The 68,298-nt window shown below is 46.1% G+C and overlaps 8 protein-coding genes and 2 long non-coding RNA genes across 84 annotated transcripts; 3 read left to right on the forward strand and 7 right to left on the reverse strand.

Annotated features, from left to right (window-relative positions):
- Positions 1-474: 474 nt before the first annotated feature.
- LOC125521118 lies at positions 475-7,311 on the reverse strand. 37 transcript variants are annotated; one of them, XR_007289046.1, is made up of 10 exons: positions 6,929-7,311; positions 6,730-6,812; positions 6,572-6,660; positions 6,292-6,356; positions 5,871-6,159; positions 4,480-5,542; positions 3,763-3,896; positions 3,499-3,691; positions 1,762-1,862; positions 475-744 (listed from the first exon to the last, which is right to left on the reverse strand). It is a non-coding gene; the product is annotated as an uncharacterized LOC125521118 (long non-coding RNA). The 37 variants fall into 37 exon arrangements; XR_007289047.1 differs by having other exon boundaries at positions 6,781-6,812; positions 6,929-7,310; XR_007289054.1 differs by lacking the exons at positions 6,292-6,356; positions 6,730-6,812 and adding an exon at positions 2,263-2,393 and having other exon boundaries at positions 1,784-1,862; positions 6,929-7,310.
- Positions 7,312-10,484: 3,173 nt separating this feature from the next.
- Positions 10,485-13,366, reverse strand: LOC125520765 (ureide permease 1-like). Of its 3 annotated transcripts, XM_048685780.1 has the most exons (7): positions 13,194-13,339; positions 12,777-12,840; positions 12,373-12,666; positions 12,040-12,178; positions 11,673-11,838; positions 11,402-11,448; positions 10,485-11,321 (listed from the first exon to the last, which is right to left on the reverse strand). In XM_048685780.1, the coding sequence occupies exons 3-7, from the start codon at positions 12,613-12,615 to the stop codon at positions 10,669-10,671; spliced, it is 1,248 nt and encodes a 415-aa protein (XP_048541737.1). In that variant the 5' UTR covers positions 12,616-12,666; positions 12,777-12,840; positions 13,194-13,339; the 3' UTR covers positions 10,485-10,668. The 3 variants fall into 3 exon arrangements, with proteins under 3 accessions (XP_048541737.1, XP_048541736.1, XP_048541738.1); XM_048685779.1 differs by lacking the exon at positions 12,777-12,840 and having other exon boundaries at positions 13,194-13,366; XM_048685781.1 differs by lacking the exon at positions 12,777-12,840 and having other exon boundaries at positions 12,373-12,653; positions 13,194-13,335.
- A 4,036-nt stretch (positions 13,367-17,402) lies between these two features.
- LOC125520476 (ureide permease 1-like) lies at positions 17,403-20,362 on the forward strand. Of its 4 annotated transcripts, none has more exons than XM_048685414.1 (6): positions 17,403-17,583; positions 18,151-18,489; positions 18,669-18,807; positions 19,009-19,174; positions 19,399-19,445; positions 19,526-20,362. In XM_048685414.1, exons 2-6 carry the CDS (start codon positions 18,247-18,249, stop codon positions 20,176-20,178), a joined length of 1,248 nt encoding a protein of 415 aa, XP_048541371.1. In that variant the 5' UTR covers positions 17,403-17,583; positions 18,151-18,246; the 3' UTR covers positions 20,179-20,362. The 4 variants fall into 4 exon arrangements, with proteins under 4 accessions (XP_048541371.1, XP_048541372.1, XP_048541373.1 ...); XM_048685415.1 differs by having other exon boundaries at positions 17,433-17,583; positions 18,199-18,489; XM_048685416.1 differs by having other exon boundaries at positions 17,440-17,583; positions 18,159-18,489.
- Positions 20,363-23,536: 3,174 nt separating this feature from the next.
- On the forward strand, positions 23,537-30,372 carry LOC125521030. Of its 33 annotated transcripts, none has more exons than XR_007288983.1 (10): positions 23,537-23,918; positions 24,035-24,117; positions 24,187-24,275; positions 24,491-24,555; positions 24,688-24,976; positions 25,305-26,367; positions 26,951-27,084; positions 27,156-27,348; positions 28,985-29,085; positions 30,103-30,372. It is a non-coding gene; the product is annotated as an uncharacterized LOC125521030 (long non-coding RNA). The 33 variants fall into 33 exon arrangements; XR_007288984.1 differs by having other exon boundaries at positions 24,035-24,066; XR_007288985.1 differs by lacking the exon at positions 24,035-24,117 and having other exon boundaries at positions 24,152-24,275.
- Positions 30,373-33,604: 3,232 nt separating this feature from the next.
- On the reverse strand, positions 33,605-34,839 carry LOC125524113. The gene has a single exon (XM_048689186.1). The coding sequence runs from the start codon at positions 34,721-34,723 to the stop codon at positions 33,782-33,784; it is 942 nt and encodes a 313-aa protein (XP_048545143.1). The 5' UTR covers positions 34,724-34,839; the 3' UTR covers positions 33,605-33,781.
- Positions 34,840-36,502: 1,663 nt separating this feature from the next.
- On the reverse strand, positions 36,503-37,398 carry LOC125525938 (tyrosine--tRNA ligase 2, cytoplasmic-like). The gene is made up of 2 exons (XM_048690941.1): positions 37,214-37,398; positions 36,503-37,040 (listed from the first exon to the last, which is right to left on the reverse strand). The coding sequence occupies exons 1-2, from the start codon at positions 37,396-37,398 to the stop codon at positions 36,503-36,505; spliced, it is 723 nt and encodes a 240-aa protein (XP_048546898.1).
- A 10,133-nt stretch (positions 37,399-47,531) lies between these two features.
- LOC125525471 lies at positions 47,532-53,537 on the reverse strand. Its single transcript, XM_048690472.1, has 5 exons — positions 53,457-53,537; positions 53,149-53,337; positions 48,312-48,389; positions 48,165-48,230; positions 47,532-48,074 (listed from the first exon to the last, which is right to left on the reverse strand). The coding sequence occupies exons 2-5, from the start codon at positions 53,158-53,160 to the stop codon at positions 47,886-47,888; spliced, it is 345 nt and encodes a 114-aa protein (XP_048546429.1). The 5' UTR covers positions 53,161-53,337; positions 53,457-53,537; the 3' UTR covers positions 47,532-47,885.
- On the reverse strand, positions 49,872-51,841 carry LOC125525470 (protein FAR1-RELATED SEQUENCE 5-like). The gene is made up of 4 exons (XM_048690471.1): positions 51,675-51,841; positions 51,114-51,571; positions 50,682-50,969; positions 49,872-50,587 (listed from the first exon to the last, which is right to left on the reverse strand). The coding sequence occupies exons 1-4, from the start codon at positions 51,829-51,831 to the stop codon at positions 49,931-49,933; spliced, it is 1,560 nt and encodes a 519-aa protein (XP_048546428.1). The 5' UTR covers positions 51,832-51,841; the 3' UTR covers positions 49,872-49,930.
- A 1,400-nt stretch (positions 53,538-54,937) lies between the features above and the next one.
- LOC125523420 (tyrosine--tRNA ligase 2, cytoplasmic-like) lies at positions 54,938-55,836 on the reverse strand. The gene is made up of 2 exons (XM_048688454.1): positions 55,652-55,836; positions 54,938-55,478 (listed from the first exon to the last, which is right to left on the reverse strand). The coding sequence occupies exons 1-2, from the start codon at positions 55,834-55,836 to the stop codon at positions 54,938-54,940; spliced, it is 726 nt and encodes a 241-aa protein (XP_048544411.1).
- Positions 55,837-60,073: 4,237 nt separating this feature from the next.
- Positions 60,074-63,245, forward strand: LOC125523339 (thioredoxin O, mitochondrial). 2 transcript variants are annotated; one of them, XM_048688388.1, is made up of 7 exons: positions 60,074-60,285; positions 60,368-60,433; positions 60,562-60,612; positions 60,694-60,773; positions 62,289-62,333; positions 62,645-62,739; positions 63,013-63,245. In XM_048688388.1, exons 1-7 carry the CDS (start codon positions 60,105-60,107, stop codon positions 63,020-63,022), a joined length of 528 nt encoding a protein of 175 aa, XP_048544345.1. In that variant the 5' UTR covers positions 60,074-60,104; the 3' UTR covers positions 63,023-63,245. The 2 variants fall into 2 exon arrangements, with proteins under 2 accessions (XP_048544345.1, XP_048544346.1); XM_048688389.1 differs by lacking the exon at positions 63,013-63,245 and having other exon boundaries at positions 62,645-62,743.
- Positions 63,246-68,298: the final 5,053 nt, after the last annotated feature.

The following is a 68,298-nucleotide window of genomic DNA, read 5'->3' on the forward strand; positions in this document are numbered from 1 at the left end:
ATGGTCTTGGTAGCCATGGCTGAAGCCTGAAGGAGGTGGGGAAGAATGGATCAAGGGATGGAGCCTGAAGAAGATGTGTAGATTTGTACTTAGGCGATGATGTGTGTGTTAAGTGTTCACCAAAAATGCTAAACGTATGGGTTGTTACATGAGCTTTACGGGGACCCTTTCCTCTAATTCGCTCCGCGTCCTCCCGCCCCCTCCCTCCCCTTAATACAATGATAATTTGCCAGCTTAAACCTGCTCCGTAAAAGCCCGTAAGGGCTGTCGTTGTAGGATTACCGAGTGTTCACTGCCTTGTTGGTCAACTAGTGACTGAGGCACCACCTGGTGGCGCCTCTTGAGGCAAAATTATGCGCACTAATCAAGCTTTTATATTTGTTAATGTCTTTGCATGACAACATGTATAATTCAGCAAAAAAAAGAGGTAGACCAGATGGGCGTAGTGGTTCGAATATAAGACACGGTAAAAACTGCAGGAGACAAGTGTTCATTCATAAAGCAAAGCAAGCGTAGTAGTTTCATAGATACTAACAGGTCTATTTAACAGAGAAGATTGTGAAGCAAAACAAGAATTGTAAAACGGCAAGACATTTCAATTCCCACATTCAATTGACAGCGACCGACCAACTACCCATTGCAGTTTAGTAACTTGAGGGGAAATAAGATTTATTTTAGCCACAGAGAGACATTTGCTTGGAAGTTCCGACACGTTCGGTAATCACCCATTGACTGCTTCCCAACCTGAAGCAAGAAAGAGAAGTACGACGAGTTTAGATAAGATGTTCACCATTATGAGTTTGATTTTGGATGAGATAAAATACACAGAAATCCACATCATAAAACAAAACAATTCCAGGCAACAGAAAAAACTGACATGCATTGTAATTTTCCCTGCATAAATAAAAGAACTATCCGAGCGTTGACCCGAAGTTCTGTACTGAAGCAGGTAGTCTAAAAATTTCAAGGTTATTTCCTGTAACATCATCAATTTCTGGGTACAAGTGCAGAACTGGAGAAGGAAAATAAGTGAAAATGAAGCAGATCTACTACTTCATTTATAAGTTTAAATAGTAGTATGCATCATACCATTTCTATTTTCTAATAGCATTTAGACCTTACCCAAAATTGCATATTTGGTTATTACCTTATTTGGTACAATCTAGATGGCAGGAAAACAATTATAAGACTACAGTATATGCACATTTTAGTTTTATTCATGAACACAGGTGAAATGCGTAACAATAACGTATGGTTTTCCTTCAACAACTGATCTGGCAGTAACTCCTTCAGCTGCATACCACTGATCCATGTTTTGGGATCCTTATAGGAAAGAACTGATGGGGTGGGAGATATACCACGCCGTTGAAGGTACCAGCATAATATGTGCAAACTAAACATAGATGATGTTTATGATACAACAAATAAAAGACATAGATAAGCCCTTGCATGCTGGGTTGTGGTAGAGACATCATATATTGCTGAAACCAGCAATCATATATTTAGAAAATACACAACTTTGTGAAAACAGAGAGAAACGATTGCAGAACTGGAACTCCTAATGCAGAGAAGGAAACTGCAAGAAACTGTCACTGACTCACTGCCCTTTCAGCAAGACAGTTAACTCACCTATGAAATAGTACAAAGAAACCACATAGAGAAGGAAAGTAACAGAGCTATAACTGCATGGACATACTAATAGATTGATATCACTAAGATAAGAAATTCTTGCATACATCAAGATTAATGTAGACGAGAAACCTGATATGAGAGCCAAGCTCACCACTGCCCAATCCCACACCTCTAAAAAAGCACCAAAATTAGGATGACGGGCAGAAGTGTGATATGTGTCGTCTTAGATCCTGCAAATACTAAATGCGTTGTGAGGGGCTGAAATTTAACCTGGACACATAGGTCGAAGACATCGTCAAAACAACCAGTCAAAAACTTAGAAGCAATAAACTACAACGTTAGATACACTCACGGGCTAGAACAATACAAAGAGAAATTATCTCAGCATGCCTTAAATGTCCATCATCTATTTAAAAGCAACAGACCAGAAGATTAAATACTCACACAGTAAGAATGATACAAAAAATGCTCCAAGAGATCTCACGTGCCCCCAATGATTTTCATAAAAAAAACAGAAAGACTAATCTTAGAAAATTGCTCATGGATTAACATAGGCACTAATGACAGGCTGCCAAATGTAAGGCAGTGTTGTCAATACAGAGTTTCCGCAAAAGAAAGCAAGGAGAAGACCTGATTAGCAGCAACACGTGATTCCACCGGATGACATTATTGTAGGTGTGGTTGCTTAATTAATGGTGATTATCCTGAATATTGACCCAAGAGCGTAACCACTGGTCTTGGATAACAAAGTCAGTGTTTCTCTGGATAATGGGAGAATAAATCAATGACACATGAAGTGACAAGAAAGGATAAGAACCACCGTTTTTTGGATACTAAAAGAATCCTAAATTTACTGTTATTAGTATATCATTCTGTCAGCCAAGTACGTACTGCGATCATTTGATTTTTACTATTCCATTGATGCAAAATCCCTTTTTCCACTTAACGATGGTGCCTGACGATATCAAGGTTTGGTGTAATACGAAAGGAAAGGTGAAACCCAGTTCCCTATGCCTGCCCACAGGCAAGTGGAAATCATCTCCTTCAGTCTCAACAAATCTTTCCAACTCAGCCACAATGAAATCAAATAGTTCATGTATTTGTGCTTCTGAAAGTTGGTAAACCATGTAAAAAATAAACAAGAAATCTAATAGAAGGGACTTAGCAGAGCAATCAAATGCACTAACAGTGGAAGTCACAACCATTAGATAAACTGGAATGGGAACCTCTTCATATTGTTGGACAACTCGTTTCTTACTATTAGTGATGGAGCTAAATATCTGCTTGTTGACTCGTTAGCAGGAATGTGGTAATAAATTAAAAAACAAATAGCGATTACTCTGTGTATGAGCGTATAAATAGTATACTCATAGAAATATTGGTGAGGCACAATTTAATCGCAGAGCAATTCACTGAATAACTGCGTGCAGGTATTATTCGTGTGGATCTTACTATTAGTAATGGAAATAAATGTCTGATGGTTGGGGTGCTTAACATGCCTGTGGTAATAAACAAAGGAAATAAGTAGTGAGCCGTTTCATTCATGTGGGACGAAACAAAATAAAGATTGCACCATAGTTTGATAGTGAAAAAGCATTGTCCATGTGTCCACATTAGTATTGAACAATATATCAAATATATTCTGTTCTAAAATGAGAATAGAAGACTCTCTTGTGGAATCTTAAGGGAAACTTTATTCAATGCATAGACGTTCAGGTACCACTTGAAACCCAACAGAGTTTTTTTATCCCCATGAACACTACGCCTTAAGGGCACATATATTTGAAGCAGTGTTGTACGGGGCCCCAACCTAGATAGAGCAAGACTGCAAAACAAGGAGATTCAGAGTGGATTGATGGAGCTTACCAGGCAGTCCGCACGCCGCCTTGAGCATGCAGCTGCGGCGGCCCTACGCGCAGTCGCAGTCCGCATCAGCCTGAGCGCACGGGCACAGACAGGCGCGCCGCGCGCGGGCCATTAGCCACGCTATTATCTAGTGTCAGGGATAGAGATGGCGCCGCTGGTTGCCGGCCCGTCGCACACCTGTTTGCTGTGAAACCTGCCACCGAATCACTCGATCAAACACAAGAGTGGTGGAGGGGAAGGGTGATCGGGGTAGTGCGTGCGTACCAAAAAACTCGATGACGATGGCGGCGGAGCCATGAGCGTGATGATGTCCTCAGATGTCGTCCTCGACGCCATCTCTCCTCGGCATCGCGCTCACCTCAGGGAACCCATGGAGATGAGCTGGAAATCAATCTTAGCTGCACACACAAATTTCTATTTGGTGGAAGATCTTGTATGGTGACTATTGTTCTATTTACGAAATAATATTTTCTTCAGAAAGAAAAACATCTTTCATCAAACAAAAATGAAAAGGTAAAACATGCTAAACACTACAATAAAATATTACCTCGCATCAAATAAAACAATTAAACAAGACACCAAAATTGATTTTGCAGAGTCCTATTGTTGGGACTGTTTGATAGTGAAAAAGCAGAGTCAGTGTATCTACATTGCTATTGAACGGCACATCAAATATATTCAGTTCTAAAAAGGAGAATAGAAGGCTCTCTTGTGAAATCTAGTAGGAGAAAGTTTTAGTCAAATCTTGTGTAGACGTTCAGGTACCACTTGAAATCAACTCAGTTTTCTATCCCCATGGACACCAAGCCTTAAGGGCACATATATTTTAGGCATCGGGGCAGCCGATCACTGTAACACATCAATTCAGAAGAATAAAATTCACTGGCAGTGGGTTAGACGCAACCCTGCATAGCGAACCCCAAACTGGACAGAGCAAGATTGCAAGAACAAACAGATTCAGAGTGGATTCATAGAGCTTACCGGGCAGTCCACACGCAGGCTTGAGCAACCAGCTGATGTGGCCCTACGCAAGCAGTCCGCACCGGTCGGGGCACACGGGCACTGATGGGCGTGCCGCCCAGCGCTGTCCGCCGCCGCTGTCAACTGAGAGCATCTTTTGCAAATCAACCACCAGATGAGTAGGAATATTAGAAAAGGCTTCACTTGTTAAATATGTCAATGAATTCATATACTGCAATTACAGGGGGACATGTCAGTATGTTTTCTGCATATGCAGCTGTAGCATATGTCAAAGGTAGAGCGAAGTCCAGATTAAATACATTATATTTTGACAAAGCATGTGCCAGATTAAAACAGATACCATTTTCACATTATTATGGCAATCCAAAACTAAATATGTCACAGGAAAAGCCTACTTTAGAATCACCACTAGGGACCAGTTCTGGTGCAGCATAGTTCAGATGGTTGAAGAGGTAAAGCTGTGTCTTCAACATCGTAATCTAAAGAGTAACCAAGCATATAAAAATCCTACTTTTGCTAATCACAATGACGGCATTAGCAAAAAAATAGCAAGTGGGCAAAGAATATACAATCTGTAAATCCCTGTTTAGACAGTTCAAACTGAACTTGGACTTGGAGGAAACTGAGAGAACAAACCTTTTCTTGATGAAGAAATAAAAGACACTAATTTGAGTGGTAGTTCTGCCATGTAGATACAAAACGGATTCAAATCCTGCTATACGTACAAATACATGCAGTGTTTGTGTACCAAAAAAGATCTAAAGATAGCTAACTAACCCTTGTTTGGAGATGATACAGAGCAGAATTATTAGCCAAACAACACAAAAAAAACTATAAAGAAATATAGATGCAGGCCACCAAGCTAATCTGCATCCATTGCCAGAAAAAGTAAGGCTAAAAACTCACATCAAAAAATTGGAAGAGAGGCTAACCATGGCTGAAACCTATTGATCAGCTTTTTCCTTTGCTCTGAGTCTGAAACATTGTGCTACCTGGAACCGACACGGCACACAAATCACATATATCCACCCTTAACCAGTATGTATGTCACCAGCCTACAGCCCTACAAACCAATCACATACAATATAAATTCCAAATCTTTTTAGTAATGGTATGATGCAGTTTGAACACGAAGATTACATTCTAAAGTACAGGCGAACAACTCAATATCTAAACTTTTTTTGAAAAAAAATTCCCTCTATTTCTCTGTCTCTTTCACTAACAACAAATCCCTAATCAACATACAAAGCTGAATATCTCAAACATTCACATCCTAATTGCATAAATAAATGTTTAATTTGTGCACAACAAATCGCACATACTTGTTGAATCAATGTGACCTATCTGCGTCGCATAGAAGGGGGGAAATAGGATTGATTTGTCAAAGGTACCATGCTCACTTTCGTCCTCCTCATGACGATGCGACGCCGTGGGAGACGGTCACCTCCTTCCTGGATCTCCCTGTCAAGGGGTAGAAAGAAACCAGCATACAGGAATTAAGACAATGTGAATCGACATCCTGAGCTACGAAAATCAAATATTGTAACATAACTGGAATAACCAAGCAAGAAATATTTAAATTCTCATTTAAATCAGACCAACAACCACAGCTATATTTTTCATGCATTTTGGTATGATTGAAGAAAACGCTCATCGTAGTATAAGATCCCTTCCGGCCTCCTGCTCCAACAAAACACACATTGTAATTAAAACAGCAACAACTTCAGCAAAGCAACGTAGAAATGAATATATAGGCCAGTAAGTACAAAAAATAACCAAATACAAGGATCTTAGTCATTTTTCTACATGCACCAGAATGTGGTGACCTTGGTCTCCATGATCCTTGACATCACAACCATGGAGATAGAAACAATCAGCTACTCGACAAAATGACGGCAGTGGTCCGACGTTGAGAAAGAGAGGAGGGTCAGCAACACATGCCTTCTTAAATTTGATCAAGGTTTGATCGGTACAATATAACATAGATCATGAATAGAATCTAAATAGGCAACCAGTAGCATGTGGGACAGAAATAACTATGTGGCACATGACAGCTAGAGCAGCAAAGAAGAAACATGGCTTATTTGCTTACCTATTTTGAATTACTTTCAGCTCAAATCTGTAAGAACACAACTTCTTTAACCCCCTGAGACACCCTTGTAATCGACGACCACATGAGTCCTGCCATGATGCCATTAATTAGATTATACCATGACCTGTTGTAACACATAGGGGAAACAATATTCATACTTGAACATGACTGAGAGACTGAAGAGGGATTAGTTAAAATAACAATCTAACCCAGTGGCTATTTTAGGCATGGGCACAACAACCTGCATTTCATCAAACAGGTATGTGCATTTAATTCATTTTTCTTGTCCTGACCTCCAAATCGAATCGAATCGAATCCAACAGACACACATAGACACAGAAGAGAAGGGGAGGGCACCTTGTCCATGGCTGCATCACTAGGCCCAGAGCATCTTGTCCATAGTGTCCTCAAGACGAACCAGGGTTATGAGCGTGCCGGATCTGAGCCTGCGTTGGATCTGGGCCTGCTGCTCAATTTGGGGCAGGGGGGAGGGGAGGAGGTCGTCGATGGTGAGGGAAGGTAAAGGAAGGATAGAAGGGGTGGGAGCATCAGCCGTGGGGGAGGTCGCCGGTGGCGGCAGCTGCTGTGGGGAGGTCGCCGGTGGCAGCGACGGCGGAAGACGAGGGGAGGGAGAGGAATCGAGGGATGGGGAACGGCGGCTCGGTCGGTCGCGCACGCGTTCACGCCAACCAGGGACCTCCGATGCCCCACACGCGATTGGCCAGCCCAAAGATATCTCCGGATTGGTCGCTACTCTCTCCGGTCCTTTTTACTCTGCATGTTGGTTTTGCCGAAAATTAAACTTTGCTAAGTTTGACCAAATTTATATTAAAAATTATTAGTATCTATAATATCTAATAAATATAATATGAAAATATATTTCAAGATGAATCTAATGATATTGGTGTTGTTATGTGAATGTTTATAATTTTTTATATAAATTTGGTCAAAGTTGGATGAGATTGACTTCGAATAAACCTAATATGCAGAGTAAAAAGGACCGGAGGAAGTGCGTCTGTGATGACGTGGCTAGCGCGGGTGTTCGCCCTTGATGCGCAGCTGAATGTTTTGGATGGAAGATGTCAGCGCATGGCCAACAGGCAATTGGTTGGATTTTCCACATATGGTTCCCCACCAACATCACTTTCAGGATTACCTTGCATGCCATCTCTCCTGCTTCTGATTAGCCTTATTAAACCGTTATGTGTTTCGGTAGCTAATTCGTATGCATGCATGCATGCATGCACCAAAGAGAGAGACCGTAAGGATGACATTATCAAGAATTGTGGCGATTAGAAAGTTCAAAATAGTTTAACTCTCAAACCATATGGGTATGGTTTATTTTGCGAGAACTATATGAGTATGTTTGACAAAAGAAAAATCACCTGATGACTTACGAAATTCTCGATGTATTAATACCAAGATTGCCTGTGTTAACGTGTTGCAATATAGGTTGATGGCTAGGAGAGGTAATAAACAATTCTGTTATGAAAACATAAGTAAATTGACGGGTGGTAAGGAGTTTCAAATTTGAACTAAAACACGACACTTATTTTGAAACAGATGGAGTATATTGTTATCTCGGAAAGTTAGGTTTATATCCGGTGGTATCATCTGTTTGGGACCCTGTTATGTGTGGAGTTAATATTCTACATGTATTCTAAGTTCTAACACACACCTACCAATTGTTCAAACTCGATGGATATATGACAATTAGGACGATTTGCCCTCTAGACGCGTCCAACCTTCAAAACTCATTCCTCATAAAAATTTGCACGCAGTTAGAATACACAAATAATCTTACTTACTAAAAGTATTCAGATTTTGACAACTACCCGGATACACGAGAACCAAGGAGAAAATGGGTTTGACATTTCGTTTAGAAATTTATTAATACCTGATCAAGATTCACAAATTTGACAAAATTTACAAAATTTCAAAGAAAATTTTTAATATCTCCAGACAAACTTAAATCTGGTGCTCAAATTTATTACATGTTACAATAATTAGAACACTTTGGTATTGAACCTGATGTGGGTGGACTAGTTTATTGCATCGTTTCAGGTCTTACGACAATAAATAAAAGACGACCCATGATTAACTTATGCATCACCAAAGTTTTGGTTACCGCATGGTAAATGGTAAATCTGGTTATGTCCCGACAACCGCAAATCTCTGCATGCCACGAGAAATTGCAAACCGAATAAAAAATCCTAAAATTGTGCATATAAATGAATTTGGACTAAATTTTGTTTGGATTTCAAGTTCATTAAGAAAAATTGTCCAGTAACTACCTGGTATTTTTTGGAAACCGGAAATATCGATGACCCACGAGATTCTTTTGCATCTGGAATGCAACACATTGTCTGTCACAATTTCTATTACTAGACATCCGTCCAAGATCTGATGTAGAAAGGCCACACTTTCTTCTCCAAGTGTCCGCGCTGCTCACTCTTGAGATGCCTCGTGGTCAAAGTACATTTAGGAACCCACACACTTCGCCCAACATGTACTTGACATGGTCCCTCATGGTCAAACTCTTGATATTGTTTTATGAAAACATAAGTGAATTGACAGGTGGTAATGAATTTCAAATTTAAACTAAAACATGACACTTATTTTGAAACAGATGGAGTATATTGTTATCTCGGAAAGTTAGGTTTATATCTGGTGGTATCATCAGTTTGGGCCCCTGTTATGTGTGGAGTTAATAATTCTACATGTATTCTACCGCACACATACCAATTCTTCGAGTTTAAATGTAGTAGATGGAGTCCGTAAAAGTCCATCCTTTTGTTCCAGCCTGTAGTATTATCGAATTTATAATCACCAAAGTTTTGGTTATCGGGCCGTAAATTTGGTTATGTGTAGGCGGCGGAGGAGGAGGAGGCGGAGCCGGCTACGGGCTTTGCCATGGCAGGCGCGCATTTGGAGTACGAGACCGCCCAACCGATGAAAATAGCAGAGCAGACCGCCATTCTGAAGTCCATCCCGAATGAGGTCTATGTCGAGACCAACCGGCGGTTCATCTGGCAAGAAGAGGCGGCGACAGAGGTGTTGTTCGCTGAACTCGACGCGGAGGTGGAGGGAGAGGTGGAGCTGGAGCTCCCGCAGGCGCAAGAGCTGCCACACTTACCCGTCTACCCGGTGCCGGGCACGGGGAGATCTCCGACGATGAATAGTTTTACCTATGTATGCAGTACGTTGGGCTTTGAGGTTCATGATTATGACAGACGTCTCTAGTGTGCTGCCCGGTCACTGTTTGTGGATGGAAGATGTCAGCGCATGGCCAACAGGCAATTGGTTGGATTTTCCACATATGGTTCCCCACCAACATCACTTTCAGGATTACCTTGCATGCCATCTCTCCTGCTTCTGATTAGCCTTATTAAACCGTTACTCCCTCCGTCCGTGAATAAGTGCACATCTAGCTTTTGTCTTAAGTCAAAGTTTTAGAACTTTGACCACCTTTCTAGAAAAAGCAAAAGCATTTATAACACCAAATTAGTATCAATAGATTCATTTTGAAATGTACTTTGATAATATATCAATTTGATGTTATATATATTACTACTATTTTCTATAAAATTGGTCAAAATTTTAAAATTTTGACTTAGAACAAAAGCATATTAATAGATCTACGAATCTCCTGGCTCACCTTTGTGCAAAACGAGCTTCTTCGTTGGAGGTGACCGAGAGCTGGCAGGATCGTGTACCCTCTTTCCTACACAGCAGCCTCATGGCTGACTGTGCTAGGTCCGCATTTGTTGAATAAAAAGCCCCGAAGTTCCACGCAAAAAAAAAAGGTCAAGCCGGTTTTGGTAGGAGAGCGGCTTGCTCAGGCGGCGGTAGTGGTCTTTTGATGATCTTAAAATATCGATGTAATTTTTATTATGTTTGAGGTACTTTTTACTTCCGACGAACTTCGATCATAGATTAGGATCATTAAAAAAAGAGTAGATGTGATATACATCGCACTTGTCCAAATTACACAACATCCATCCTCGTTGAAGAGCTTACTATTGTAGCCTCTCTGTCTTTGCTACACAAGGTCCCGGTTGCCATGCATTGATGATGCATGAGCAGCAGTGGTTGCGTCAGAGCGGCTTCCTGTGCGCGGAGGAGGCCATGAGCACGGCCATGGCGACGACGAACATGAAGAGCATGCTCCCGAGCAGCGTGTAGGTCCTCCTCGAGGACCTGCGGTACTCCCCGAACAGCACCACGCCCCAGAGCGTGCTCACCAGCGGCAGCGCCTGCACGGAGTCCGCCGCCGCGTACCCGGCCGCCTGCCCGGCCATGAACGTGAACGCGTTGCCCAGCCCGGACACCAGCCCCGCCAGCAGCGCCAGCCCCCTCCCCTCCCGGTCGCCGGCGTACGCCCGCAGCGTCGACCGCGGCACGCCGGCCATGGGGCGGTAGAGGCACCAGACGTTGAGCGCCACGCCGACGACGAGGGAGGAGAGGCAGAAGTAGAAGTAGGCGGTGTAGACCACGAGGTGCGGCAGGCCGTCGCGCAGCGTGTGCCACTGGTCGTTGGTCGCCAGGTTGAACGCCGGCGCGAACAGCGAGTAGCACACCCCCGCGAACGTCACGATCGCCAGCCCCACCAGCGTGTTGGATCCAAGAACCTTGATTGATCTCTTGTCCTCCAGATCGATGAGGAAATCTGCTGTTCCTGCCTCGGCTTTCTCCACAGCCTTATTATTTGGTAGTGCAGGCTTTGCTTCTTCACAATCCTTTGGTTCCTCTGTTCTCGATTGAAAGATTCTTATTAAGAAGACCAGTAGATCACCATTTTCATCTGATTAATGATGCACAAGTTGTTACCTTCTTCTTGAAGAAGGTGTTGGGTGAGATCTTCCTTTGCAGTGTTCCTGTGAGGAATTCAGCAAAGTGATCTTCAGATTTTTTTTTTTCGAAACGGAGGCAAAGATTGCCTCGTCTATTAATTAAGCAGAAAAGAATTGCCCGGTTAATTACGGAAAACCGGGCGAAAACCGGAAGTGATCTTCAGATTAGCCAAAGAGATACTTGTCACTCAAAATATTCAGATATCTAAGGGTAAAATTCTGGGAAACGAAGGAAGCAGAGATTGTACCCAGCAGAGTAGTTTCTGGAGTTTGATAGCTTCTCCTGGTTGTCAGCAGCATTGGAGGAGTGAACAAGTGAGCCCAGGCAGGCTGCAATCAGAAAGCATCCGACGCCGGGGAAGAGAACCTCTGCCCTGTTGATCCGGCCGTCCAGAAAATAGTTCAGTGTTGTCCCTGCAACAGAAATTTCAGTCATTCATTTATCTTCAGGTTTTGGACATTGATCTTCAGTCATTTATCTCCATGCTTGGAGAGTAGGATATCAATAGAGCTGCCTGTGAGCGTGTGGAAATACTTGTCAGAGAAATGGATAAAAATGGATGCATCTAGAACTAGAATACATCTAGATACATCCATTTCTCCGACACTACCTACCTATGACAACCTTGAGACTTGAGGCCATGACCTCGGTGACCGAAAGCCCGACGTATGCCCAGCCGTACTGTGTAGCCACGGTTCCGAGGGTGATCACCACGCCGCCCGCCAGCGCAAACATGATCGACGGCCAGTAGTCCTGAGTTGTTCGTTCAATTTACATCAACAATTTCGCATATACATGTAGTATAACTTGAGGTCAGAAAGAAAGACTGAAAGCCAACTTCAGGTGTTGCCTGAATTTCTTTATAGCTTCACATACTTTGATGGAATATCGACAGAATACATGTTGACCTCAAGTTTTCTGAAATTTCAGTCTGATAATTGAGTTACCTGGGGCCGGGTGAGCTGAGTGAGGAAATTGGGCGTCTCCGGCGTGTCGCCACCGATCTGGCCGAATGTGAGAGCGATCAGCACGGCGGCCAGGAAGTTGGTTATGGAGTAGTCCAGGTACGTGTGCTGCGGCAGCCGTCCCCGGCGCTCCAGCACGGCGAGGACGACCGGCCAGGTGCCCAGGAGCACCAGGGCCGCCGCCATCAGGCCGATGGCGCCGCCGATGTCCTTCACCAGATACATCTGATCTTTGCGACGATGGTGCAAGCGGCGGTGCTACCCTGATTCAGGAAACTGGGAACAACAGTCAGTACAGGTAATAGTGAAGGTTTTCCTTGAAAAACTGAATCGATATACACATCAGACCCCGCCTCAATTAACACTGTGAAAAATCAAGATGTTACCTAGAGAAGAGCTTTGGATGGAACAGTTCAACAAGTCAACATGCAAGAAGGTTCATATGTCTGTCTGTGCACGGCAAACCACAATTATCATGTATAAACAAACCCATGTCAACATGCAAGATAATATCCGCCAAGAGAGAGAAAAAAAATGCAAGATGCACCATTAAGCAAAAATGGAAGAAACACGGGTCTGGAATCTGTTCAGAGACAAATCTGGGATAAGAGAAGGGGAAAAAATATATGCTTAAGCAGCATGTTCTTTTGTCAAAGAACAAGGGGGGGATATGTTCTTGCATGTTCTTTTGTCAGAAGAAAAGAGAATCATTGAACAGCCAAGCAAATCACTAACACAGCATATATAGGAAAATTGCTTGAGAAAATGGAGAACCGGTACTCAAGCTTTCAGATTCTACATACCTGTTGCTACCAATCAAAGATGAAGTTGTTCTTGCACATTACTGAGCATCCCCCGGAGAGTGGGTGTGCGTAGTACTCCACCAGTGAGTAGTATTTTTTCTGAATGTTTGTGGTGTCTCTGGAAGGTCCAGCAGTGAGCTGAGCTGTGGATATGCGACGAGGAAAATGGAGATTGCTCACACACGGATGGTGAGGCGCTGGCGTGGGTCCCGCCCATGACGAGGCGTATTTGGCTGCTAGTTATTACATTCAATACAATATACAAGGACCGCACTCAATTATTACTTATTTTGCACACAATATTGCAACTCGCAACTTAGGATATGAGAGATGAACCACAGCTACCTAATCGCGTATGCTTATCAGTTTAAGGACCGCGTGCAACACGTGAAGCCCAGGCCCAAACAAACGAGGCCTAAGCTTCATGCAGAAAAGAAGAAAAAACAGCTAGAACATGCATGTAGAAAGTTTGCGCCGTGAAGAGTGTGCTGTACCCAGCCATGCACGCAGATGAAGTACTCCCTCCATTTCAAAATATAGTGCGCCCGCGTTTCTCGAGGTTTAACTTTGACCATAATTTTAACCAACGAGACCGACTGCCGTGGAAGGAAAAATTATATAATTGAAAACTTCTTTTGAATACAAATTCATTGGTATAATTTTTGCTTCCGCCGCAGTCGGTCTCGTTGGTTAAATTTATAGCCAAAGTTGACGCACGGAAATAGAGAAAGCACTACATTTTAGAACGGAGGTAGTATAAAATTCTGAAGCAGTGGGTGCATGGCGGCGGCATGTGACGTGGCTGCCTTGCATGGAGACGGAGGACATGTGTCGATAGGCATCCTTCATCTCCGGTGGATCTCTACGGCGATGAGTCATAGATGGAGGCTTGCATGGTACTCCATTCGTCCGGAAATACTTATCTTTGAAATGATTGTATCTAGATTTATTTTATTTATAGATACATTCATTTTATTCATTTTTAGGACATGTATTTTCGGACGGAGGGAGTAGCTATCTAATCCCGGCTCGTCGGTATATAAATTAATGTGTGGGCGAGGTGAGTAAGCTAATGCAGGACTGTTCTGCCAAAACCAGCATGACCGATCACCAACGACAAACTCAACTTACAAGTTTTCACCAAGCTAAATAAACCAACATATAAGATCGATGCAGAGTTTCCGGAAGACAAGGAAACGGATCGATGCAAATCAAGATGTTCAACGTATCACTGACCCTACTATGTGATTCGAATCTTCTTTTTTATTTCGTGCAGTAATATCTCATGATCCCATCTCACTCATCACGAATTCACGATACGCATCGCATGCATGTAGATGATTTCCTGGTGGATGTGCACGGACCACCCGCCCCGAACCATGGATCAGTTCGGCATCGTCGTGGCCAGCGGGGCACCCCCACAATCGGAGACGGGAAAACGTTTATGTTTGGTCCTCGTCGCCATCGGGGTTTAATCAAACCCTGGAGACATACATATGGATGATCGAGACGACTCGTCGGCTCTGCACGTCTGGACATGGGGCGTCACGCTGTGACCTTTTTTACGGCGATGAGTCATAGATCGAGGCTCGCATAGCAGCTAGCCCGGCTCGTCGGTCGGCAGACCACCCACAGGGGTACCAGGAGTAAGAGCTAATCCGACTGTCTAAACGTCCATGGATGCGCCTTATTACCAAACCCTCAAATACATATAATTATATGCAACATAAAATATAGTCTAAATGTTTCATCGGCGCCCGTTAACCACGTCTTTGTTGTTTCCTTCCGCGCCCATATATTCGACGACCATGTAACTCGGGAAGTGAAGGTCCGGTCGCCAGCAGGAAAGATAAGGCATGGGACACAGGCTGGCCCCGTCCCACACTCTTCCTCGTCACAACTCGTGGCCTGCACGTCGTCGGTAGAGGTGTGATCGTTGATGGACTGGAACCTCGTTGTGGCGCCGGGAGGTGCCAGTCACCAATTGAGGCTTTGCCTAGCCGGCGGCATGTGACTCCGCCTCCGCGACTTCCACGCACTCTGCCTCAGTCGGCGGACACGACTCGCCTTCGCGGTGTACGGTCCATAGACGTTCACCTTCGACACGGACGCCTCGGGGAGGACGTGCCATCCCCGTGTTGGGGCGCCAAACGGACCGCATCACATTCGGTGACGCCGCGATCACACGCCTCGAGGTGGATCCAAGCGTCATTTGCACATACGCAATGGATTCCCGCCGGATCGAGTCTGGCCGGGGCAAGGCGGACTCCTCCCAAGTGCGGCGGAGAGTCATGTAGACAGTCATCGCCTTCTTAAGCCTGCATGGGACAAGAGTCGGGTCCGCTGCTCGTCATGCCAGAGATGACCAAAGATCGTCGAAATAGAGCTTGGTTGTAGAGTGGAGTGAAGTGCAGTGAAGTGGCTAGGGTTTGATCCTGAATAAGCCGAATGTGATCCGGTGGACATGCCTGAGCGTAGATTTAGGCATGATATAAACGATACCGGTCAGCCTGTACGAGCGGTTTGAGGCGCTCAGCTATGTCATGATTTTGTGTTATGTTATCCGATGATAGTGGAAGCCGATCCGTATGTTGGATCGTATAAAAAAAAGAAAAGAAGAAGACCTCAAGCGGGTCAACTTCTATCTCCTGAATCCCGACGGGGAACTAGTTGACAAAATGACAAATTTAAAGTTTATTAAGGAACCACTCCCTCAGCCCTACGTACCCCGCTTGCAAGCTTGCAAAAACGTTAGTGTTCTACACGCGATAGCAGCAAAAGTTGGGTGAAGTATTCTCAAAAGAAAAAATGTTGGGTGAAGTAGAAAATGTCCCGACCGAGTCCAGAGCAGCGCACGATTAGGCCGTCGGCAGCGATGCGAGCTGTCTCCGTGGGACGTGCACGTACGCCTAAGTTTTGGGCGCCACCTATTGGCTTGCTTGTACGACGACGGAAGAAAAGAATTTCTTTTTTTATGGTAATATGTGTTTTATTCATATCATAAAGAATAAAATACAAGTCATGTAAAGACTGATATGACAAAACTAAAAAAATAGCAGCATATCTTTGAGCTTGACATCAACGCCCGTCATCTATCTTCGGTATCACCACAGCAGCCATCGAAGAAAAAATGTTGGGCGAAGTAAAAAAGGTCACACGTCACTTCCATGTCCAGACGTACAGAGCCGACGAGAAGTCTCCATCAAGTCATACGTCCGACTCCAAGGTTTGAATAATCCTCACGGCGACGGCCCATTCGCAAACGTTTTCCCGATTGTGGGGATGCCCCGCTCACCACAACGACGTCGAGCTGATCCATGGTTCGGGCGATCCGTGCACATCGCCTGGGAAAACATCTACATGCATGCGTACATGACGACTGAGACGAGGCCGTGGGATATCTCACGAACAAAAAGAGAATCAAATTCGAATCAGACGGGGCCAGGGTACTATATCCAATTTTGTTGTACATATGTAGAGGTACTTGTTTTATTTAGCTTATTAATTTAGAAACTGCTCATTGTTCCAACTCTTGTTTCGAATGAACAAACCCGTCTAGTTGGTGGTACGTACATTAATTTATAGCGGCACCGTCGATCGTGTTGCTCTGATTCTGACTCCCTGGCACCGCTGTGGGTGGCCTGCCGGGCTAGCTGCCATGCGAGCCTCGATCTACGACTCATCGCCGTAGAGATCCACCGGAGCGAAAGGCTGGTCGCCGACACATGTCCTCCGCCTCCATGCAAGGCAGCCACGTCACGGGCCGCCGCCATGCACGCACACCGTTTCACAATTTTATACTCCGCGTGCGTGCTAAGGCCGATGAGTGCAGCACACTCTTCACAGCCACCACCGGAGCAAGCTTTCCACATGCATGTTTTCGCAGTTTTTCTTCGTCGTTTCTGCATGAATCTTAACTTGGCAGCTTCAGACATCCCGCTGGCTCACCTTGGCCCAGCTTGCATTCATATTCACGTGTTGCAGCCGGCCCTTAAACTGATCGCCGGCATATGCGATTAGGTACGTAGCTGTGGCTCGGCGGCATCTCTTCTCTCCTGTCGTGTCCTAGCTGTGATCGAGTTGCAGTATTATTTTGTGTGTAAAGCTTATGAAGATAAGCAATAATTGAGTAGGGTCCTTGTATTGTTTGGATGGTGGCTTGCTACCAGCCAACACGCCCTCGTCATGGGCGGGACCCACGCCAGCGCCTCACCATCCGTGTGTGAGCAATCTCCATTTTCCTCATCGCATATCCACAGCTCAGCTCACTGCTGGACCTTCCAGAGACACCACAAACATTCGTAAAAAACACATTCCACACACACACACACACTCTGCTGCTCAGCAATCAGCAAGAACAGCTTCATTTCGATCGGTGACTGCCTAACTGGTATGCATCTTAGCAAGCATCTGAAAGCGTGAACTCGATCTATCGCCACTTCTGCTCTTTCTCAAGCAATTTTCTTGCTCTTTTCTACACTAGCACAGTGGTGATTTGCTTGGCTGTTCACTGATTTTTTTCTGACAAAAGAACATGCAAGAACACTTGTGCCCCTTGTTCTTCTGACAAAGAACATGCAAGAACATATTTCCACTTGTTCTTCTGACAAAGAAATGGCATATGCACTGGCCCCTTGTTCTTCTGACAACAAAACATGCTGCTTAAGCATATTTCCCCCCTACCAGATCTGTCTCCTCAACTGATTCTAGAGCTGTGTTTCTATTTTTGGCTCACTGCCGCATCTTGCATTTTTTTTCTTGCCGCATATCTTGCAAGCTGACATGGGTTATTTATACACGATGATTGTGGTTTGCCGAGCACAGGCAGACCTATGAACCTTCTTGCATGTTGTTGACTTGTTGAACTGTTCCATCCAAAGCCCTTCTATAGGTAGTAATATATCTTCAGTTTTTCACAGTGTTAACTGAGGCTGGGTCTGATGCTAGATAGATTCAGTTTTTCAGGGAGAAGTTTGATTCAGTTTCGCACAATTTCCCGAACCAGGTAGCTCCGCCGCCTGCACCGTCGTCGTCGCAAAGGTCAGATACTCAGATGTATCTGGTGAAGGACATCGGCGGGGCCATCGGGCTGATGGCGGCGGCCCTGGTGCTCCTGGGCACCTGGCCGGTCGTGCTCGCCGTGCTGGAGCGCCGGGGCCGGCTGCCGCAGCACACGTACCTGGACTACTCCATCACCAACTTCCTGGCCGCCGTGCTGATCGCCCTCACATTCGGCCAGATCGGCGGCGACACGCCGGAGACGCCCAATTTCCTCACTCAGCTCGCCCAGCCCCAGGTAGGTCAATTGTCCCTGTCCATATTCCTTCCTCGCATAGAAAGAGAAGAAGGTCAACATGTATGTAAAGTCTGAAATTCAGGCAACACCTGAAGTTGGCTTTCAGTCTTTCTTTCTGACCTCAAGTTATACTACATGTATATGCGAAATTGTTGATGTAAATTGAACGAACAACTCAGGACTACTGGCCGTCGATCATGTTTGCGCTGGCGGGCGGCGTGGTGATCACCCTCGGAACCGTGGCTACACAGTACGGCTGGGCATACGTCGGGCTTTCGGTCACCGAGGTCATGGCCTCAAGTCTCAAGGTTGTCATAGGTAGGTAGTGTCGGAGAAATGGATGTATCTAGATGTATTCTAGTTCTAGATGCATCCATTTTTATCCATTTCTCTGACAAGTATTTCCACACGCTCACAGGCAGCTCTATTGATATCCTACTCTCCAAGCATGGAGATAAATGACTGAAGATCAATGTCCAAAACCTGAAGATAAATGAATGACTGAAATTTCTGTTGCAGGGACAACACTGAACTATTTTCTGGACGGCCGGATCAACAGGGCAGAGGTTCTCTTCCCCGGCGTCGGATGCTTTCTGATTGCAGCCTGCCTGGGCTCACTTGTTCACTCCTCCAATGCTGCTGACAACCAGGAGAAGCTATCAAACTCCAGAAACTACTCTGCTGGGTACAATCTCTGCTTCCTTCGTTTCCCAGAATTTTACCCTTAGATATCTGAATATTTTGAGTGACAAGTATCTCTTTGGCTAATCTGAAGATCACTTCCGGTTTTCGCCCGGTTTTCCGTAATTAACCGGGCAATTCTTTTCTGCTTAATTAATAGACGAGGCAATCTTTGCCTCCGTTTCGAAAAAAAAAAATCTGAAGATCACTTTGCTGAATTCCTCACAGGAACACTGCAAAGGAAGATCTCACCCAACACCTTCTTCAAGAAGAAGGTAACAACTTGTGCATCATTAATCAGATGAAAATGGTGATCTACTGGTCTTCTTAATAAGAATCTTTCAATCGAGAACAGAGGAACCAAAGGATTGTGAAGAAGCAAAGCCTGCACTACCAAATAATAAGGCTGTGGAGAAAGCCGAGGCAGGAACAGCAGATTTCCTCATCGATCTGGAGGACAAGAGATCAATCAAGGTTCTTGGATCCAACACGCTGGTGGGGCTGGCGATCGTGACGTTCGCGGGGGTGTGCTACTCGCTGTTCGCGCCGGCGTTCAACCTGGCGACCAACGACCAGTGGCACACGCTGCGCGACGGCCTGCCGCACCTCGTGGTCTACACCGCCTACTTCTACTTCTGCCTCTCCTCCCTCGTCGTCGGCGTGGCGCTCAACGTCTGGTGCCTCTACCGCCCCATGGCCGGCGTGCCGCGGTCGACGCTGCGGGCGTACGCCGGCGACCGGGAGGGGAGGGGGCTGGCGCTGCTGGCGGGGCTGGTGTCCGGGCTGGGCAACGCGTTCACGTTCATGGCCGGGCAGGCGGCCGGGTACGCGGCGGCGGACTCCGTGCAGGCGCTGCCGCTGGTGAGCACGCTCTGGGGCGTGGTGCTGTTCGGGGAGTACCGCAGGTCCTCGAGGAGGACCTACACGCTGCTCGGGAGCATGCTCTTCATGTTCGTCGTCGCCATGGCCGTGCTCATGGCCTCCTCCGCGCACAGGAAGCCGCTCTGACGCAACCACTGCTGCTCATGCATCATCAATGCATGGCAACCGGGACCTTGTGTAGCAAAGACAGAGAGGCTACAATAGTAAGCTCTTCAACGAGGATGGATGTTGTGTAATTTGGACAAGTGCGATGTATATCACATCTACTCTTTTTTTAATGATCCTAATCTATGATCGAAGTTCGTCGGAAGTAAAAAGTACCTCAAACATAATAAAAATTACATCGATATTTTAAGATCATCAAAAGACCACTACCGCCGCCTGAGCAAGCCGCTCTCCTACCAAAACCGGCTTGACCTTTTTTTTTTGCGTGGAACTTCGGGGCTTTTTATTCAACAAATGCGGACCTAGCACAGTCAGCCATGAGGCTGCTGTGTAGGAAAGAGGGTACACGATCCTGCCAGCTCTCGGTCACCTCCAACGAAGAAGCTCGTTTTGCACAAAGGTGAGCCAGGAGATTCGTAGATCTATTAATATGCTTTTGTTCTAAGTCAAAATTTTAAAATTTTGACCAATTTTATAGAAAATAGTAGTAATATATATAACATCAAATTGATATATTATCAAAGTACATTTCAAAATGAATCTATTGATACTAATTTGGTGTTATAAATGCTTTTGCTTTTTCTAGAAAGGTGGTCAAAGTTCTAAAACTTTGACTTAAGACAAAAGCTAGATGTGCACTTATTCACGGACGGAGGGAGTAACGGTTTAATAAGGCTAATCAGAAGCAGGAGAGATGGCATGCAAGGTAATCCTGAAAGTGATGTTGGTGGGGAACCATATGTGGAAAATCCAACCAATTGCCTGTTGGCCATGCGCTGACATCTTCCATCCACAAACAGTGACCGGGCAGCACACTAGAGACGTCTGTCATAATCATGAACCTCAAAGCCCAACGTACTGCATACATAGGTAAAACTATTCATCGTCGGAGATCTCCCCGTGCCCGGCACCGGGTAGACGGGTAAGTGTGGCAGCTCTTGCGCCTGCGGGAGCTCCAGCTCCACCTCTCCCTCCACCTCCGCGTCGAGTTCAGCGAACAACACCTCTGTCGCCGCCTCTTCTTGCCAGATGAACCGCCGGTTGGTCTCGACATAGACCTCATTCGGGATGGACTTCAGAATGGCGGTCTGCTCTGCTATTTTCATCGGTTGGGCGGTCTCGTACTCCAAATGCGCGCCTGCCATGGCAAAGCCCGTAGCCGGCTCCGCCTCCTCCTCCTCCGCCGCCTACACATAACCAAATTTACGGCCCGATAACCAAAACTTTGGTGATTATAAATTCGATAATACTACAGGCTGGAACAAAAGGATGGACTTTTACGGACTCCATCTACTACATTTAAACTCGAAGAATTGGTATGTGTGCGGTAGAATACATGTAGAATTATTAACTCCACACATAACAGGGGCCCAAACTGATGATACCACCAGATATAAACCTAACTTTCCGAGATAACAATATACTCCATCTGTTTCAAAATAAGTGTCATGTTTTAGTTTAAATTTGAAATTCATTACCACCTGTCAATTCACTTATGTTTTCATAAAACAATATCAAGAGTTTGACCATGAGGGACCATGTCAAGTACATGTTGGGCGAAGTGTGTGGGTTCCTAAATGTACTTTGACCACGAGGCATCTCAAGAGTGAGCAGCGCGGACACTTGGAGAAGAAAGTGTGGCCTTTCTACATCAGATCTTGGACGGATGTCTAGTAATAGAAATTGTGACAGACAATGTGTTGCATTCCAGATGCAAAAGAATCTCGTGGGTCATCGATATTTCCGGTTTCCAAAAAATACCAGGTAGTTACTGGACAATTTTTCTTAATGAACTTGAAATCCAAACAAAATTTAGTCCAAATTCATTTATATGCACAATTTTAGGATTTTTTATTCGGTTTGCAATTTCTCGTGGCATGCAGAGATTTGCGGTTGTCGGGACATAACCAGATTTACCATTTACCATGCGGTAACCAAAACTTTGGTGATGCATAAGTTAATCATGGGTCGTCTTTTATTTATTGTCGTAAGACCTGAAACGATGCAATAAACTAGTCCACCCACATCAGGTTCAATACCAAAGTGTTCTAATTATTGTAACATGTAATAAATTTGAGCACCAGATTTAAGTTTGTCTGGAGATATTAAAAATTTTCTTTGAAATTTTGTAAATTTTGTCAAATTTGTGAATCTTGATCAGGTATTAATAAATTTCTAAACGAAATGTCAAACCCATTTTCTCCTTGGTTCTCGTGTATCCGGGTAGTTGTCAAAATCTGAATACTTTTAGTAAGTAAGATTATTTGTGTATTCTAACTGCGTGCAAATTTTTATGAGGAATGAGTTTTGAAGGTTGGACGCGTCTAGAGGGCAAATCGTCCTAATTGTCATATATCCATCGAGTTTGAACAATTGGTAGGTGTGTGTTAGAACTTAGAATACATGTAGAATATTAACTCCACACATAACAGGGTCCCAAACAGATGATACCACCGGATATAAACCTAACTTTCCGAGATAACAATATACTCCATCTGTTTCAAAATAAGTGTCGTGTTTTAGTTCAAATTTGAAACTCCTTACCACCCGTCAATTTACTTATGTTTTCATAACAGAATTGTTTATTACCTCTCCTAGCCATCAACCTATATTGCAACACGTTAACACAGGCAATCTTGGTATTAATACATCGAGAATTTCGTAAGTCATCAGGTGATTTTTCTTTTGTCAAACATACTCATATAGTTCTCGCAAAATAAACCATACCCATATGGTTTGAGAGTTAAACTATTTTGAACTTTCTAATCGCCACAATTCTTGATAATGTCATCCTTACGGTCTCTCTCTTTGGTGCATGCATGCATGCATGCATACGAATTAGCTACCGAAACACATAACGGTTTAATAAGGCTAATCAGAAGCAGGAGAGATGGCATGCAAGGTAATCCTGAAAGTGATGTTGGTGGGGAACCATATGTGGAAAATCCAACCAATTGCCTGTTGGCCATGCGCTGACATCTTCCATCCAAAACATTCAGCTGCGCATCAAGGGCGAACACCCGCGCTAGCCACGTCATCACAGACGCACTTCCTCCGGTCCTTTTTACTCTGCATATTAGGTTTATTCGAAGTCAATCTCATCCAACTTTGACCAAATTTATATAAAAAATTATAAACATTCACATAACAACACCAATATCATTAGATTCATCTTGAAATATATTTTCATATTATATTTATTAGATATTATAGATACTAATAATTTTTAATATAAATTTGGTCAAACTTAGCAAAGTTTAATTTTCGGCAAAACCAACATGCAGAGTAAAAAGGACCGGAGAGAGTAGCGACCAATCCGGAGATATCTTTGGGCTGGCCAATCGCGTGTGGGGCATCGGAGGTCCCTGGTTGGCGTGAACGCGTGCGCGACCGACCGAGCCGCCGTTCCCCATCCCTCGATTCCTCTCCCTCCCCTCGTCTTCCGCCGTCGCTGCCACCGGCGACCTCCCCACAGCAGCTGCCGCCACCGGCGACCTCCCCCACGGCTGATGCTCCCACCCCTTCTATCCTTCCTTTACCTTCCCTCACCATCGACGACCTCCTCCCCTCCCCCCTGCCCCAAATTGAGCAGCAGGCCCAGATCCAACGCAGGCTCAGATCCGGCACGCTCATAACCCTGGTTCGTCTTGAGGACACTATGGACAAGATGCTCTGGGCCTAGTGATGCAGCCATGGACAAGGTGCCCTCCCCTTCTCTTCTGTGTCTATGTGTGTCTGTTGGATTCGATTCGATTCGATTTGGAGGTCAGGACAAGAAAAATGAATTAAATGCACATACCTGTTTGATGAAATGCAGGTTGTTGTGCCCATGCCTAAAATAGCCACTGGGTTAGATTGTTATTTTAACTAATCCCTCTTCAGTCTCTCAGTCATGTTCAAGTATGAATATTGTTTCCCCTATGTGTTACAACAGGTCATGGTATAATCTAATTAATGGCATCATGGCAGGACTCATGTGGTCGTCGATTACAAGGGTGTCTCAGGGGGTTAAAGAAGTTGTGTTCTTACAGATTTGAGCTGAAAGTAATTCAAAATAGGTAAGCAAATAAGCCATGTTTCTTCTTTGCTGCTCTAGCTGTCATGTGCCACATAGTTATTTCTGTCCCACATGCTACTGGTTGCCTATTTAGATTCTATTCATGATCTATGTTATATTGTACCGATCAAACCTTGATCAAATTTAAGAAGGCATGTGTTGCTGACCCTCCTCTCTTTCTCAACGTCGGACCACTGCCGTCATTTTGTCGAGTAGCTGATTGTTTCTATCTCCATGGTTGTGATGTCAAGGATCATGGAGACCAAGGTCACCACATTCTGGTGCATGTAGAAAAATGACTAAGATCCTTGTATTTGGTTATTTTTTGTACTTACTGGCCTATATATTCATTTCTACGTTGCTTTGCTGAAGTTGTTGCTGTTTTAATTACAATGTGTGTTTTGTTGGAGCAGGAGGCCGGAAGGGATCTTATACTACGATGAGCGTTTTCTTCAATCATACCAAAATGCATGAAAAATATAGCTGTGGTTGTTGGTCTGATTTAAATGAGAATTTAAATATTTCTTGCTTGGTTATTCCAGTTATGTTACAATATTTGATTTTCGTAGCTCAGGATGTCGATTCACATTGTCTTAATTCCTGTATGCTGGTTTCTTTCTACCCCTTGACAGGGAGATCCAGGAAGGAGGTGACCGTCTCCCACGGCGTCGCATCGTCATGAGGAGGACGAAAGTGAGCATGGTACCTTTGACAAATCAATCCTATTTCCCCCCTTCTATGCGACGCAGATAGGTCACATTGATTCAACAAGTATGTGCGATTTGTTGTGCACAAATTAAACATTTATTTATGCAATTAGGATGTGAATGTTTGAGATATTCAGCTTTGTATGTTGATTAGGGATTTGTTGTTAGTGAAAGAGACAGAGAAATAGAGGGAATTTTTTTTCAAAAAAAGTTTAGATATTGAGTTGTTCGCCTGTACTTTAGAATGTAATCTTCGTGTTCAAACTGCATCATACCATTACTAAAAAGATTTGGAATTTATATTGTATGTGATTGGTTTGTAGGGCTGTAGGCTGGTGACATACATACTGGTTAAGGGTGGATATATGTGATTTGTGTGCCGTGTCGGTTCCAGGTAGCACAATGTTTCAGACTCAGAGCAAAGGAAAAAGCTGATCAATAGGTTTCAGCCATGGTTAGCCTCTCTTCCAATTTTTTGATGTGAGTTTTTAGCCTTACTTTTTCTGGCAATGGATGCAGATTAGCTTGGTGGCCTGCATCTATATTTCTTTATAGTTTTTTTTGTGTTGTTTGGCTAATAATTCTGCTCTGTATCATCTCCAAACAAGGGTTAGTTAGCTATCTTTAGATCTTTTTTGGTACACAAACACTGCATGTATTTGTACGTATAGCAGGATTTGAATCCGTTTTGTATCTACATGGCAGAACTACCACTCAAATTAGTGTCTTTTATTTCTTCATCAAGAAAAGGTTTGTTCTCTCAGTTTCCTCCAAGTCCAAGTTCAGTTTGAACTGTCTAAACAGGGATTTACAGATTGTATATTCTTTGCCCACTTGCTATTTTTTTGCTAATGCCGTCATTGTGATTAGCAAAAGTAGGATTTTTATATGCTTGGTTACTCTTTAGATTACGATGTTGAAGACACAGCTTTACCTCTTCAACCATCTGAACTATGCTGCACCAGAACTGGTCCCTAGTGGTGATTCTAAAGTAGGCTTTTCCTGTGACATATTTAGTTTTGGATTGCCATAATAATGTGAAAATGGTATCTGTTTTAATCTGGCACATGCTTTGTCAAAATATAATGTATTTAATCTGGACTTCGCTCTACCTTTGACATATGCTACAGCTGCATATGCAGAAAACATACTGACATGTCCCCCTGTAATTGCAGTATATGAATTCATTGACATATTTAACAAGTGAAGCCTTTTCTAATATTCCTACTCATCTGGTGGTTGATTTGCAAAAGATGCTCTCAGTTGACAGCGGCGGCGGACAGCGCTGGGCGGCACGCCCATCAGTGCCCGTGTGCCCCGACCGGTGCGGACTGCTTGCGTAGGGCCACATCAGCTGGTTGCTCAAGCCTGCGTGTGGACTGCCCGGTAAGCTCTATGAATCCACTCTGAATCTGTTTGTTCTTGCAATCTTGCTCTGTCCAGTTTGGGGTTCGCTATGCAGGGTTGCGTCTAACCCACTGCCAGTGAATTTTATTCTTCTGAATTGATGTGTTACAGTGATCGGCTGCCCCGATGCCTAAAATATATGTGCCCTTAAGGCTTGGTGTCCATGGGGATAGAAAACTGAGTTGATTTCAAGTGGTACCTGAACGTCTACACAAGATTTGACTAAAACTTTCTCCTACTAGATTTCACAAGAGAGCCTTCTATTCTCCTTTTTAGAACTGAATATATTTGATGTGCCGTTCAATAGCAATGTAGATACACTGACTCTGCTTTTTCACTATCAAACAGTCCCAACAATAGGACTCTGCAAAATCAATTTTGGTGTCTTGTTTAATTGTTTTATTTGATGCGAGGTAATATTTTATTGTAGTGTTTAGCATGTTTTACCTTTTCATTTTTGTTTGATGAAAGATGTTTTTCTTTCTGAAGAAAATATTATTTCGTAAATAGAACAATAGTCACCATACAAGATCTTCCACCAAATAGAAATTTGTGTGTGCAGCTAAGATTGATTTCCAGCTCATCTCCATGGGTTCCCTGAGGTGAGCGCGATGCCGAGGAGAGATGGCGTCGAGGACGACATCTGAGGACATCATCACGCTCATGGCTCCGCCGCCATCGTCATCGAGTTTTTTGGTACGCACGCACTACCCCGATCACCCTTCCCCTCCACCACTCTTGTGTTTGATCGAGTGATTCGGTGGCAGGTTTCACAGCAAACAGGTGTGCGACGGGCCGGCAACCAGCGGCGCCATCTCTATCCCTGACACTAGATAATAGCGTGGCTAATGGCCCGCGCGCGGCGCGCCTGTCTGTGCCCGTGCGCTCAGGCTGATGCGGACTGCGACTGCGCGTAGGGCCGCCGCAGCTGCATGCTCAAGGCGGCGTGCGGACTGCCTGGTAAGCTCCATCAATCCACTCTGAATCTCCTTGTTTTGCAGTCTTGCTCTATCTAGGTTGGGGCCCCGTACAACACTGCTTCAAATATATGTGCCCTTAAGGCGTAGTGTTCATGGGGATAAAAAAACTCTGTTGGGTTTCAAGTGGTACCTGAACGTCTATGCATTGAATAAAGTTTCCCTTAAGATTCCACAAGAGAGTCTTCTATTCTCATTTTAGAACAGAATATATTTGATATATTGTTCAATACTAATGTGGACACATGGACAATGCTTTTTCACTATCAAACTATGGTGCAATCTTTATTTTGTTTCGTCCCACATGAATGAAACGGCTCACTACTTATTTCCTTTGTTTATTACCACAGGCATGTTAAGCACCCCAACCATCAGACATTTATTTCCATTACTAATAGTAAGATCCACACGAATAATACCTGCACGCAGTTATTCAGTGAATTGCTCTGCGATTAAATTGTGCCTCACCAATATTTCTATGAGTATACTATTTATACGCTCATACACAGAGTAATCGCTATTTGTTTTTTAATTTATTACCACATTCCTGCTAACGAGTCAACAAGCAGATATTTAGCTCCATCACTAATAGTAAGAAACGAGTTGTCCAACAATATGAAGAGGTTCCCATTCCAGTTTATCTAATGGTTGTGACTTCCACTGTTAGTGCATTTGATTGCTCTGCTAAGTCCCTTCTATTAGATTTCTTGTTTATTTTTTACATGGTTTACCAACTTTCAGAAGCACAAATACATGAACTATTTGATTTCATTGTGGCTGAGTTGGAAAGATTTGTTGAGACTGAAGGAGATGATTTCCACTTGCCTGTGGGCAGGCATAGGGAACTGGGTTTCACCTTTCCTTTCGTATTACACCAAACCTTGATATCGTCAGGCACCATCGTTAAGTGGAAAAAGGGATTTTGCATCAATGGAATAGTAAAAATCAAATGATCGCAGTACGTACTTGGCTGACAGAATGATATACTAATAACAGTAAATTTAGGATTCTTTTAGTATCCAAAAAACGGTGGTTCTTATCCTTTCTTGTCACTTCATGTGTCATTGATTTATTCTCCCATTATCCAGAGAAACACTGACTTTGTTATCCAAGACCAGTGGTTACGCTCTTGGGTCAATATTCAGGATAATCACCATTAATTAAGCAACCACACCTACAATAATGTCATCCGGTGGAATCACGTGTTGCTGCTAATCAGGTCTTCTCCTTGCTTTCTTTTGCGGAAACTCTGTATTGACAACACTGCCTTACATTTGGCAGCCTGTCATTAGTGCCTATGTTAATCCATGAGCAATTTTCTAAGATTAGTCTTTCTGTTTTTTTTATGAAAATCATTGGGGGCACGTGAGATCTCTTGGAGCATTTTTTGTATCATTCTTACTGTGTGAGTATTTAATCTTCTGGTCTGTTGCTTTTAAATAGATGATGGACATTTAAGGCATGCTGAGATAATTTCTCTTTGTATTGTTCTAGCCCGTGAGTGTATCTAACGTTGTAGTTTATTGCTTCTAAGTTTTTGACTGGTTGTTTTGACGATGTCTTCGACCTATGTGTCCAGGTTAAATTTCAGCCCCTCACAACGCATTTAGTATTTGCAGGATCTAAGACGACACATATCACACTTCTGCCCGTCATCCTAATTTTGGTGCTTTTTTAGAGGTGTGGGATTGGGCAGTGGTGAGCTTGGCTCTCATATCAGGTTTCTCGTCTACATTAATCTTGATGTATGCAAGAATTTCTTATCTTAGTGATATCAATCTATTAGTATGTCCATGCAGTTATAGCTCTGTTACTTTCCTTCTCTATGTGGTTTCTTTGTACTATTTCATAGGTGAGTTAACTGTCTTGCTGAAAGGGCAGTGAGTCAGTGACAGTTTCTTGCAGTTTCCTTCTCTGCATTAGGAGTTCCAGTTCTGCAATCGTTTCTCTCTGTTTTCACAAAGTTGTGTATTTTCTAAATATATGATTGCTGGTTTCAGCAATATATGATGTCTCTACCACAACCCAGCATGCAAGGGCTTATCTATGTCTTTTATTTGTTGTATCATAAACATCATCTATGTTTAGTTTGCACATATTATGCTGGTACCTTCAACGGCGTGGTATATCTCCCACCCCATCAGTTCTTTCCTATAAGGATCCCAAAACATGGATCAGTGGTATGCAGCTGAAGGAGTTACTGCCAGATCAGTTGTTGAAGGAAAACCATACGTTATTGTTACGCATTTCACCTGTGTTCATGAATAAAACTAAAATGTGCATATACTGTAGTCTTATAATTGTTTTCCTGCCATCTAGATTGTACCAAATAAGGTAATAACCAAATATGCAATTTTGGGTAAGGTCTAAATGCTATTAGAAAATAGAAATGGTATGATGCATACTACTATTTAAACTTATAAATGAAGTAGTAGATCTGCTTCATTTTCACTTATTTTCCTTCTCCAGTTCTGCACTTGTACCCAGAAATTGATGATGTTACAGGAAATAACCTTGAAATTTTTAGACTACCTGCTTCAGTACAGAACTTCGGGTCAACGCTCGGATAGTTCTTTTATTTATGCAGGGAAAATTACAATGCATGTCAGTTTTTTCTGTTGCCTGGAATTGTTTTGTTTTATGATGTGGATTTCTGTGTATTTTATCTCATCCAAAATCAAACTCATAATGGTGAACATCTTATCTAAACTCGTCGTACTTCTCTTTCTTGCTTCAGGTTGGGAAGCAGTCAATGGGTGATTACCGAACGTGTCGGAACTTCCAAGCAAATGTCTCTCTGTGGCTAAAATAAATCTTATTTCCCCTCAAGTTACTAAACTGCAATGGGTAGTTGGTCGGTCGCTGTCAATTGAATGTGGGAATTGAAATGTCTTGCCGTTTTACAATTCTTGTTTTGCTTCACAATCTTCTCTGTTAAATAGACCTGTTAGTATCTATGAAACTACTACGCTTGCTTTGCTTTATGAATGAACACTTGTCTCCTGCAGTTTTTACCGTGTCTTATATTCGAACCACTACGCCCATCTGGTCTACCTCTTTTTTTTGCTGAATTATACATGTTGTCATGCAAAGACATTAACAAATATAAAAGCTTGATTAGTGCGCATAATTTTGCCTCAAGAGGCGCCACCAGGTGGTGCCTCAGTCACTAGTTGACCAACAAGGCAGTGAACACTCGGTAATCCTACAACGACAGCCCTTACGGGCTTTTACGGAGCAGGTTTAAGCTGGCAAATTATCATTGTATTAAGGGGAGGGAGGGGGCGGGAGGACGCGGAGCGAATTAGAGGAAAGGGTCCCCGTAAAGCTCATGTAACAACCCATACGTTTAGCATTTTTGGTGAACACTTAACACACACATCATCGCCTAAGTACAAATCTACACATCTTCTTCAGGCTCCATCCCTTGATCCATTCTTCCCCACCTCCTTCAGGCTTCAGCCATGGCTACCAAGACCATCTCTACCAAGACCACCTCATGCTTCACCTTCCTCAAGGAAGCGCTGGTCCTCCCCACGCGAAACCCCAAGCTTTTCGCCCCCATCCTCATCCTCCTGGCCGCCATAGCCTTCCTCATCCCCGCAGTCAATGTGGTCTTCATCCAGTCGCTCACCGCTGAGATGCTCCGCCACCTCACCGAGATGCAGACCAACGACCCCTCTAGCTCCGCATTCGCCCGGCTCCTGGAGGAGGTATGGCAGGAAACCAGGGAGCTCATCCTCATCGTCGTCGCCCTCACGGTCATCACCCGGGCGCTCGTCTTCGCCAAGCAGATCCTCGCCTTCTCCGCAGCCTCCACGACCTACTCCGGCGACCGCCACTCCCTCGCCGAGCTCCTCCGTAGGGTGACCAAGTGGGGAGACCTCAAGGACCATTGTAGCTCCTTACTCCTCCTCCACAGAACAGATCTAGGAGCACCATTGTAGCTCTTGTGCATATCATACCATTTTGGCAGGACTAGGGGTGTTACCTCCCCCGGAGGGCTCCGAACATGGATACGTCTTGAGTCTCGCTCTCGCGCGTATTGACCTCGCCTTCAGAACCCCTCGGCGTCCTCACGCAACCCCTCACTTTTAGCCATCTCATGGCATCTATCATGACTTCACCACGACAACGCCACAACTGCCACCACGACGATAACAAACCCGTACACAAACTTGAAAACCCCATCAGAGTGGTACATCAACTCTAATAATATTTCATTTACATACAAATCAATCTAAACGTGGCCACGTCAACCCCGCCGTCGTATGTTTGCATAAAACCCTCTTAAGTGGGTATTTTTTTTAATTTCTGGTCCTCAGAGCGCATCATGGCATTTTATGAAATCAATCCATAGTAACGCTATTCATCCACCGATCCTGCAAATCCTCAAAATCCATCCATCTCTTTGTCTCCTCTTCTCCCTCGAGTTCTCTGACGTGGTCGTTGCTCGACACCATTTTGGAGCTTGTCTTTGTTGATCGAATTGGCGTGGAGCCACGCGTGTTGGAACCACAAGACTTCCCATATGAATATGGTATGTGGTCGATTGAGCCCTTCTCACCGCAAGTCCAGCTCCCCTTTGTTAGTTTTTTTCAGGAAAATGGTCAGATTTGAACTACGGTTAGATTGGCTCAACTTTCGTAAAAGGGTCAAAACACCAAAATTAGCCGCCGGTTGTGTGCTGGACTGCTGGTGCTATTCCGCGATGGGTGCAACTTTTGTTCGTGAACCAAAAATGTTTTAAACATGTATCTTCACCATTCTCTTACTTTTCTCATCCCCTGTTAGCAGTGGCGGAGCTACAGGGTGGCCAGGGTGGGCCGCGGCCCACCCTGGGATTTTGACCCGGCCTATACCTATATAGATGGGCCAGAGAAGGAAAAAAACGGCCCAACAACACTTTGACCCAAAACAACCAACGCTCTCGCTCTCAGCCAAACCCCAGGCACCATGCACATACAGGCATACAGCGCGCTGGCCCTCTACCCGACACCCAGCCGCCGGCCGCCCCCGTCCCGGCCTCTGCCTGCCTCGCGGCCTCGCGGGACGCCGGTCGCTGGCCGCCCAGGAGTCTCCTCTGCTCCTGGCCTCCTGCCTCCCCATTGCACCCTCGCCCTGCCCGGCGCTCGGCGCCAGCCTTGCCACCGCCCCCGGCCGCGACCCTGCCCTGTCCCGGCCGCCTGGCGCCCCTGCAAGCCGGCGGCGCCACCCAGTCCGCACTACGGCACTCGGCTCGGCCTGATTTGAGGTACCGTTCATCCATTCCCAAATTCCCCAATTTTTGATTTAGGGTTTGCTTGCTATTTGTTGTGTTGTGCATTGCCTGTGTGGTAATATAATTTTTGATCCGAGTAATTACTAGTTACAAGGTACAACACAACATCCTAAACTGAGAAGAAAAGGCTAATTCAGACATCTTACACTGGTTCATGGTTGCATCAGAAATCTGAGACTGTTAATTTTGTTTTGTACTTTTGAGGTATTGAACTGAATGTTGAACTTACTGTCCAGGTCCAGCCATGCTTAATTAAACAGAATTCATGTTGTATTATGGGTCTTAATTGGATTGAGGGGCTGTAATAAGGTTGTGTATTTAGTTTCATGCTCACAGCATCTTCACTCAAATGGCCAGTAGCTTAAGCTACTGTTGGAAAGGCGTGTAATTTACGCATGCTTTCAAACAGAGTTGGAAAGGAGTACCAAACTACCCATCTGTTCCTTCCCTTTTCTGCCATGAGTTTAGTCAAGAGCAAGTTGAGAAATAAGATGGGCGATAGTCTTTTGGATGATTGTCTAGTCACATACATTGAGAGGGATGCTTTCTCCGAGGTGAATGAAGATGATATAATTAACACCTTCATGGCAATGCAAAAGCGTGAGCCAGAAACATAGTCTTTTTGAACTTCTCAAGGTATGTACTATGGTCCATGTAGTATGTACTATGTAGGCTTTTTTATGCAAAACAGAGATTTAATTGAGGATTTTAGTGTTTTTGCAAGTCCATATTGTGATATTGATCTATTTCTTTGTGATATTGGTAATTAGTTAGAACTTTCACATGTCATATTGCTTATCAAAAAAAAAAAATTGGAGTGGACCATCCTGGTGTCAAATGCTAGCTCCGCCACTGCCTGTTAGCCCTATGCCTTGCAAGGGTCTGGCTCCGCACACTGCATTGACTGACTAATCCAAATTTCATGACCTGAATATGTGCAGCTGACCATACAAAGAAGGGAATGCAAATTTGCTGACCTGCACTTGTATTTTTACTCTCCTGTATCTGTATGTATAATCGAGGATTGACTTAGTCAAATGTACGTAGTACAATGATAATGATCACGCAGCTAGGAAGCACCACAAGTATATGTATGACTCATTAGTCATTATACTATACGGGGCTGACCGATCAATCAGACATTTGCCTCACCCTCACCGGAAGGTATCTTGGCATAGTAGCCATCAAAAGCCAGGATCGCCTCCTTGCTCTCCATGGCCTCATAGTAGTACACCGTGGCCGCCGCCATGTAGAACAGCTCCACCGCAGCAGACAGGAGAGCATACCCGAACAGCAGGCACAGCCCCACCGCCATGCTCTTCTTGGCGTACACGAGCGCCAGCGCGTACACCGGGCTCACAACGGTCGACAGGAGGAGCATCACCGCCGCCAGCAGGGCGCCCTCCTTCCTGCTCACCCGCATCATGAGCCGCCACGCCCGCAGGAGCGCGCGCACGCCGCGGCACCCCTCGTCGGCCACCGACACGGCGACGCCCACCACAGCCACCACCCCGAAGTACATGAAGGCCAGGAAAGCGAGGGCGAAGAGCGCACCTTGCACGGAGAGCGCCTCCGCGTGGCGCATGACGGTGGAGAGGTAGGCGCCCAGGAGCGCCATGAACGTGAGCTGGAGCGCGGTGACCACGCCCACGGTGACGAGAGGGCCCCTCAGATTACCCCACTTGGTCACCCTTCGGAGGAGCTCGGCGAGCGAGTAGCGGTCGCCGGAGTAGGTCGTGGAGGCGGCGGAGAAGGCGAGGATCTGCTTGGCGAAGACCAGCGCCAGGGTGACGAAAAACAGGCCGACGGAGATGAGGACGAGCTCCCTGGCTTCCTGCCGTATCTCCTCCAGGAGCCTGGCAAACTCGGCGCTTGAGGGGTCGGTGGTCTGCATCTCGGTGAGGTGGCGGAGCATCTCGGCGGTGAGCGGCTGGATGAGGACCACGTTGACGGCGGGGACAAGGAAGGCGATGATGGCCAGGAGGATGAGGATGGGGGCGAAGAGCTTGGGGTTTCGCGTGGGGAGGACCAGCGCTTCCTTGAGGAAGGTGAAGCATGAGGTGGTCTTGGCAGCCATGGCTGGCGGTAACTGGAGAGTTGTGATCTGGTCGAAGCCTCAAGGAATTGTAGGAAGAATGGATCAAGGCCTGAAGCCTGAAGGAGATGTGTAGATTTGTAGTACTTGGGCGATGATGTGTGTGTTCACCGTTCACTGCCTCGCTGGTCAATGGAAGACTTTGAAAATTAAAGGCATGCAAGTCGTTGCATGAGCAACAGGCAATTGGTTGGTTTTTCCAACCAATGGTGCCCCACCAATATCACTTTCAGGATTACTTTCGCTCGCTGCCATCTCTCCAGCTTGTTCCGATTAGCCTTAAACCGTTATGTGTTTCCACATCGGTAGCTAATCAGTGCATATAGGTAATTTTCTTGGAGAAAACATACCACATGAGGAGCAAAATTGTCTTTTCAAGTGTCATTTAGACTCAAAATGAACGAGTAAATGGCTATGATAGTAATACAACTTTCACGAAGAGACATAAGATATTTAATTTCCTTTATGATGGACGAGTAAATGAATCGGTCAATCGCTCTCCTAGACGTCAACGCCAAGGGGAGGAGGAACGACGGCGTACACCATGCGTGCGTGCAAAGGTACGGCGAAGGGGCTGAGTGTTGCGGCCTTCGCCGGGGTCGCCGGCCCGCCATAAACAGCTTGTCTCCCGTCCGGTCACCGCAAGAATAAAATCACCTAATCCGTTGCATGCATGCATGACACTGGGTTGCGCTCAGCCAAAATGAAAGACACGGCAACCTATCGCCGTTTCAAGGGCCTGCTGCTAGTGCTGGCGAAGCCGAAGTGATCACGGACGGGCTGCAACGCCGCGTTAATCGAATATGGCGAATCCTAATCAGTTAGATGCACAACGCAAATCGGTGCCGTTGCTAGTCCATGCAGAATTGCAGACGCGCGCCCTTGCATGTGCGTGGATTCTCTCTCTCTCTCTTCCTGACACATGCATGGCCTACATTAGCTTCCCTCTCTCCTCTAACTCCCATCTTTTTCATTTTCTTTTGACAATTAGATGGTACATATCTTTAGAACCAAAAAGTCATTTTCAAAACTTTTTACATATTTGAACTCGTGACACCAAGCCCTTTAAAACAAGTACAGCCTTGGATACATTTGAAACACTTTTTTAAAAAACGTTTGCTTTAAACAGTGAAGAACTTTTCATTTTTATTCTAAAGTGCCAAAATACAGAATCAGGGCTGAAGAATTTTCTAAATAATGGGTCTGCACTTTGTTAGGAATATGAAAGAACTTTGCTAGAAAATGTATCTGGAAACAAAGAACTTTATCAACAGCTTGGCCGAACTTTGATGAAATGTTTATGAAACTTTTTTGAGCCACATACAATTTAATTTTATCTTGGGCTCACAATTTAATTTGAAATATATTGATATTAGACTTGTTTTGTAGACCTGGTTGTGACAAACTCGAACACATAAACGAATTTAAATTTACGTAATTTATTTAAAAGTAATGGTGGCATATTTGGTTATTCAGTAATTTTGTTAAATGAGTCGCAGCATGCATGTGAATATGACGGGGAAGTACACTGCATGGCTGACAAAGCAGTGGGGCAGGTTGATTGGACATGACCCTAGATGGAGGGCCAGAATACAGGTTGTGCGGGTAACTGGTTAGGAAAAATCCACTTCCCGCGTTAATGGCCTTCTTAAGCGCCCGCTTCACGTCGGCGGCCTGCAGAGCACCGCTCTCATAGTCAGCGGCAAGCTCCTCCATGCTCAAGAATGCCCTGTCACCACCGTCCTCCTCCTTCCTCTCCACCTAAAACCTCCCAAACAGAGGAAAGATTATCTGCCTGATGTACTCCAAGCACGGGTTGCCTTCCATGGTCCCCGGCGGGAACGCCTTCCGCATCGCCCGGCCGACCTCCCACTCCGTGTCCTCCATATAGATCGCCCACCTCGGGTCCCTGAACATCTCATTCTCCGGGTACTCGAGCAGGCTGGGCAGCACGCCGTGGAACAGGGCGACGACTGGCCGATGCGGATCCTCGCGCACCGCTTCCCGCTCACGGTACAGCTCGGTCACCTTGTCGCTCACGCGCTGGCCGATGTCCAGCAGCCACACGTCCGCCTCGTCGCGGGACAGTATGGCGGCGGAGTGCATGCACGTGACGAAGACCTCGTGGGAGAAGAGCGACTTCGGCTCGTCGTAGTATGGCCTCGTGTCCTTGGACGAAAGGATGCACTCCGTCACCTCGCTCAGATTGGTGCTCCTTGCGACTTTCAAGGCGAGCGGCCAGTATCGACGCAGGTCGCGGCTGATCTCGTCTGACGAGCAAACGAGCTCCACCTCGGCCCTGTTTGGATACTGTAACACAGTTAGAGTTAGAGTTATTTTCTAACCCACTAACCCAAATAAGCACCTTTCCATCGGGATAGTTGGGTTAGATGAAACTAACCCACTCTAATCCTCCCTGTTTGGATACTTTTGGGTTATTTGAGTCTCCAACTAACCCAAACTAACTCTAACCCCATGATCCAAATAGGGCCCTCGTCGAGGCGCATGCAGGCTGTCCTCCACATCTCGGTGTTGTACGAGAAGACGTTAATGACTTTTCTCAGACTGACGTTGTAGCTTGTGAGAGCGAACCAGTTCGCCATGAATATCTTGACCTTGCAGCCGGCTTCGAGCAGCTTGTTCACGTTGATCGCCATCGTGATGCCCTGGGTTATGTGCATCGATGGGGAGGGATCGCACCAGACGTAGCAGACAGGAGTAGTTTTCTTCTTCAGCAGCGTCCTGAGGTCGTCCTCGTTGGTGCACTCCCCTATGCTGCTCAGTATAGCAAACCTCTGATCAAAATTCACCTCTGCAGTATCATCGTTTGCAGTAGGTTCAAGACAAGAATCGGCTGCATTCTCCTTAGCGGAGGAATTGTTCTGCATGGTACTACAGGCAGGGGGAGTTCCCGTGCTGTAATTTTGTGGCGGCTGCTGCTCTTGGGAGGCACAGTCAGATAGTGATGACCGACGGTAAAACTGCTGCGGCGGCGTGTGGAAGCGGCGGCGAAGAGCGCCGGAGCTCTGGACGAAGCGATTTAGCGGTGGGCATTGGGTACCTTTGCCCCTCACCAGCGCAAACGCCCGCGCCAACATTGCTACCTGAAAAGACGATCGGCACACGCCGCCTGGCGAGGACGAGATATAGGTTGTAGTGTTTAGTGAGGTTTCGTAGCAAGGGCCTTTATCCGTGCAAATTGATGGCATGCATGGTTTAATACCAAAATTTGGTACGTATGTCAACGGTGCACTATGTGGACTATATCCAGGCCGTCCGTTTTCCACACTGACCAGATTCGCCCCTGTATTCACGGGGCCTGTCCCCCCGTAGACGCTTGCCCCCCATGTATCTGGGCTGCCAGAGATAGTGATGTGGTGACAGAATCTAGGCGTTGTTCCATGTACCGCGGCACACTCGAGGTTTGTTGCTGTGCCAAAAGTATACATGGCAGCTTGGGCACATGTCTCTTCCTCTCACGTGACTCATTACAATAATATCCCGCCACTCACAGCACAGTTGTAGCTAGCCCCGGTACATCCTCACGCTATAAACATTAGCGATCATTTTTAGCCGTACGTTTTAACCTCGCCCACCAGACACAATATTAATTTTTTTCTTGACGCGAAAATGATATCAATTCCTACCATGTAATATAATCGCCCGTGTTTCACAGCCAAAAAAACACAATTAGCCAGTCAACAATTTTTTATACACTTTTTAACTACTTTTACCGGCCGCTTTTAAGCATTATCCATACGGTTCTGCCATAATAAATATATTGGTAATTCGTTTTTACACAGCTAGCAACCGAAGTAGTTGGTTAGGGTGAACATCTACAGCCCTCGTAATGGGCAAGATGGAACAACAGCGTGCGGCACTGTTTTTGTCACGTCCCGACGTGCAAAAAGCAGCCTTTCCAGGCCCACCCCATCAAAGCAATCCCAGTGCTCTAGTCACTTCACGCATTTACCGCATCTACACGCACAGCTCATCTTCTTCAACAATCTGTTCTCCCCACCCACCCACCAACCAGAGTCCCAGGAAGAACAAGGAGGCGATCTAGCAGGGAGAACGCCATGGCCACGCATAGCAGCTCATACACCCACCAGTTAGCGGTCAGCATTTAGGTTTTTGCCTATCAGCGACCTGTTCAACACGAAGCCGCCGCCGGAAAAGGTATGAACAGCCTCACGCTTTTCAGTAACGATTTAGCAGTTCTTCCTAAATCTCACTAGTTTGCCTGCCATTAGGTTCTGTAGTTCATGGTGTTTGTCGGAATGGATAATCATTTTGCTGCGGAGGGATCAGCAAGAGTTATTAATCAAGATACAATGAGCGAGTTTTCCCCGGATGAGTTAGATAGCGATGGCGATTGTTCTGGCGGATCCAGCGGTGTGCCAGGGACACCATCAATTACGTCTAGGCTCTCGTTGTTGAAGTTAGGCTCTGTTATTTCTAAGTTTTCGGACTTCAAGAAACAACTAGTCAGAGAAATAGGTTTTGATGGTTTGCTTCGGATTAAGTCGTGGCAAAAGATCAATCTTAAGTACAGTGCTTACCTCATGGATAGAGTCGATGTTGACAGCAGTGTGATCAACCTGGAAGGCCAGGGCATTCTTGAGCTTACAGACAAGTCAGTTCACTCTATTTTTGCAATACCACGTGGTGAGCTAGCAATTGGACCTGAATGTGTCGAACCATCAGAAGCTTGCATTGAGTATACACGTTTTGCAGCTAGCATCAGTGACAAAGGTACACACAGCTTGAAGGCGGCAGAGGCATACCTGTTACGGGACATCACAGCCTAGTCCAGACAGATTGATATCCAGTGTTTCAAAATTGCATTCGTCATCTTTGTAGTTGGCCATGTTCTTGCCCCATCAGCCAAGCATGACTACATAACAATAGATTTCTGGGCTGCCCTGAATGATGTTAGCAAAATCAGAAAATGGAACTGGTGCAGCTACCTTCTGAAGCACCTGTTCCATGCTGTCAGGAAATTCAAGTCAGATGTCTCTAAGAGAAACCCGACCATTCACATTGTCGGATGCCATTTGTTCCTACAGGTATTAATCCGAGAACATCGACCACTACCATACTTTTTGTGTTCGCTCACATCTTTGTTACCTTAATCTGACAATGACAACTTCATTTGTTTCAGGTGTTCGTCCTGGACAGCCTAGACCTTGGTCAAATGAACAAGCCACGCGGAATGTATCCAAGGATAGCACTTTTCGAGTATGAGTCCATGAAAAAGATGATTGAGATCATAGCGGTCAGCATGGGAGGAGGTGAAATATCATACCACAGCGCATCGGTCAGTTTACGAAAATCCATGCCAAAACAAAAACAGCGAATAAAACCAATTAGGCACAAAATGACTTGTACCTAACGCCATTTTTTTCTCTGGTCAGGTTCGGTCTGAACAAAACATCAGCAAGGGCCTCGTCTGCGCATCCACTGATCCTGCAGACGAAAACATTCCAAGGACATCCACCACGACAAAACGAGCCCAGATGCCCTCCGCCCCTATTTTAAGAGCTACCTACGCCAAAATTGGACCCCAAGATTTCTCAAACCATCTACGAACAAACCACCCATCAATAGTAAGTACATGTATCGATCTTTTTTTGGTCAACCAATCTGAATCCCAGCGTAGTTCATACTAATTTATGAAAATCCTTTTTCCCAATAGTCCAGCGAGAAGCTTGGGATACTCCTCCGAGAGCAAAATGCGCGTGGGTTGGCCAACATTTCGGAGATGAGGCAGGCTTTTCAGTCATCAATGTTCACATTTGCGGACAAACTCATCAATTGCATAGCTGAGAACTGCACTTGTTGCAAGGCCAATGGGCGTAAACATTGCATCATGAAGAGTGAAAACCAAAGCGATTGCCCCAACTTGGCGACCATCCTTATGCAAGACAAACTAGACCACACGTTCGTCACCCCCCTTGCCAATGAGGTTGCGTCCAGGCTGCCCGGACAACTTGAAAATGAAGGTTTGTTCCAGAATAATGCTACCATTTTGCGTAGGATGACCAGCTCAATATACTAGCTATGGAATTTTAACAATGTCTAATATAAAATTGATGTGATGTCACAGGTAGCTCATCTGCCAATAGCTCCATTGCGCGGAAGAGGGGAGTTGTGTTCAGCCCGTCCATCCAGGGGGAATCATCGAAGAAGGTCTGTGTGCGATTGGATGACCCACTCCAAACTATTAGCCCTTCATCTGTTGATACTATCAACAATTCATCCTTGTCAGCAAAGCAAGACAGTCGCCGTGAGGTTGCCGATAGTATATATGCATTCTTTGACGACCTGACTGCTAGCATTGTTACATACTATGCTGAGCAACGCCCGAGCTCTGGATATGTGACATTGGGAACTACGAACGACAACGTGCCAGACAGAATTCGGATTACTAAATGCAACATCGCTCGTGACCCATGGGCAATTGGGTCAGTCCCTTTGCCGCCGGCAGCTCCAGTTCTCAGGGCCATAAAAGATTGGTTGGCTGGGTCGGCCACTTTTCTTCTTGAAAGGTAGTCGCAAACCATTCACCGAACATTTTTCTTTTGGCAAATCTATTAGACCAATGTTCTCACTCTACATTTTGCGTCCAGGAAATGGATTATGCATCTGAAGCCGAGACTCATATTACTTGACGGCATTGAAATCCAGCAACAACTATCAGGCAAAGAACAGCTTAGCCATGAGATGTGTGCTGCTATATTTAGGAGACTGTCACAGATGGACAAGAGCTTCACAAAGGACACATTGACCATGTTCTGGAGGAAGTTTCTAGAGCCCGACTTTGCTGTGAGTCCTACAACTAATCCAAGCAAAATATTTAGTTTCATTCTCACCTTTTTAATCACTATGTTTGCTAAGGATGTCATCTTTTTTTCAGACTGTGGTTTTGTCAAATGCGGATCCATTGACGACCCAGTCCATCCGTGCAACATTTACCGAAGAAAACGAGATTTTCAACCCAGCCTCTAGCCGGATGGTAAACTCTAACCATAAAACACAAAACCAATTCCCGTTTTATCATTTTTTTCATGGATGATTCATGAACTATATTTTTTCCGCCAGTGGCATATCCCTGCACTGCTGCCCGACGGCTGGTCCGTCTACTCATTTGACATGCTCAGAAGAAGGATTGCAGTACTTGACCTGGCAGTTGGACCATTTGGGTTTAGCAACCGAAGGATCAACATGCACACATATGTATCTGACTTGCTTCACCCGCCCTCTTCAGATGCATCCAATCCCTATATGATTCCTGGCATTGCAGTTCTGGAGAATGGACCCGGGCATTTCCTGTTATCATGCTAGAGAACATTGATAAGTAAGTTTCGAAAAAACATAGATCATATGCTGCATACTTTGGTTGGTACGAATGCTCTCTAAGTTGTCCAAAATATATTTTCGAACAGGGAGGACTACGGTGTGTGCTCTTCGTTCTTCGCTAGGAATTATGATGGCGACAAACTCCATATCCCACTAACCAAGGTAAGCAGCTTTTTAGCTACAAAAACCACCGTAGCTTTCCTTACGTGTACTAACTAGCATCACAAATGCACACAGGCAAACCTGGAGATACACAGGAACCTGATGCTGTACGAGGTTATGCGCCTTCAGGGAAATGAATCGCCAGTGCCTTCCGACGCACTTGAAGCTATCAAGGGATCATTCGTAGCTCTGTGACCAGCTTGTCGATGCTCATGTCATGTAGATCGACTCACCCGCCGCCACCAATTTATCTATAAGAATACTAGATATCCCCGAGACGTTTTAAGCGTTCCCTTAAGCACTAGCAAGTTATGTTTTTTGCTAGATGCAGTGTTGTTATCAAACAAAATTTGGGAGGAACATTGTTTCTAAATTTGGTCGCTCTCAATTCAAATTGTGTCAGTCCATTTTTTCCTAAGGGTGACTCCCTCTGTTTAAATGGGAAAGCTTCTGTTTGTATGATCGGAAAAATAATATATTTGTTTTGTTAGGAGTGAAATCCTTCCATTAGCCAAGTTTTTTCACCATACCCATTTTTTATCATACTGGTTTTTTGCAAACAACACCTTTTTACAACAGATTTGACACTGATAAGTGGTTCTGGTACACGACCAACGGCGAACTAATAAATTAGGATGCATCACACAACTCCAAACTACTACAAGATACTCATAATCAAGCAATACTGACTCGGAATACACAGCCATGAAACAACATGTAGGAATGCCAGAGCTACAACAACCACACACACAGACTTGATCAGGTGGTGTTGCGGCAACGCGAGCCAGTACCATCATGCTGGCGGGCAACACCAGCCACCACCAGCCACCATGATCTTTTCACCGCTATCCATGGCCGGCTCCATAGCTTGTGCAAAAGGAGCCATCACATCAAACACACGATGGATGGCAGTACATTAATAGCATACGTCAGCTCACAAGTAGCAGCTATGTTGAAACTAAACAAGCACCATCAGTCACAATGTTTTGACCAAAAGACAGCCACTTTGCTTGTCCACGGCATCGCAAAATGATTCGCCCCTACGATAACAACGTCCTAAACCGACCACACACCTCTACTGCGCCCAATCTAATCTTCATCAGTGAGCTGCTCCATGATCCCTGGGTGTGGTGCAGTGTTCCCCTTTGCCGCCATCGTCTCGTACAGCATCCTCTTCCTCCTAGTCGCTAGACCAACCTATTGCAAATACAACAACAGCTAGTCATTTTCTGCTGGATACAAAGAATTTTTTGACTTTCTGAGATTTAATAGCAGCTCTCTTACCTCTGGCACGTCGTGCTCCAGACGAGTCCCATTGAAGTTATCTGCATAGTAAGCTATGTAGCCAGGAGACTCACCACTGCAATCACAAGCATATACATCAGATAAAGATTATTGGTCTGCAAACATACTATCGCACAATGACAAACCAACCCCCCTGCCACATGCAACATGCATGTTTCTGTTGTACCTCACTGTCCACTCAGACATGTTCATCTGCCATCCATCATCCAACAAGGCACCCCCGCGCTTCATGCCATTAAGCATAAGCAAGATTGTCTTCCCGTGCTTAGCTCTATATGCATTTGAACTCATCTGTGTGAGAACTGGGTCCAGCACGTTTAGTCTCTTCATAAGCATGTCAAACACGTACAAGCACCAGTCTCTCATCATTGACACAGGCATCATTATCTGCATGAGCATGGGAAAGTTCAGTTTTGGGCAACAACAGTCATAGCGCTTTGACAACACATTTAGGAAACGTACCAGGCGACAGAATTTCAACTGAAAGCCAATGCTTCCCGTAGAAAGCAAGCTCCGCAACACGGAAGCCCCCTCCGGGTCCATGATGTTCTCAAAGTGCAACTACACCAAAGAAACAAGTTTTGTCAGCATCGGATACATCAGAACTGCTTATACGAAGTTTAGTGTTTCATATTCACTTACAGGCACGTCAGGAGATGCAAACCCCCTCCATACTGGTAATCCAACCATGTCCACCATCTTGATCTCTCTCTCATTGAAGCCACGTACCCAAGCCTCCATCCCATTGTAGTGCATATCCCCTGTCAGACTGTATTGGTACTTGATCTTGTTGCCATCCTTCATCTGCCATCCATCATCCAACAAGGCACCCTCGCGCTTCATGCCATTAAGCATAAGCAAGATTGTCTTCCCGTGCTTAGCTCTATATGCATTTGAACTCATCTGTGTGAGAACTGGGTCCAGCACGTTCAGTCTCTTCATAAGCATGTCAAACACGTACAAGCACCAGTCTCTCATCATTGACACAGGCATCATTATCTGCATGAGCATGGGAAAGTTCAGTTTTGGGCAACAACAGTCATAGCGCTTTGACAACACATTTAGGAAACGTACCAGGCGACAGAATTTCAACTGAAAGCCAATGCTTCCCGTAGAAAGCAAGCTCCGCAACACGGAAGCCCCCTCCGGGTCCATGATGTTCTCAAAGTGCAACTACACCAAGAAACAAGTTTTGTCAGCATCGGATACATCAGAACTGCTTATACGAAGTTTAGTGTGTCATATTCACTTACAGGCACGTCAGGAGATGCAAACCCCCTCCATACTGGTAATCCAACCATGTCCACCATCCTGATCTCTCTCTCATTGAAGCCACGTACCCAAGCCTCCATCCCATTGTAGTGCATCTCCCCTGTCAGACTGTATTGGTACTTGATCTTGTTGCCATCCAGTTTCAAAGGTGTTGGTCGCGAGCTGTCATACCAAACACTAACAAGACAAACAACAAATCGTTAGTTAATTGGAAGCAAAAACTAAAACATTTCCAGCAACTTTATGCATTTAGTCTCACCTTGCAAGAGTATCCCTGCAGGTGAGGTACTCGACTTCGTCGTAAAATCCAAGGCAAACATGATCGGGATAGTGGACCTGCTTCAGCTCAAGCTCGAAAGGCGAGTAACCATAGTCTAGTTCTGGGGCGAGGTATGCATCTGGATGAACTATAGCTGCACATAAGAAGAAATTACCATGTCAATATGTCTAACGCGGCCCAGGAAAGCTCATGTGTGATCACCAAATGAATCATACCTAGCGGATTAGGAATATCAGAAGGGCTTTCCTCAACTCCAGGCAGAATTAGCCTTTTGTTGCGTATCGGCGTGTACTTGGCAATTGATGTGGCATGCGTCCCATCATCAGCAGCACCAGCTTGTGCAATAGCCGCTTGCATCACATAATCTGCATTCAAACGAAACGACAAGTTAGATACCACAAATGTTTTTGAATCGTTTGTAGTTCATTCAGGTGTATACCTTCAGTCATCACATAGTACATAGACGTGTCAACTAGCCCACTTGGGGTCTCAGGCCCGGACAGATTGTGTGCAGAGGAAGGAGCAACATAAATGACAAAACTGCAATCAGTGTCAAACAAGATAGCACATAAACATAGACGCAGGAGAAGAAAAACATCAATACTTGTAGATTTTGGGTTACTTGGCGCGTCAGGCATGTTACGAGGAAACATAGCCGCCACTGAAGAATGCCTTTTCACGTGCGCCAGGAAGAAATCCAAAGTCTGCTCTAGATCTTTCTGCCTGTTTTCTGCGGCCTTCTTCTTGATATCCTCCAGGACACTGTCCCTGATAGTGTCAACCACCTTCACAAATTCAGCCTCGCGTATCTGGTACTGTAATCCATTGCAGCTTTGAAAGAAGCAAGGATCTTGATGTTCATAACAACAGATCAAAAAAATGGAGTTAGCAATAGCAACTGACCAAGACAGAGGACAACAAACGATTTTTAAAAACTGTGCAAGTAGCTTTCCATCCATGTACCTCATCAGACAAGCCACTTGTCGCAGCGGGAGTGCTTGGGGCATGCGGTGCAGCACCAGCTGATCCACCAGCCGCACTGCTCTCACCACCGATCTTTGTAGCACTGCCAGACCAACCAATGATATTTGCCGACGGAGAACGGGGAACATCTCCTAACTGAATCCGACAGAGAGACACATGGAGTTAATTGGCAATGCATGCAGACAGTCTCGAGAAATATAAACAAGTACACATTTTTACCTCTAGGCCGCACTCTATGCCATGAGCAGCTGCATGCTTCCGGATTTGCTCCTTTAGCTTTACATCAGAGTAATCAGCAAGCCTCGGGATGGATAACAGTAGCCTGCCTTGGCGACCATGCTCGTGGTAATCCAGCCAGATTATCTAGCATTTTTTGCCACGTGAAAAAAAACAAAACGCATAATATAGTAGGCACGACTGCATTTGAGCTAGATTAGTGGGATCGAACTATCCTGTGGGATGATGAGGCACCCACTTAGGTTAACCAAAGTAGGATCAAAGCTGAGATCATGCCTTAGCTTCCGTGCTGCTTCCCTCAGCCCCTCAACAACGTAATTGCAGAAATCAAACTCCGCTATACTCTCTGGATCGGCCACAACAGGGAGTAGCTCATTTGCAATCTTTGCTGTGGCACCAGTAGGCACAAGGAAAGTCGAGCTGGCTAACAGTGTCACAGCCACCTTCATGGCTTTTCGCTCCTCACCCTCTATGGCACCCCTACTAGCACCCTAAACTATTTTCTTGACTTTGTAAACAGGGATGTTGTTCGACCTTGGCATTCCAGTGCCAAGTAGCCCATGCACATGGCCAAGCAAGCCCTCACGATCTGCAAGGCAACGCCCACCGGCGATGTCTATCTTCCTACCACCCGGCTCAAGACCGATACATCTAGCAACCTCCCTAATGTTGATCTCTATGAAAACCCCATCACCCAGGTCCATCATCATGTTATCTGGGTTTATTCTAGAGATCAAAGACATGGAAAAGATCCTATTCGTGTTGCCTAACACCCTGATCTTGCACAACTGCTCCATGCCTACATCTTTGAAAACACTTCTGACCTCGGGGTTCCATTCACCAGCAAGGGATTGCAAGGCCATGGAGGTGAAGCTGGTATGTACTGTCGGAGGACGCCTGCTCGCCGCCGCCGAGGAAGAACCAGTTGCCGGCATTGCCGCAACTGCCGGAGACGCGCCCTTTGGTGGTCTCCCCCGCGCCATGCCCCCCACCAGCCGGCCTGCTAGATCTGATTCATCCAAAGCAAAGGAGGGGACGAGGTATTCAGCATGGCAAACTGAACAAAAGGAAACTTACTAGTAGGAATGGAGTTGGACAGAGAGCAAAGAGATGCAAAGAGATTACCTTCTTCTTCAGCAGCCTTCAATGGTGGTGCATGTGGCAGTGCTCCCAAGGGAGAGAGGTGGCGGGGTGGGGTGGAATGGATACTCAGTTGGTCCAGGACGGGGTATATATACAAATGCTCCATCCATTCGGCATGCGTCCTAACGGAGCAGCGTTAGGTGAACCCGGTTAGCACAGGACTACCAGCGTGCCCTTCTGCATGGCAGCACTTAGGCACATCAGCCACACAACGCATGCATTGGGCCACACAAGTCAGGCCAGTCTTTAATCATTTTTTTGCAACGTCAGCAAATCATTGTCATTCTAATCCATAAGCTTACACTGACGAACTAAGATAATTCAACTCACGTGCACTCTCTACATAGCATACTAATTTTCAAACACACGCCACACCATAACTCCCATGGACGAGGTAAACTAAATCTTTAGGCGCTTGCTTGGTGGGCTGTCGACGTCATCATCAGTAGCAGCTCGATCAACATTGCCTGTACCCGATTCATTATCACCATCCGCGAGCTCATTAGCACCAGCAGGAGCATTGTAGTCCAATGGATCAAACTCCCCTGTCTCCTCAACCGCGTTATGTATCTGAGGAAGCACGACAGCCTAACAAAACAAGCAAATCAAGTAAGCACAACAAATCATCGAGGAAATTCAAAGGTGTAATAATGCAGGAAATTAAAAGTAGTTCGTTACATTTTCAGCCACTTCCACCATCTCAATCACAGCACGATCAACTGGCCCTTGCCCAAACACGCTGGCCTGTAGACACGCAAATCATCACTAGCAAGAAGAGAAAACAAAATGAAGTTGAGTTTCTAATTTTTCAATCCATAATCTAACCTCGTCTGCTGCGGTGCAAAGAGAGGCCGATGCATGAGACACGATGTCGTTGCCCACACCATGCACGGCGCCACCCTGCTGCACGTTGGAAAATCACAAAAAACTAGGTCAAGCAAATAGCCCAACTTTCCAACATAAGCAAGTATTAGTGGGAATAGTACTAACAATCAGCGAGCTGGGCGCCAGAGTTGTGCCATCCAAGGTAGTTACCGCGGAGTGGATGGGTGCACTATTGGTGGGCGCCATCAAATCCTTGCAAGCATGAACTCCGTGGAATCCCGCCACCTCTATATGTAGCGTATCCAAATTTTCATGTTCCCTCCAACTCCATCCATTCAAATTTTGAATCCCAAGCGCTCCAAAGCTACGGGCTGGTGAAATTTTGAATCTTAGCAAGCCAGGCCGATTGAGCGACTCCATAGGCTCATACAGGAGGGGGAAATCACGGGTGAAGCTTGGTAAAGTTGACAATAACAGTACATACGCATTTACTCGCCCATGTGTTCTCCATCTTTGTCTGTGAAACACATCTTGTCATGCCCAGTACACCCCCATCCCACGCCAAGCACGCCATCATCGCGATTATAAAGTTTTTGGGCAGCGAACCTACACTGTGACATGTCCATGTCCTAGAACACATGGGCGACCTCGCTAGCACAGTGCTTTGCCGTAGCAGGAGACAACCGCGCCGCTCGCTGCACGTCTTTGTCCAGTGTTCCTTTTCGTTGTGTCAACCATCAGCACAACAGGGTTTTTTACACATGCCTAACCACGTTTTCTTGACAAACAGGTTGACCAACAAATATCAACCATGAAAAACTAGCTGTTCTGACATCCGGGCACTGATCGCACACACGATACAGCTTGACAAAGGTTTTCTAAAACAGTTTTTTTGCAAGACCATACAATTAGCATGAAGATGAAACAAACTCCCCAGCGCATGTAGATGAAACAAACACCCCAGCCATATTTGCAGTCAAACCAAATCTACTTTATCATAAATGCAATCCTTTTTACCCGGGAGTGGACAACACACATAACTCCGCCGCTGTGCCCAAGGGTTGGCCTTACGGTGGGTAGGTGCAAGCACATCTGCGCCTGCTCGTCAGTCTGTTCCAAAGACCTCACCGGCCATGCCTCATGAAAATTCACGAGACGTGCCCAGTGCTGCGAGTTGTCTAATCAAAATGCTGGGCATGCATCAGCACACGATCACATCAGTTCTCCCACGCCTCTGACTAGTCGAGCACGCGCGGGGTGCCATCGACACATCGCATGTGTCGCATAGCAATGAAAAAAAAGGTTTCATTCCCAACAATGGGAAACGATCCTACCCAGAGATCTCTGCCTCCCCCAAGGCCCATTTTTCCGATCAGACCGCGGCCCAATTGCCCGGCAACTGGGGCATTTGGAATGCTTCGCAAATTATTTCCGAGTTTCCCACCCGAAATCAGTCCACAAATATGGCAGTAACATGAGTGAAAATTACCAAAGTCATATACAAAGATTTAAGCATAACCCAGTCGCACGCTTGAACTCATTGTAAGACTGGATATCAACAATACATTTCTACCCAAGCTACAAATACAAACACAAACCAAATTTGCTGACGACATAAACTACAGGAAATTAGGCACAAAGGGTTCTGCCCGCTTTCCGCAAGAGTTTCGACGATGTCCGAGCACTCCACATTTCCCACACTTAGGCATCTTCCTTGGAGCTTTCGGAATATCTCCCCTTTCCGGACATGTCGTGCTCTTGTGCCCCTTCACCCGGCATATCGCACAAAACCTTGACCTCTTCATTTTATCTTCATACGGAGCCTTGTCTCTGCTAGTGGTTGGCCTCCCCGGCTGGCCCATCTCTTTTGCAGGAGCAATCCAAGAACAGTTTGACAATGCATCCCCGTCAACAATATTAATACATGCATCAGCATTTTTGTCACCATGGGTACCATCTTTGGCTCTCTGCTCCAAAGCCTCACGCTCTTCGAGTCCCATACCATCCTTGTCATGGCTTAGGGGGAGAAGAGTTGTGTAAACCTCCTTCATCATGGCCATGAAAACATCATAGCACTTCACATTACTATCGCCCAGCCTAACACATTCAAGCGCCTTCATGTACATGGCGTTGTGCCTGTAAGTATCAAAACCATGCGGCCCTCTGTCCTTCTGGTATCGAACAAGGTGCTCCGGCAATATATCGCGGGCATCCCTAGTCCAGCGTTTTAGTATGTGCTTATCTGGGATCTTGCTCAATTTGAGCTCAATCATAACCTGCCACCACAGCAAATGAGACCTCAGACTAGCACAACTTTGTTTGCATGGCAGATGACGTTGTGTAGCATCATACGAAGATGTTTTTACTTACCTTCAACGAATGACAGCAAACCATTCCAGAGTGCTCGAAAATCCCACATTCGCAATTAAAGAAACTCTGATCATCATCGACTTCAACCTTGAACTGTACTTTGCTCCATTTCTCTCTTGCCAGAGCATCAACGTGAGTAAGAATGTATATCTTTTTCGGGACAACAACATCCAGTTCATAGGCCCCTGCCCTGTACAAAGCATCTCCAAATTGCTCAAACATTGCCCTTGTGTATATCTTGCTAGCATGCCTCTCAATTGGAAGATTTACTCGCAACAAAACCCCACTCTGAAACATATCAAAACACAAAAAAGGAACAGATCAGGCATCGGTGTACACTTCGTCTAATACATCTACCAATCAAGAACATGTCTATGGAGACTGGTTTACTAACTAGTAAAGCGACCGGCCGACTCTTTTCTCAGAACATACCAGTGCGGTTCGTTTCTCCTGGAAGCTCTCTTCAGACTCTCTGTCAAACTGGAGCTTCTCGTACTGTTTAAGGAACAGATGCATTGGACAGCCCGGGGGGACATAACTTTTAAGCATGTGATTGGCACTTTCACTCCGTTGAGTACTAGTCATCTTTGCGCAAAAAACACCTCTGAAATACGGCTTTGCCCACTTATGCCGCACCTCATAAATTTGAGTAAGGTACGGGTGCTTTCTCAGTGAATATTTATCAAGCATTGCAGACCATCCATCCTCGAACTCTTGCTCCGTGACCATGTGATGAACCAGCTTATGAAATTCACTTTTGAAATCAGTTTTCTTGCTCCACAAAACCCCCATTGATTCCATTGCTTTCTTCAGCACATGCCATTTACACCACCTATGCGTTGTATTGGGCATCTCTGTTTCTATAGCCAATTCCATTGACCGCGCCTGGTCTGCAACCAGTAAAGTAAATTAGATCCATTAGGAGCTTACATCATGGAAAGTATTGGTTCAAGAAAAATGAGAGATTCACATCTACCCCTAATCTAGTCGTACCTGTTAATATTGTTTGCGGGTGTTTACCCCCGACCATCCTGATGAATTCACGGAAAACCCACTTGAATGTGTCCTCCTTCTCATCCCTCAGCATGACACCTCCGAAAATTATGCTCTGGAAGTGATTGTTCACTCCTACAAACAGACCGAATGGCATGTCATATAGGTTGGTCCTATATGTGGTATCAAATGTTACAACATCTCCGAAACACCTATACTGGTCCACACTACGCCCGTTAACCCACATAAGTGTCTTAATCCTGCTCTCGTCATCAACCTGGACAGTATAGTTGAATTCTGGATCGTTTGCCTTCATCTCCGCAAGTATGTCCATTGTTTTCCAGGCATATGAATCAGACTGCTCCTTGTTCAACCTGCAACACAGCGTCTTCAGTGACCGTTTTGTAAATGGCACATTATCAACTGTTCCAAAAAAACTGCCAACTATACTATAAACCTTTCCAAGACTGACATTGTTCTCTCTAAGCTGCCTAACAAGATCCTTAGTATACCGGTCAATGAGCCTGTGCGACGGCCAATGCATCTTCTCACCACAAGTGCTTGACAAAGAGTGGTTGTGTGCCGCCCGGTGCTCTGAAATATACCATCCATTGTCGTCCGACCGAAGCAGCCTGATCCGGGCAGCACAACCGCACCGTGTTGATCTTGTATTCTCCCTCTCCGGTTTACCCTGCCGATGCACATAACATGATTTGTCAGCCTATAACATATTCTTGCAGACTTTTTCTCCCCAAACAGTGATGCACAAAAAGAAAAACAAACGCACCGCACATCCACAGACTATCTCCTGCATGCACTTCACCCGCTCCACATTTAGCCTACTTTTCGAATACCTTATACCAAATCCAAGCTCCCACGAATATAAATTGTAGAATTGATAGGCTTCATCCAATGAATCAAAAGAGGTCCTGACAGCTGGGTTGACAACATTGCCATCTCTATTCAATATGAAAGCCCTCATGGACAATTCAAGGGCACTTTTCCGGTTCGGGTTGAGCTCGCGCTCAGCGGGGGCCTTTCTGATCCTTACCCTGTTATTTTTGAGAGACAAATTAAATAATTCGCATAGAAAAGAAAATCAATTCCTCTTCCTCAATGCACCTTTCCAATTTTATACAAAGGCAAACCCGACAAAGCAGGACTGCAGATAAAAAACAAGATATGCAAACAAAATCTTTTCCTAGTATCACACTCCGACACCTCTCGACTTTTTAGTTAAACTAGCTACAAACAGGACAGGATATGCAATTTCAAAGAACAAGAAGACTGTGCAACAGCCCGCACGCAGATAATCCCAGTAATTTCAGAAACCTAATGTAATCAGTCAGACACACAGTGCGGATTTAGTACAGACCTGTACTAAATAACTACATAACATATAGCTAGATGCTAATGAAATCGTTTTTGCATATATGACCAGCACACAAAAGAAATCAGTTCTACGCGCGATTACCTGCGTGTCCATCCGCTCGTAGCCTCCGAACAAACTTGCAAGAGCGGGTCCTCGCCAAGAAATCCGGCATCTCCGCCACCGCTACGGAGGTCCCCTGCATGGCGAATGTCAGCCTCGGCGACGCTGATAGAAGCCTGGGACTCTATAGGCCGGGCAGCACCAGTATTGCCCGCATGCCCGCGGCTAATCCTGAGCGGAAAAAATCAAATCAAGGAATTTCAGGGACAAACGGCAACCAGATCTAATCCTAACTTCATCTTTTGCGTGAGACAAAAACTAGTAGCTCTGCTAAGTGGCATCTGAATTACCTCTGTTCGGAATCGCCCTCCGTTTCCATGGACAGGTCCACGGAGCAGGCTCCAAGGTCTCGATCCAGAGGAGGAAGACGAACTGGAGAAAGGAGCAGCAGGAGGCGTATGGGCCTGTGCCCTGACGGCCAGTGCCCTGAGATAGCTGGCCACGCGATGTGGGCCAACATGCCCTGCGCCTCGACTCGAGACTAGTCACGTGATCTTTGCAACTGTACCAAACCCAGCTGCACCGTGTACCAGCCCACGCACTCCGCGAGTCCAGCTCCACAGCAATGAAACATTTGTTCCACACCGATACGCCTATGAACCTAATACCTATTACTAGGGAACGGACAGGGGGGAGACAGCGAAGTGATGTTTGCCAATCCCCAGGAACGGTTGGACGGCCATGATTAAGTCCACACGAGCCGCCGTCCACCGAAAAGTCGCTTCGCAACCTATCGCCGTTTCAAGGGCCTGCTGCTAGTGCTGGCGAAGCCGAAGTGATCACGGACGGGATGCAACGCCGCGTTAATCGAATATGGCGAATCCTAACCAGTTAGACGCACAACACAAATCGGTGCCGTTGCTAGTCCATGCAGAATTGCAGATGCGCGTCCTTGCATGTGCGTGGATTCTCTCTCTCTCTCTTCCTGACACATGCATGGCCTACATTAGCTTCCCTCTCTCCTCTAACTCCCATCTTTTTCATTTTCTTTTGACAATTAGATGGTACATATCTTTTAGAACCAAAAAGTCATTTTCAAAACTTTTTACATATTTGAACTCGTGACACCAAGCCCTTTAAAACAAGTACAGTCTTGGATACATTTGAAACACTTTTTAAAAAAACGTTTGCTTTAAACAGTGAAGAACTTTTCATTTTTATTCTAAAGTGCCAAAAAACAGAATCAGGGCTGAAGAATTTTCTAAATAATGGGTCTGCACTTTGTTAGGAATATGAAAGAACTTTGCTAGAAAATGTATCTGGAAACAAAGAACTTTATCAACAGCTTGGCCGAACTTTGATGAAATGTTTATGAAACTTTTTTGAGCCACATACAATTTAATTTTATCTTGGGCTCACAATTTAATTTGAAATATATTGATATTAGACTTGTTTTGTAGAGCTGGTGTGACAAACTCGAACACATAAATGAATTTAAATTTACGTAATTTATTTAAAAGTAATGGTGGCATATTTGGTTATTCAGTAATTTTGTTAAATGAGCCGCAGCATGCATGTGAATATGACGGGGAAGTACACTGCATGGCTGACAAAGCAGTGGGGCAGGTTGATTGGACATGACCCTAGATGGAGGGCCAGAATACATGTTGTGCGGGTAACTGGTTAGGAAATATCCACTTCCCGCGTTAATGGCCTTCTTAAGCGCCCGCTTCACGTCGGCGGACTGCAGAGCACCGCTCTCATAGTCAGCGGCAAGCTCCTCCATGCTCAAGAACGCCCTGTCACCACCGTCCTCCTCCTTCCTCTCCACCTAAAACCTCCCAAACAGAGGAAAGATTATCTGCCTGATGTACTCCAAGCACGGGTTGCCTTCCATGGTCCCCGGCGGGAACGCCTTCCGCATCGCCCGGCCGACCTCCCACTCCGTGTCCTCCATGTAGATCGCCCACCTCGGGTCCCTGAACATCTCATTCTCCGGGTACTCGAGCAGGCTGGGCAGCACGCCGTGGAACAGGGCGATGACCGGCCGATGCGGATCCTCGCGCATAGCTGCTTCCCGCTCGCGGTACAGCTCGGCCACCTTGTTGCTCACGCGCTGGCCGATGTCCAGCAGCCACACGTCCGCCTCGTCGCGGGACAGTATGGCGGCGGAGTGCATGCACGTGGTGAAGACCTCGTGGGAGAAGAGCGACTTCGGCTCGTCGTAGTACGGCCTCGTGTCCTTGGACGAAAGGATGCACTTCGTCACCTCGCTTAGATTGGTGCTCCTTGCGACTTTCAAGGCGAGCGGCCAGTATCGACGCAGGTCACGGCTGATCTCGTCTGACGAGCGAACGAGCTCCACCTCGGCCCTGTTTGGATACTCTAACACAGTTAGAGTTAGAGTTATTTTCTAACCCACTAACCCAAATAAGCACCTTTCCATCGGGATAGTTGGGTTAGATGAAACTAACCCACTCTAATCCTCCCTGTTTGGATACTTTTGGGTTATTTGAGTCTCCAACTAACCCAAACTAACTCTAACCCCATGATCCAAATAGGGCCCTCGTCGAGGCGCATGCGGGCTGTCCTCCACATCTCGGTGTTGTACGAGCAGACGTCAATGACTTTTCTCAGACTGACGTTGTAGCTTGTGAGAGCGAACCAGTTCGCCATGAATATCTTGACCTTGCAGCCGGCTTCGAGCAGCTTGTTCACGTTGATCGCCATCGTGATGCCCTGGGTTATGTGCATCGATGGGGAGGGATCGCACCAGACGTAGCAGACAGGAGTAGTTTTCTTCTTCAGCAGCGTCCTGAGGTCGTCCTCGTTGGTGCACTCCCCTATGCTGCTCAGTATCGCAAACCTCTGATCAAAATTCACCTCTGCAGTATCATCGTTTGCAGTAGGTTCAAGACAAGAATCGGCTGCATTCTCCTTAGCGGAGGAATTGTTCTGCATGGTACTACAGGCAGGGGGAGTTCCCGTGCTGTAATTTTGTGGCGGCTGCTGCTCTTGGGAGGCACAGTCAGATAGTGATGACCGACGGTAAAACTGCTGCGGCGGCGTGTGGAAGCGGCGGCGAAGAGCGCCGGAGCTCTGGACGAAGCGATTTAGCGGTGGGCATTGGGTACCTTTGCCCCTCACCAGCGCAAACGCCCGCGCCAACATTGCTACCTGAAAAGACGATCGGCACACGCCGCCTGGCGAGGACGGGATATAGGTTGTAGTGTTTAGTGAGGTTTCGTAGCAAGGGCCTTTATCCGTGCAAATTGATGGCACGCATGGTTTAATACCAAAATTTGGTACGTATGTCAATGTCTGGCAAGTAAAAAAATGCCATTTATCGGTTGAATACCAAATTGACCGGCCTCTAAAAAAGTTGTCAATTTGACAAGCTTCGATATTATCAATTGTTTTTTTTTCTATATACACGTCATCAAATTTTAGCTTGCCATGGTATAAACACAATAGCTAGCCAGTTTTTTAGTAACAAGCAAAGTATACCGTGAAATCCAATTGGCACAGCCAATGGAAACTGTCCATTATTTTAGGCTTTAGAAAGAAATCGTACAATATGAACTAGGATTTGACAACCCGGCCAGCACGGGCTCGTCGGCTGTTCGTCCGCCATGGCCAGAGTCGCCGCGCACGTCCACCACGCCGCAGACGCCCGACTTTCATCCCCACCCACAAACCTCCCGTTTCTCCACCTCTCCCGGGGATTGTTCGCCGGAGGTGAGCGTGGTCGCGCCGACCACGACCGAGCCCTCACCCATGGCCACTGACCTCAACGCAACACCTGTGGCGGGCGGGTCGTTCACCGGGGGCCAAAGGAAACGCCCGCGCGAGATCCTCGCCGGTATGCATCCTGACGCCCGCAACCTGTTCGACACAATGCCAGCGACCACAAACGATGACATGACCAACCGTTTCATCATGGAGAACATCATCTTCGAGGGCGGTGTGGGTGACACGGCCTACGATCCCAACGAGACCCAAAGCCAAGACGGCCGAGGCCCCTTCATGGGCGGTGTGGATGGCACGGCCGACCCCTTCACGCAAGGCCAAGATGGCATGGGTAGCACTTCCCCGCAAGCCCACGAGTTCCTGGACGACTATGGCCTGGAAGTAGAAGATGAAGTGGACATCGGGGGGGAGGGGGGGAAGGGGGGGGCTTTGTTTGCCGACGAGCTCACATTCCAAGCCAATGCAAACAAGAAGCGCCAATATATTCAGACGAAGGCATACACAAAGGATGGGGATTAACTCCTTTGTGAATGTCGGAGCGATATTAGACGAGACCCCAAGATCGGCGCTAAGCAAAAGGCATCAACCTTTTGGCTAAGAGTTTATCGCCAATTTCATGAACGCAAGAAGTTCGCGCCATACAAGATGGAGAGCAAGTGTGGGTGGGTGTCCCTCTCGAAGCATTGGAGGGTCATACAACAAAAGTGCAACAAGTTTTGTGCCACCCTTCAAAGCATCAACGACCATCCCTTGAGTGGCCTCGGCATCAAAGACATGGTATACATTCCTTCGTCTTCGTTTACGTTTGTTTTCAGGCTTGCATGCATGTCCACTGCCCATTTGAATATGCATTCGTGTTTTCATTTGTAGGCATACCAAGCTTTGGAAGCTTTCAAGGCCCAACATGGAAACAAGCCGTTCACCCTCACCAATTGTTGGATGATCATAAAAGGCGACGAGAAATTCAAGGAGCAATATGCGGCCCTCACGAAGAATGGAGGGGAGCAAGCCGCCGAGGAGCATGATGAGGGACGTAAGCCATGGCCACGAGGAAAGACCACTCCCAAAAAGAGGACAAGCGTGGTGCGGCGTCATTTGCCTTGCAAGCAACTTTGGAAGGCATGATCACCCAAAATGATACAAGGGAGGAGAAGCGTCGGCAAGACAAATAAGAGCAAATGATGCCCTACATGGAGATGCAAAGGAAGAAGATCGAGATGGAGGCGGAGATGCATGGAAGCTCGTGATGGACGAGAATTGGGTCGGCCAGTTGGGTGCACCGGTCTGACACAGGCGGACGACGAGTGGGCAGCCGACCCAAACGGACAAAAAGCAAACAAAGTGTGCATTTGTTTGGGTCGGCGTGTTGGAGTTGCTCTAAAGGTAGTACCTTAGACTAGTAACATACGCATGTTACTACTTTAAGTTACTCCCCACTATGACATAAGGAAACTTGAAACCCACCTTGAATTCCCCCCAATTATACCTAGCCATCCCTCGGGCTGGGCCGAACAAAGCCCGATGAAGAAAACCTAGGCCCAAGCCCGGCCCAACCATCGGGCCTAAAATCCAGACCAAGCCCGACCGGTCAATGTAAAATCCCGCCGGGCCTCGAGCCTCGGACCTCTTCAGTAAAGCGCAAATATGACAGGCCTAGGCCCGCCTAACCTGACCTTCGGTCTCAATTTTTAGGCCCAAGCCCAGCCCGCGGGTAAGACCGGGCCGGGTCGGGCCGTCCGGGCCGGGTTGCCGATGGCCAGGTATACCCCCAATATTACCCAGGATTGGATTTATAATGGTTTTATACAAAGCTAAGGTGCAATTAATCCAGTTTTAAAGTTCAGAGGATATGGATGGGGGGCTATACTTCTTTCTTTCTAAAATGGAAAAAGAACCATGCAGTGTAGGATCGATAGGCCCAGAGTCCATTCATCATCTGCAGCCCGTGGTCTCATTCACTGTGGGCTAACCTGTAGCCTCTACTCTTTTCTCTCTAAGGACGAAAAAAAAGTCTAATCATGGCGGCTCTTTCCTGAATATTTTTCGTGACCCATTAATAATGCTGAAAATTGTCGGTACAGGCCACATTTGTTTTGATGGCAACACATAGGAAGCCAGGTTGCACGACACTTGTTTGATTTGTTTACTTTCAAATTCTTCGAATTTCTACTATTTACGTTCAGAAGTCGGAGTTTATCACGCAAATGTTTGCGGTACAAGATGCCAGATGATCATAATCGCCAAGTTTGTCAATGTCAGCACACAACGGGAATCATCTGAATAGCATCGTTGTATTTGTTTCAACAAACTACCAAAAAAAAATCACAGTTTGTGAGCATAAACATTTATTCTTGTTTGATGGAGTAACTGCTCAAACATTTGGTCGTCTTAAGCTTCTTCGGCTCAGCAATAACGCGTTAACTAACATCTTCAGTCAAATGTTATGAAAAAGATCAGTTTGTCATGCCTAAAAATTTGACATCAGACTTTTAGTGTTTCTGCAGATTTATGAGATCCCAACTGCTAAGCAAATAGAGATTTACTCACCATTATGCATCTGCTTTAGTTTTTGGGCTTTACCACCTTGGAAACATTAGTACTGTTGGTTCAATACACATCAGAATAGCAAGAATTAATGCAAAAAGGTACAAATCCGATAAGGTCACTTTTATCTTGGTCATTCTCTGGAACTTTCAAGAAACAGTTCAAGAGCAAGATGAAGATGGTATTTGTCATAGTGAAATACCGTAGAAAAAAGAGCATGACGCATATACGATGCTGAAATGTATCGGCCTAGCAACAATCCCATTGCGAACTACTATGCCTCTACTAGGCACCAAATTATGGACAAGACATGCCGTGAGCGAACAGACAAACACTTTTTTTTTATCAATCAAAATAGAAAATGAATAGCAGAGGGCATCTGGTGGTACCTTCACCTCCTACCGGCGCTAGCATCGCTACCTGACGATCTGATCGGCTCTCACCGCCGTCCGCCGCCGCCGAGGACGAGCTAGGGTTAGGGTAACGCTGAGCTCGTGAAATCCTCGGGCTTTTCTCTGCGGAAATCTGAGACAAAAATCGAGGGAGAAAAAAAACTAACCGTCCTGTGCTGGAACAAGAGGCCCAAGAGTCCACCTGCCGCGTTCGGCCCGTATAGCTCCCATTCTTAATGGGCCTGCCGTACCCATTACCCAAAGCTATACAAGGACAAAGTCGTCTTTTACCCAGCGGGATCGATCCGTGGCATGGCTCGCCGACTCTGCCGTCTCCCTCGCCTCCTCCTCCCCCTCGCCGCCGCCCCCAGGCCCCAGCCCCGCCTCCCCGCCCTAAACCCTAGCCCCGCCGCTCTCCTCCGTCCCTCATCCTCCCCGACGCCGACGCCCTCCTTCCCCGCCTTCCCCCGCCTCTTCTCCTCGTCATCCGCAGGTACGCCTCCTCCTCCCCGCCGATCCTTCGCTTCCCTGTGTCCCTGTGCCGGCGCTGACAGTTTCTTTCCCGGCTCCCGCAGGCGATTCCAGCATGGTGGTCGTCGGCTCGGCGGACTCCTTCGAGGACATCCACGCCAAGGTGCAAGGTGCGGCGCCGATCCCCTCCCTTCTCGCTCCAGCTTTTCCACCGTTTCTTCACACTGTTGTTGGCAGTACGATGCGTGCGCGAGTTTCGTTCTCACATTGTTGGTGTGGTCGCCCTTGCCTTTTGCAGTGGAGAAGCTCCCCGCCGTCTTCTACTACACGGCGGTCTGGTGCGGGCCGTGTAAGTGCCGCTTCCGCGCCATGAATTGGGATTTGGGTGTGTGACTAGAGGGGGCTACAATTCTGTTGTTTGGTGTTGCAGGTCGGGCGATGGCACCTGTGATCGAGAAGATGAGCAGGCAGTACCCCAAGATACCAGTCTACAAGGTCGACATCGACATGGTAAGCCAACAGATTTCACTCTTGCTGTAATGTTCATCTGCTAGCGAATTCCATGTTAATGTGTTCTCTGTTTGGATATGAATGGTAAATTTGCACAAGTACGACTGTATGAGTCTGTTCTAAGTTGTAACCTTATTTTATCAAAGATCATTGCATCACACTCCTGGTGTTCATCCGTCAAGTTGTGTCACGTAAACCACGACGTTTGAAATTCCGTTATGACAAGTAATTGTTGATAGACCATGCCTGTTAAAATGAAGCCTTAAGTTTTGATCTCGTAGAGTTGGATCTAAATAAATATATCTGTCAGCTTTCTTGGTGAATCAAGTTTGGGCTCACTCAGAGCCACATTTTCTTATTCACTTGGTTCTCTTCTTGGGAGTTTGAGAATGAAGTTAGCACCGTCACTTGTCCAGGATCATTGTAAAAGTTGCTTCATAACTAGTCCCACCATTAGTTGGATATTCTGTATGCTTGATCTTTTCAAAAATCTAGCAGCAGGCTTTTGCTGGTGCTAAGTCCTGATTGTTTGGTATGTGTGCCCTTGTTCTTTCTGTAAAACTCCTTAATTAATATGATGAGGCAAAGCTTTTGCCTTCGTTTAATTTTTTTTATCTATGTGGTGTCACTTGGGCGAAAGTTGTGATGTGGTCATAAGGCCAGTATAACACCCATTGGGAGGATTTATGCAGAATTACTCTGTTAGGTTGGTGGAATTGCACTACGACCATTAAAAAAAATTGCTCCTAGACCATACATGCTAAAGGGAAGCCTCAAGTTGTACTCTGTTAGGTTGGTAGTAGGTTGGTTCAGCATAGCTATATTTGCCAGCTTTCTAGCATTACGAAGGTTGAAGCTTGGGATAACTCAGAGCCACAGTATTTTTTCTCTCTCAGTTAGCCTTCTTTTAGAACTTTGAGAATACATGAAATTGCTTTGTAACTGGTCTGCTCTTAGTTAAGCAAATTCGTCTAGACGAGTTACCTTCGGCAACATATTCCAGACACGCATGATCTATGCAGTATCACTTGCCTGAGAGTGATGATGCGGTACCAGGCATGTACCCAGTATAGACCAATGCAATTTAGTAATCCTATTTAAAAATTACTGTTCATGGTTTCCTTGTATGGGCATACTCATTTGTTTATAGTAAGCAGATTGAGTTGAGAGTTAGTGCATACCTGCATAGTGCTCTCCATAGAAAAGATTCAAAATCAAGTACTGTTTGTTGAGGTGCTGTTCAGTTCAGTGGTTTTACTCTATTGTGAATCTGTGATTGCGTGTAAAAGGGACAAATGTTGCAGTGGTTACTTCAGTTTGTTAACTGGATGTCTTATTGGGAATAAACACCACGACAGTTGTCAGCACATGCCAGGCGGAATGCATTTGACCATGCAAGGTGGAATGTATTTCAAATACATTAAAAGTCATTGCTGTTGTGGCTATATTTAATGTTCTCAACAGTATGCCTGCTCCCGTTATTGATACACGATTTCTTTTCCTCTTGTGCTGCAGGAGGGACTTGGGACCAGACTTAGTAACCTGAAAATATTCTCTGTCGTAAGTTGCATACCTGAAATTGTACTTCATGAGATTTTTGTTCTTATTTTAATATGATATAAATTATAGTACTATTCTGTTTCATGGTAATGATGCGTTACATATGTTTTTGTGACTGGAGGAGTCTGAGAATATGCATTGATTCAACCTTACTTTGTTAAATGCATACGTGCATGTTCGTTGAGTTCACTTGAACTGAGAGCCAGATTATAGAAATATCCTTCTACCAGCATGTTTGTGTCTTTGTGTTCATACCAACCTTCATCCTAACTCGCAATCCAAATATTTGACTCTTGCTGAACCTGGCACAGCCAACTTTCCACTTCTATCACAAAGGCGAGAAGAGCAGCGAAGTGGTTGGTGCTGACGTGAAGAAGCTTGAAGCTGCCATGGAAAGTCTTCACAAGTAAGATCTTTCTTCTCGTCCTTTTTTTTTCTTTTTCTTCTCACACAAACAGTACAGTGCTGTTTGAATGATCTCATCTGCGGTGGAGCAAACGAAAATAAACAAGCCTGGCCATGATAGTTTGAATCTTGTACTCAACTACAAACGTAATTATGCTACGGGCCTATATTAAACATGTCTCCAGCACTTGGCCATTTACTTTGTATTGCGATGCTTGTGACATTAATACTTTATATCGCAGTTCTCTTGACATTATACAGTGTACTTGCACAGGCAACAGTGAAGTTGACTTGGAGTGGGGGACAGTTCTTTTGCATGAAGAGTTGGAGAGGCTGTAATGCTTGTGATTTGCGTGTTTGACATGGAAACTTCCGCCTTACGATCTTGTTTCGATATCTGGATACACACTGGCCGCAAAACATCGATATCTGGATTTATGCCACGCTTGAGCACAGCTTTTGTGCAATTTCTGCACGTCTATTTAGGAGCATCTGTGATTATGAATCTGTCTATATTGTGGCGCTGCTCTCCGTCTCTGATGGTTGGGGCCTGAATTGCGTGTGGTCTCGGCCTTCGGCACAAACTATGATCTTGAACTGTCATGTTCTTCTCTCCTTCGTCTTCCTTACAAGTAGTTTATGCTGATATCATTTACTAGAATATAAATGAAAATAAAACATGATTAGCGACGATGAGTTGAGCCCTGCAACGAAACAGCTCTTACGATAACACAACAGTGGAAGATTCAAGTCAAGACGTCGTAATACTTGTGATCAGAATCTGCATTGACGTGGAAGGTCAAGTTTTTCTTGTTTTTTTTTTTTGAAACGAAGACAAAAGATTTGCCTCATCGATTAAGTAAGAAGAAGAGAATTGCCCAGTTAACTAACGAAAAACCAGATAAAAACTGATACAATAGACCATATGCGGACTACTCGCTAAGAAAGAAACTTCATGACCACACTGTCAACCCGACAAACATACATAAGACGAAACAACCATGATTGGTGGCTACGAAAGAAATATCGACGCAGCTTTTGCAAATCTTTCTAACTGGCAGCGCCAGGCGCCACTGCCTCTGTCCGATGGTTCGGCTGGATTCGCATGACAGCCTGGGTTTCGGTCTTGACTGTATGAATAATTGTTCGAACGGCGCTTGCTGGCCTATCGTTAAGCGTTTTCCTTTTTAGAAACACGATACAAACGCAGATGAATACATACACAAATGGTGTTCGGAGGCAGCATTGCCTGCCTCTGAGGTGGGGTCCACGTAGCTCCCTCGAAGCTTGGCCAAAAACGCACCACTGTATCAGTGGCGAAGCAAACCGGAACAATCTGTGGGATCGTTGGTCATTTTTTAGATAATTTTCTTCGTAATCTACAGTAACATCACGGTATTTGTAGGCTATTTTTTCTAAAAGCTGTGGGGTAAACTGACCCGTTGATTACATGTAGATTCGTCACTGCCTGTATGGTATTTGAGTACATCCGTTGGACTGGTTCCACAAAGATGAAAGGAATGTCATGTAGGGACAAATTTTTGTTTAAATCAGAATAGAAGCGTTGGACGGTCAAAGCACCTTTAGAGACCCGGGAGGCACCACGTGACACATGTGGTAAGCAATCCAATCAATCCCCTCCCCCTCCTATTTAAATGCGCATGCAAGCCATCCACATCATCAAACGCATTGCAATCAATTCACTTTCCACCACATGCATGCCCACCCCATCACCAAAGAAGATCCAAACCATCCACATCATTTAGTTTGAAATTTAATTTTTTCAACAATATAAATAATTAAATGCATAAGACAATATAACATGCATCCACCCTCCATTTACCTCTAGGTTGAACATGGTGCGGTATTATCATCATGCATTCTAATTTTTTTTAACAAGTTCACCTGCTAAAAAATTCGGCAGTAACACGCGGGGCGTTACATAGTTTAGGAAACACGCGAGCATCCGTCCGTGGCAAGTTCAGGGGCTTGAACCTGAGCGGGTTGGTTTCGCAACGAGAAATCTAACCATACTATTGGCTTCTTTTAGCGGCGAAGCGGTGACAGCGCGCTCACGGACGACGAAACCTATAGCATTGCCAAATAAACCCGGTCTCGCTCTGCCCCCGTTCGTTACCGGCCTGTCGTGTCTGCCGACGCGCACGAGACCAGGCCAGGAGAGGGGTCCGGCCCGGCCGGGTCTGGCACTGCCACCACACATGCTCCCCACTGTGAGCCTGTGACGCCGCTGCGCCGGGCACGCTCCCGCCCGCTGGAGGCTGCTCCCCGAGGAGAGGGCTGGCAACGGCCCGCCTGCGTGTCTCCCGTCCAAGTGACAGTAGCACACAGCGGCATCGGCATCGGCATCGGCATCGATCGAGGCCGTGGTGGGGGGCGTCGGCGCCAGGCGCGGCACGTGAGGGAGCCAGCCAGTGGATGTACATGTACGCAGTACGTCCGGTTCGTTACTGTGCGATGAAGACGGTGACGCAACGGGATCGCCGGCCGGCCGGCCGGCTGGCCCCGTTGCAACCTGCGGCCGCACGGCCTCGGCTCGGAACCAATGATGCACGCACGTACTCCTACATCTGTGCTGCATTTACGTGCGCTGCCGCTGCCGCTGTTGCCTTGGCGGGCAGGACCACCCGCCGCACCCACGACGACGACTCTTGCACTCTTCCGGCGACCGGCGGCCAGGCGGCCGGGCCCGCCGTCCTACGGACGATAAGGAGGGAGCGAGGGAGCGAGCGGGACGGCGGTGGAAGGAAGCGCCGCGCTGCTCGGCGGCTGTCGCCACGCGGGGTGGCTGCACTGTTGCTTGCCTTATCTGCTCGCCATCTCTAGGCTAGCTAGCTGCTGCCCTCGACTGGCGTCGATCGACCGCCCCTGCAATCACATTCTCCGGTCCGGTCTCTCGCTAATGGCGAGTCGCCGTCATGCCTTCTCCTTTTCTTTAACTAGAAAAAAAAAAGGTGTCAGCCATGCCTCGGCCCCTGAGTGCCTAAGCGCCCCTGCCCACCCACGGCCCTAAACGTGTTAGAATAAATTCAAGGCATACCGTTGATCATTCAAAGACCAAGCAATCACACGAGCACGACACCGAGATTTGTTAACGAGATTCATCGATATGGCTACATCTCCGGAGCTTGACTATGGGCGCTCCTCCCCATGACACCGCTACAATACCGCACCCGGTCGTCCTGGACACCGGCACATGCCGCCGGCTTCCCCTGCGTTCCGGTGCTATTATGTTGGCATAGGTTATATCGTGTGTCTACCCCCGCTATATATGAGAGGCCTAGGATACAAGTGTCCTATTTGGACATGGCTACATATCCTATCTAAACACAATACAACTACAAGTCCAACTGTAACCTACCTCGTACACTATATTCGACACAATTCTAACAAACTCCACCTTGACGAATATTCTCCACCACCTTGAATTCGTCAATACGTCAAACTTCCATGTACATTGGACTTGAGCTTATTCCATGAGTACCACTGCTACTCCAAAGACTCCACGTGACTCCACCTGCAACTTGTAGTCCCTTCTTTTCTTGACCACAGTCAACATTCGAGCGAAATTAAGTTCCACATTACTCTAGTTTGCGCTCCCAACTTCCAGAGTATCAGTCCAACGCCATCACACACCGATCACTGACCTGCGTGAAAGTGAACAACTCACATATTGGGTGTCACACATAAGAATTACCTGAACTCAACATCACCGCTCCTTTCTTGACCGTCTGTCTGAAACTTAAAGGAATTTCACCGTTGCTTGTAGTCACCCCGAGTCAAATTCACAGTTGTCTCACCACATGTATGACCACCAGAGCCCTGGCCCGTCTCCATGCCTCATGCATACCGCATGCCTCGCCGCTATTACCGCGTCGAGCCTCTGCTGTCCCGGTCGAGCCTCAAGGGTCGCGAACCCACACCACTCAACCCCCACTGCAGAGTATCACCGATCGTCACCGACCGGTGGCGAGTTTCACGCTTCCATCAGACCACTGGGCTCCAGTCCGAACTGCATGTCACTCGCTTTTCCCCCTTGCTGAATAGGCTTCGATTCCCCGGATCCTTACATCGTAGCCCCTCAATCCAGCTTCACCTTCAACATGACTTCATGGTAGATGATCAGTCCACCCACACGCCCCGTCGACTTCAAGCTCACATGTGCATCGTCTTGAATCAACTCCGCGCCATAGTCTTGTTGAAGCCACACAAGCCCTCGGGCCTGTGCCACGTGTTTCCACGCTCCAGAAGTCGGTCACCATCAACATCACGCTCCTATGTCGTTGTCGCCGATCCCGCACTGTCTTCGAACTTATCCAACTGCAGACACATTCCAGACTCCTCAAGCCGTCACCGTGGCCATCGCCATCCAAACACAAATGTGTACCAACAAAGAAAACCAAAGCACAATCCTTCATAGCCTTCCCGTGTGAACACCAAAGGAGATTAACAAAGCAACCCAAGGCTCCTAATTCACCACACGTATGTAGCTTTTGAACGAACTTCTCTATTCCTTTCTTGATAAGCATCATGATCGAACTCCGAGTCCTTGTGCCAATCTTTTTTTTGTCACAAACAAATCTGAGGTGCTCCACCACATATACGGACGCCTCCCGATCAGCAGCACTTCTCCATAGGATTTAGCACAAGCAGCCCAACGTGGGCCTCGCCAACCCCAGCGCACTGCGCAATAGGCCTCCAGCACACAAATAGCTTGACTAGGCCGCACCAGGCCATCACGCCAAGGATCTGCCAGTGCCATGGCCGACCACGTTGCTTTGATTGCCCATCCGATTTGACCTGCTGATTACGTGATACGTTGCACCATCACCGAGAACACCGCCTGCTGGATCACGTCGCTGCTGCTGCAATTCGCGTGCCCTGCTTGACGCTCGCCCGATCGACCCACCTGATCGATCGCCGCACGTCTTGCCAGCTACCGTACGTGCTGCTGTAAGTCCGGCTAAGAACTCTGCCGATTGCTCCTTCAATCCTGCCGAGAACCACACCGCAACCGGCTGCATCTTGAACTTCATACTTTTTCTAGATCAACAATCCACAGCCTCCGAACAGCCTAGCTCTGATACCACTTGTTAGAATAAATTCGAGGCATACTGTTGATCATCCGAGGACCAAGCAATCACACGAGCATGACACCGAGATTCGTTAACGAGGTTCACCGATATGGCTACATCCCCGGGGCCTGACTATGAGCGCTCCTCCCCATGACACCGCTACAATACCGCACCCGGTCGCCCTGGACACCGGCACATGCCGTCGGCTTCCCCTGCGTTCCGGTGCTATTATGTTGGCATAGATTACATCGTGTGTCTACCCCCGCTATATATGAGAGGCCTAGGATATAAGTGTCCTACTTGGACATGGCTACATAACCTATCTAAACACAATACAACTACAAGTCCAACTGTAACCTATCTCGTACACTATATTGGACACAATTCTAACAAAACGTGTTTTATCGTGGGCTAGGTCTGTGACAGTTTCAACAGACGAACATGCCAATTTTGGGCTTCAAATAGGT

This window comes from Triticum urartu, chromosome 7 (genome assembly GCF_003073215.2).
Source record: "Triticum urartu cultivar G1812 chromosome 7, Tu2.1, whole genome shotgun sequence".
NCBI lineage: Eukaryota > Viridiplantae > Streptophyta > Magnoliopsida > Poales > Poaceae > Triticum > Triticum urartu.

What these genes read in the sequence shown, in the direction of transcription:
- LOC125520765 (XM_048685779.1), bottom strand. Translation starts at nt 12,615, where the DNA reads ATGTATCTGGTGAAGGACATCGGCGGCGCCATCGGCCTGATGGCGGCG. An exon ending in CTCAGCTCACCCGGCCCCAG is followed by an intron (nt 12,179 to 12,372) that starts GTAACTCAATTA and finishes CGAACAACTCAG; the next exon opens with GACTACTGGCCGTCGATCAT. An exon ending in TCCAGAAACTACTCTGCTGG is followed by an intron (nt 11,449 to 11,672) that starts GTACAATCTCTG and finishes AATTCCTCACAG; the next exon opens with GAACACTGCAAAGGAAGATC.
- LOC125520476 (XM_048685414.1), top strand. Translation starts at nt 18,247, where the DNA reads ATGTATCTGGTGAAGGACATCGGCGGGGCCATCGGGCTGATGGCGGCG. An exon ending in CTCAGCTCGCCCAGCCCCAG is followed by an intron (nt 18,490 to 18,668) that starts GTAGGTCAATTG and finishes CGAACAACTCAG; the next exon opens with GACTACTGGCCGTCGATCAT. An exon ending in AAGTCTCAAGGTTGTCATAG is followed by an intron (nt 18,808 to 19,008) that starts GTAGGTAGTGTC and finishes TTTCTGTTGCAG; the next exon opens with GGACAACACTGAACTATTTT.
- LOC125524113 (XM_048689186.1), bottom strand. Translation starts at nt 34,723, where the DNA reads ATGGCTGCCAAGACCACCTCATGCTTCACCTTCCTCAAGGAAGCGCTG.
- LOC125525938 (XM_048690941.1), bottom strand. Translation starts at nt 37,398, where the DNA reads ATGGCGATCAACGTGAACAAGCTGCTCGAAGCCGGCTGCAAGGTCAAG. An exon ending in GGCCCTATTTGGATCATGGG is followed by an intron (nt 37,041 to 37,213) that starts GTTAGAGTTAGT and finishes GTATCCAAACAG; the next exon opens with GGCCGAGGTGGAGCTCGTTT.
- LOC125525470 (XM_048690471.1), bottom strand. Translation starts at nt 51,831, where the DNA reads ATGCCATTCGGTCTGTTTGTAGGAGTGAACAATCACTTCCAGAGCATA. An exon ending in CCCGCAAACAATATTAACAG is followed by an intron (nt 51,572 to 51,674) that starts GTACGACTAGAT and finishes TACTGGTTGCAG; the next exon opens with ACCAGGCGCGGTCAATGGAA. An exon ending in AGGAGAAACGAACCGCACTG is followed by an intron (nt 50,970 to 51,113) that starts GTATGTTCTGAG and finishes GATATGTTTCAG; the next exon opens with AGTGGGGTTTTGTTGCGAGT.
- LOC125525471 (XM_048690472.1), bottom strand. An exon ending in TTTGCACCGCAGCAGACGAG is followed by an intron (nt 48,231 to 48,311) that starts GTTAGATTATGG and finishes GCGTGTCTACAG; the next exon opens with GCCAGCGTGTTTGGGCAAGG. An exon ending in TGGTGGAAGTGGCTGAAAAT is followed by an intron (nt 48,075 to 48,164) that starts GTAACGAACTAC and finishes TTGTTTTGTTAG; the next exon opens with GCTGTCGTGCTTCCTCAGAT.
- LOC125523420 (XM_048688454.1), bottom strand. Translation starts at nt 55,836, where the DNA reads ATGGCGATCAACGTGAACAAGCTGCTCGAAGCCGGCTGCAAGGTCAAG. An exon ending in GGCCCTATTTGGATCATGGG is followed by an intron (nt 55,479 to 55,651) that starts GTTAGAGTTAGT and finishes GTATCCAAACAG; the next exon opens with GGCCGAGGTGGAGCTCGTTC.
- LOC125523339 (XM_048688388.1), top strand. Translation starts at nt 60,105, where the DNA reads ATGGCTCGCCGACTCTGCCGTCTCCCTCGCCTCCTCCTCCCCCTCGCC. An exon ending in CTTCTCCTCGTCATCCGCAG is followed by an intron (nt 60,286 to 60,367) that starts GTACGCCTCCTC and finishes CGGCTCCCGCAG; the next exon opens with GCGATTCCAGCATGGTGGTC. An exon ending in CATCCACGCCAAGGTGCAAG is followed by an intron (nt 60,434 to 60,561) that starts GTGCGGCGCCGA and finishes TGCCTTTTGCAG; the next exon opens with TGGAGAAGCTCCCCGCCGTC.